Below are 72,089 nucleotides of genomic sequence, written 5' to 3' on the forward strand. Positions count from 1 at the left end.
CAAAAGCACCTGGCACTCAATATGATCCCATATGCATATGACCTTGTTTTTAGATAAATAGCTCCCAGGCTTTGGGTAACTTGGTCGTGCACCTTTTACAGAACTTTTTTATATTTGGTCCATATCCCGTTTATCGGGCCAGTGTACTATGCATAGAGGTTCATGCCTGGCTTAAAAACTGTTTTTAAAGACCCGTCAGTCTGTGTATTAGTGGTTGGGATTTGTAACTCGTTGTGCAGGTTACATCGTTACGCCAGCAGGTGGAGATAAGTGACTGTCTAAAAGTCATTAAAACATTAATTCAACTGATTCGCATGGATTCTATGAGGACTGAAACGAGTTTGAGGGAATCAGCAGACGCGCGTGCTTAGGCAGCGCGCGCAGCCAGCCAGAGGATCACGACTATAATGCAGACGAAATGCTGTGGAGACAGCAACGGTGTGTCTCAGTAGATATACTTCAGGGAATAGAGGGTGAACTGTTTGTATGTCAGGTGGAATGTGAGAGTGTCTGATTAAAAAGTAACTAGTTTATCAGTCTTCTCTCCACATCTTCATTCGTGCACGTCCGCATTGTCGTCAGTCGAACCCAGCGGTAATGTAAATTTGTTCATGTGGGAAATTAAACTTGTGACGCATCGTGTTTGACACTTGGCCATATTACTTTTTAATTTTGTTTAATCATTTGTTTACGTTTCACTCCTTTTGTTTCTTTTTTTAGATGTTTTAATCAAGTTATGTTTCTCTAATAGACAGCTTTTTAAATAGGAGATTATTGCCATGGTACCAATATAAGATCAGGCTCACGACAGCAGATTATTAGCAAAGACCAAGGGAGGGTAATTAGTTTATTTTATATATCTATATATATATATATATATATATATATATATATTATATATATATATAGATATATATATATATATGATATATATATATATGATAATATATATATTATATATATATATATATAAAAATATAATATAATTTTTTTTTTGCGTTTTGGTAGGCCTATTATTGATTGTGCTGTTTGTAATGGCTTGTTGGACATTTAAACTAGTTGTGAGTTTAAAAGGTTCATGCTGATCAAAGCTGTGCAGACTCGGGAATACAATATAATGTGTGGAAAAACCAGCCATTTAAGTGAATTATAAATAGTTTCAGTAACATTTCTTACACATCAAAGAAGTCTTTTAACAAACAGTATCTGTGTAAAGTCTAACAAAATGTCCTGATGTCATGATTTCCCTCTGGAAGCAACTGATTAGAAATCTTCACATCTAGAAATATGAAAGGTATTAATAAACAGGGTTTTGATTTATTTGAGGTGAGCAAATTAAAGCAAATGGGTCAATGCGGTTTACTGTGTTGTGGGAAAAAATGGGGTTTGAATTTACATTCATTATTACCTTCAGTACCAGCAGCCACTTTTCTCTGTCTATTTATACTTTGTCACACAGTTAATATGCTTTAGAATAACTGATTGGCTTAGAATTAGTTTGCTCAATTTTTAGTATCACTTCTCTTGCTTGCTTAGAGGCGCTATTTGCAGTAAATGCTCATTTCACTGTTGAGTGTAGGTCTAAACTCGGTAGCTCCACAATTAGTATCGGATCATTAGGATGGCAGTAACAATCCCAGGAAAGGAAGTCCACAAAAAGTCTGACAGAACATAGACGACAGTGAGTCTTATGAGATTAAGTGTTCTTGAGGGATAAAGGCAGAGAATAAATGTGAATGTGGAAGTTGCATGCTGTTTTAAGATCACTCAGAAATATCTGTGTAAGGTAAATGTGTTGTCCAAGGTGGGTGGCTTTCCTTTTTCTTACTTTAAAGCCCTGAAAAGCCAAAGCACTACAACTCCCTGTAATTCTACCATTCAAAAGCTTGGTGTAAATAAGATTTTTTTTTTTTTAAAGAAGTCTCTTATGCTCACCAAGTCTTTATTTTTTTAAAGAAGTCTCTTATGCTCACCAAGTGAAATGTATGGTTCATTCCTTTTTTAAGATGAAAATTGTTCATTGTGATGACAAGAGACCCAGAGCTTATGCAAATGAATACCCCAAGTTGGAACACCTACTAGAAACCAACTTGGTCACCCTAATCTTGAGGTAAACAACTGATGTTGTTGTGTCTCTCATAGATCCTTGTATTGCTCCCTGTAGTTGGCAAATGCAAAAGACAAAAACGAGCTTGTGTGGTTGAAGGTGGAGAAGATAGAGTGTGGATTTGTGGTTCTACATAGTATTCTTAGTTACCAAGGAGACTAGAAAAAGCCTCTGTAGTGGCCAACTGGGAGTGTGAATTATCTGAGCTGTCACATGCAGCATCCCTCTGAGTCTGTGCAAAATTTCTGATAGCTTACAATTTACCTTGCTGAAAAACATCCTTGAGTAACATTTCCTGTTAAAGAACAGGATGTTCTCATATAATGATATCTATTAGATTTTATGGGGCTTAGTAATACAAGATGACTAACTGACTCAGGCTGTCTTGTTGTACATTTGTATCTTTCAGACTGATACTTACATTATCTTTTGCTTTTTTCCTGTCAGCTGTCCTCCGAGAAAAGATAGAGTGCCGAAGACAAGAACCCGACAAGAAGCCTAATTTCCCAGTGGCTGTTTTTTACACTTTTTTTCACACTGTCACACTCCATCTGCCTCCGTCGCAGCAGCCAAGTCTGTTTCGTAACAACCAGTCGTGTCTGTTTTTTCTGAGCTGAACAACGATTTCTGCAGTTAGCAAAATACTTCACACTTGCACTGCTTGATTTGAGGTTCAAAGGACGAGGTGGTGAGACACCTGGAAAAACCATGATTTTTGTTTACGGAACAAATCTGTGAAGAATATTTACACCAAAATGATTTCCCACTGTAGTTCAAGCAGTCCAACTTAGTGAACTTATTCAGCTCTGTGTAATCTATTGTCAGGTGAATCCTATCACCTCGGCAACTGCTTATTTTTACAGTATTATTATGAGTGATGACAACTCAGACTCCGCCCCCAGCAATGATACAGATAGAGGAGCAGGAGGGGTCGAGAAAAAAAGGCAGGGCTTGTTAAAAACCGATCCTGCGGCCATGAGTGGTGAGTTCTCCCTCATCAAATCCGGTGAATAGCGGGACAGGATCATCTCCAGGAGGGGTATCTGATGCCAAAGGATCCCACAGGTGACAACCGAGAGACAAATTCTGATGATACAGATGGACTATCTAGTGGAAATGACTCTGGGGAGAGGGAAAGTGAGAGAGGGAATGGATCCAGAGGCAGACAGTCGAACAGAAGTTATCAGAGTTCCTTCAGTCAGAATGGAAAAGACTCAGGCATGTGTCTGGAGACTACGGAGAGCAACAAGAGGTGAGAGAAAAAAAAACAACCGCAAACAGGTTTTAACAATATGTGAGTCTAGATAACTCAAACTAATTATACTACCTTCATTTTAGAGTTCTCAACCAGGGGACCTAAAATAATTAAGATTAATAAATTATTATTCATATATAAAAATAAATGCAAATGGTAATGCATTAAAAGGTCGTATGACATTTCTAAAAAAGAACATTATTTTGTGTATTTGGTGTAATGCAATGTATTTATGTAGTTTAGGGTTTAAAAAAACACGTTATTTTCCACATACTTTATATTATTGTTGCCCCTCTATGCCCTGCCTTTCTGAAACGCTTAGATTTTTACAAAGCTTGTCGTTTTGAAAAGTGCGGTGTGCTCTGATTGGCCAGCTATCCAGTGCATTGTGATTGGCTGAATACTTCGGCCCTTACCATATTTGGAAACACACTCCATAACATGGCGGTGGTAACAGTACTACAGCAAGAATAAAAGTTATGCCTTTGCATAAACATTTGGGCGTTGGTATACAAATCGTGACAGATTTGTGGGGGCGTGTTTTGAATGAGGCTTTTTAGGAAGGTGTGGATGAGTCTTAACTTTTTAGAAAGAAAATCTCTTTGGGTTTGAGACTTTAATCTTTGTGACTATATGGATCTTATATAGGCACGAACAGCTTGTAACAGTCCAAAGGAAAACATGAAATCACGTCATGTGACCTTTTTAAAAAGCAAATTCTGAAATGTGTTTCTTAATATTATAATATAAGTAATACAATATATATATATATATATATATAAGTAATAATAACTCTTGTTTTTGATCCTTTCTCTCTCAGCTCAAACTCTCACAGCCCGTCTCCACCCAGCAGCTCTCTGGCTTACAGCCTGTTGAGCGCCAGCTCTGAACAAGACCCGCCATCCACCAGCGGCTGCAGCAGTAATCAGTCTGCTCGCGTCCAGACCCAGAAAGAGCTGATGATGTATAGCCTTGAATGAGCTGAAGATCCGTCTGCCACCGGAGAGAAAGATGAAGGGACGCTCCAGCACTCTTAACGCCCTCAAATACGCCCTCAGCTGTGTCAGACAAGTCAAAGGTGAGCGGGAGTTTCATACAGTATGTTGGTTTTGTGGTTTATGTTTGACAGGAAAGTCAGCAGCTTAAATTGAGTTAAAGGAATGATGTATGCAACTTTTTTTTTTTTTTGTGTGTGATTTCTCCAGTTCAATTTTATGAGCCATTTGTAGATTGAAGCATTTGAAAATAATCACTATTTTTGGAATTCTGTTTGGAATTATACATTTCACCTGTAACAGGAATGGAGTTTGTGGGTCCAGTGATGTTAATGTCAAAGATTTTCTTTTTTTTGCAGCCAATCAGGAGTATTATCACCAGTGGAATGTTGAGGAGTGTCATGGCTGTAGTCTGGATCTCTCCACCTTCACTGTTGAAGAACTGGACAATATCACCTCCGAATACACGCTCAAAAATACAGTACGTTGACTTGCACACAAACCCATTTCTCTCTCTAGGACTAACACAATATTAAACTATTGTATGAAAAGTAGTTTCAGTCTCATCAATGCAGTTACTGGCTTACAGTTTTTTTAATTCTGTCAGCAAGAACACAGATAAGACGTTGGATTACAGACACGCTCTAGATGGCGAAATCATCCCAAATTTCACCTCTCTTCTTTTTAATTTTCTCCACTTTCTCTGTAAAATGGTACACGACTTTTCTCAGTCATGCAGATACTGTGTACAGTATTTGTTAGAAGTTACAAAAGAGTCTCGTTCTCTCTTGTGCAGGACACTTCTCAATGGCGGTTTCGTTCCTGTCAGGGAAGGTTGTGTACGTATCCCCACAGGGTTCATCTCTTCTGCGCGCAGTAAGCCAGAGAAGCTTCATGGAGTTTTGTTTTTCTGAGCTTTTGGCCCCCCAGGATGTGCGCACCTTCTACAGCAACACTGCGCCCAGCAAACTACCTCCCTGGGCCTCCTGCATTCGGCATCTGGTATGTTTGTACATGGTGTGTTTTGGTTGTTTTATGGCATGTTACACTAACGTTTGACAACCAGATAGAAAAAAATTTCTATAATCTGAAAGCGATAGTTCACCCAAAAATGACAATTCTGTGATCATTTACTCTACCTTATGTCATTCCATACCCAAACCAAGACTTTCATTCATCCTTGAAATACATGAGGATATTTGTAATGAAACCTGAGAAACCCGTCTCTCCACTGAAGGTCAGTTCCACCAAAACTTTGACACTTCAAAAGTGAATGAAGAAGAGATCACAATAGAAATGAATCGAGCATCTTTTTAAACCAAGTCTAATGAAGAGACACAATTGCTTTACATGATAAAACCGACCTAATTTAGTGCTACAACTGTGCTTGCTTGACTCGAAGGAACCAGTGAGGTTGAGCTTCCATTTACCATAAGCATCAGTTTTGGTGCAGTGGACCTTTATTGAAGGGACAGAATTCTCTCAGATTTGATTAAAAATCTCTTAATTTGTGTTTCAAAGATGAACAAAAATATCATAGGTTTGGAATGACACGAGTAAGTAATAGATGATCAAATTTAAAATTTTGTCAAGTTGTCAACCATTCTGAACACTATATCATTTGTGACTTATTTTTTCACAAGTTTTGTTCTGTCAATTATAAAACAAATATTCATGTGCGATTATAGGTGAATTCAGGTTAATTGGGACTTTTTTTCTCAGTCATCTCATTAGCAACAAAAAGTGTCCCAAATTTACCTGGATTCACCCTACTTTTTGATGCCATCATAAGACCTCTGTTGAACCAGGACCACCAAGACCAGTAATGGCCACGCCATACAATTACAGTCTTAAACAACTTAGATCTCTCTTTTCACTAGTCTCTCCACCGGTGGACTGCACCCAAGAGAAGTCCATGTTTTGTCACATCAGTGGAGACATCTCAACCAGTGGTGATGTGAGGTACTACCCGTTCAGACTGACCCCCTACCTGCTCACGCTCCCAAGACTCTGATGCGGCTTTACCCTCAACCCTGCTGTTTGCTCATCGCAGAGAGAGTGCACTCGGGATATGAGGGTACATTTCTTGTTTAACAAGTTTTTTTTTTTTTTTCACAATGCTTGGAACCAAATGGAAAAAAAAATACAAATGCCTTTTTTAACTTGGTGTGGGTTTTTTGTTCGCTCTTTCTCGCTATCCTGCTTTCAGCCCCTCGGATTCCTCCGGATAAGAGGATATTCACCACCAGTCACACCCCAGCTGTCTCTTTCAGGAGGTGGATGAGCGGGCAGTTCCTCTGTTGGGGTACCTGCCTCAGGACCTTGTGGGAACCCCAGTCTTGCTGTACATCCATCCAGATGACAGACCCATTATGGTGGCCATCCATAAGAAGAGTGAGTCACTCTCCCCTTCCTCTCTCTAACCTCTGTCTGTTTCCTTTCTTTTATTTAAATTTTCACTTTTCCTTTGTCTTTCAGTTCTTCAGTTTGCAGGGCAGCCGTTTGATCACGCTCCCTTGCGGATGTGCGCACAGAATGGAGAATATCTGACCATTGACACCTCTTGGTCCTCCTTCATTAACCCCTGGAGCAGGAAAGTGGCCTTCATTGTTGGCCGGCACAAAGTCAGAACGTAAGAACCCAAGTACACACAAGGTCCAAAATTAACTCAGAAAGCATCAAATATTTCTAGACGTGAACAGCATAAACACCCAGGCATACACACATAATTCCTCCATCACATACCACCTACACACCAGTATGTAATGTGTCCCACACTCAATCAAAAACTCATTAGCACATGCTCTGTCATGTGGACACAAGACAGATTTTTTCATGAGCTCAATACCATTTTTGTTTCCTTCCAACTTGCGGTGACTCAGAGTGCTTCTACACAAACTGTATACATGCACACATTATTACTGCCTCATTTAGTTCATGAAAAAGGTGAAGCTGGGACTAATGACCATGTAGAATTAAAATGATGGTAATTGTGAGTCCCTTTTAAAAATGCATTGGTTTGGTCTTGGTATGGTAATAATATAACATTCAAATTCTGAGGTTATTTGAGTTGAAGGTTTTTGAACAAATCTTTTGAGTGAATGATTTAATGACTTGCTCATAGCACTTAAAGACACATAGACACTCACTATTTGCCATCTGATGTACTGGTGTATTGATGTACCACAGAAAAGTCTCTGAATCAGTGACTGAACTGAAGCCTTTTGTTAAAATGATTCCCTAGAATAATTCAAAATCCCCACCACTAACAAAAACAAATTTTCTACTTATTGTACTCTGTACATACACACATTTACCTCTTGATTCTTTCCTTCCAGCTCTCCTCTGAATGAGGACGTCTTTACCCTGCCGAGGGGTCTGGAGGAGCGGGACCCTGTCCCCAGACATAGTTCAGCTCAGTGAGCATATCCATAGGCTCCTGGTGCAGCCCGTCCACAGCGGCAGCTCTCATGGCTACGGTAGCCTGGCCAGCAATGGATCCCACGAGCACCAGCCAGTGCCGCCTCTTCATCAGACAGCAGTGGACCGGGTCTGGAGGAACCCTCGCAGCTCCACAAACCTGTGAGTGTTTAAAGACACAGCACTTAAACCCCAGTTCATAATGTAAGCCCTCATTTTAGCAGGTTCAGTTCATATGCGGACCGAAAACAAACTTTCTCTTGACCTTGAACACTATAAAGTATTGAGGTGCTTGTTAGTGCTGTTCGCAGACATAAAAGGCAGGCCAGACATGGATAGTAAACACTTAAATTAAATGAACTGCTTTTCTAATAGATGACCTTCCAGCAAATCTGCAAAGATGTTCACATGGTGAAGACCAGCGGACAACAAGTCTTCATTGATTCCCGCAACCGACCTCCTCCTAAGAAACATTCCACAGCAGGTACACAACCACTCACAGTATATTCATAGAGCAACTGAAGGCTGTGTCTTTACAGTTACTGTTAAAAACTTTCAAGGATGTTAGTCTCAAGATGTTCTCTGTCTGATAAATAGGTGCCGTGCAAAGCAGTTGAAGCAGCAGAGCTGGGCAGCAGTCTCGGTCCTAGTGCTGCCTCCACCCTCGAAGAGCTCCGCACCCTCCATGATCGTGCAGAAGGAGCCGCCCACCACCTACTCTTATCAGCCAAATCAACTCCTTGGACAGCATCGTAAGGTTTGTGTTTCAGATCATTATAGTGATGTCTATCACTGATTATGTGTTGTGAATTTCAGATTAATCATTTTATTGTATAGTGAGCATCTCTAGACCTTGTGATGGCAATCCAATGCCAGGCCATGGACTTATGGTTTTATTTGGTTCATCAGGTATCTGGAGAGCTGTAAACATCCAAAAATACGGTGAAGAGGAAGTGTGGCTCTTCCTCCTGCACTGCCTCCTCCACCTCTGATGATGACAAACAGCAGGACACTCCAGGCAATGCTAAAGGTGATGGTCCAATGATAAACTAATGCAGCACAATACTAATTAAATGCAGTTACAGGTCTACAGTCTCTTACAATGCAACTACCATTCAAATTTAATTTAATGATACCAATTTTGATACAGCAGAACACTGAAGTGCCTGTTTTGAGCACACTATTTACTTAAAGATCTACATAAATGTTACAAGGTTACAATGGCATGTATATTCACTCTAATTAGTGCAAGCACGGAATACCTCATAAACACCAGCACATCACAAGCTAAGGAGCACTACTGCAGTATGGTGAATGTTTGACTCATGAATATTGGTTATGTAATGTGACATTTGGCCAGTAGGCCTGAGTAATTCATACCATATTCTCATAATCACATAATTCTACCATAAGCCAAACAAATTTATTTGCTAATACTGATTGAATACAAAAAAATGGAATGGAAAATTATATACAGTTAATGTATTATACACCAAAAATGATTAGTGCAAATGGTAGTGTTACATTAGAATACAGCCAAATTTGGCAGCTGGAATTTTGAATGTTTTTTTTTTTTAAGAAAAAATGAATTTTATTTTTTTATTCACCAATGATCAAATGTTATAGTTTATACAGAGTGTTATATACAGTTGGTATATTGTGTATATATAGACTACAGTACTAAAGATATGCTGTGCATTAACGTGTTGTATTACTCAAAACTGGTCCTTAAGGGATCGTACACCCAAAAATGAAACTAACCCTCATGTTGTTCCAAACCCATAAGAACTCCGTTCATCTTCAGTCAGCCTCTGTTCAGAAGACGAATTAAGATATTTTTGATTAAATCCGAGAGCTTTCTGACCCTGCATAGACAGCAACTTAACTGAAATGTTCCCACACCCAGAAACGTAGTAAAGTCATCGTTAAAACAATCCATCTGACATCAGTAGTTCAGCCGCAATTTTACAAAGCTGTGAGAATACTTATTTGTGCGCAAAGAAAACAAAAATAACAACTTTATTCAACAATTCTTCTCCAAATCACGACTTCCGCCATTATCGAGAGTACCTCTGCATGTAAACTAGGTATGCGCATCCATGGTGCCGATGACGTGCAGCTCGCCTTGTTTACATGCAGAGGAAAGCAATATGTATGCATCATGGTGCTTTCCATAATGGTGTAATATGTGATTTGGAGGAAAATAATTGTTGAATAAAGTCGTCATTTTTGTTTTGTTTGTGCACAAAGTATTCTCATAGCTTTGCAAATTTATGGTTGAACCACTGATGTCACATGGACTATTTTATCGATTGTTCCTTACTATGTTTCTGGGCCTGGGAACATTTCAGTTATATTGCTGCCTATGCAGGGCCAGAGTTTTATTTTCATCAAAAATATCTTAATTTGTGTTCAGAAGATGAACAGAGATCATGCAGGTTTGGAATGACTATGGTGGGTGAGTAATTAATGACCAGAAATTTTCACATTCATTTTTGGCGTGATCTATATCCCTTTAATAAAACCCTAATACCATTTATTGGTCTTGTCACGGTCTCTGCATTTGTACTTCGTCTTGTCTTGGTCTCAGAATAAAATTATTTATTTTAAGACCAGTCAAGACCACAATTGCAGAAATATTATTAAATTGCTGGTGCATTGTGCTGGTTCATTTACCTTAATGTAATGTTAAACTTCCTGCTTCAAATGCACTCAATAACTTGTTTCTAATGTAATTTCTTTTGATACTGTTGTGCCCCGGTCAGAATTTAATGGGGAACTGTGCCAAAAAATGTCACCAAAATTATACAAATGGACCAAAAAAATTGGAAAAACGGCAACGAAAAAAGAGTTCCAAAAAAATCCCATAGCCAGAAACTGTAGTGAGTTTCTGAGCAACACACAGTGGTGATTTGTTACTGAATTAATCAGTTGCTTTGAATGAATCAGCTGAATAAATGACTCTAACACACTCAGGTGATTTGCCGCCACCTAACCCACTGGCGGTTTCAGTTTGATATCAGATTCGTTTTATCTTCTCATTATATATCAAAATTTTATTTTAAAAAAGATAAAATCTCAACAATATTTCTGAAGTTGTAATTGTACTAATTCAGATGCAGCTTCTGTGCCACCTCTGCAGAGCAAAGATGAATTTTGTTAGTGATATGATTTTATTGATAACAGCTCTATAAGGGCTTTTCACACTTGAAATAGTTAACCCTGGGTCATTCTAAACCCTGGGTAAAAGGAATCCTGGGTTATCTTGCTTCACGTTTTATACTGATTATACTTTACCCAGGGTTAAAATTTAATCCTGAAAAGACTTCAGTAAATGTGGGTCTTTTAGATTAATTTCAGGAGTGCTGGTTTTGCTCTTGATCTTGACTCGGTCTCACCCTGCTTTGGTCTTGGTCTTGTCTTGGTCTAACTCTTAAAATCTTGGTCATGTCTTGGTCTCAACTCCTCAAAGTCTTGGTCTTGTCTTGGGTCTCATCACACTCTGGTCTTGGTCTCGACTTGGTCTCTGTGTAGGTGGTCTTGACTACAACACCTAGTATTAACAGATACTCTAACCCTGCAGGTCCGTCTGTGTCTCTGGTAGAGGAGAGTACATTGCTTACCCCCAATGGCCATGCACAGTAAAGCTGAAAGTGTAGCCTTCGGTCACCTCTCAATGCAGTTTCAGCAGCACCATCGTCCATGTGGGGGACAAGAAACCTCCTGAGTCAGGTGGGCAAGTGTATGTGTATCTCAGAGGAATTAGAGAGGACACCAAAGACGCATAATACAACAGAGCAAGCATAGCAATCAAGTGTCTTTTTTTTTTTTTGTTCTTGTGGCCAGTTTTTGGGGAACTAGTTTTTTTTTTTTTTCCATCCCTTCTTCTTGTTTTACCCTCGCTTCCACAGATATCGTAATGGAGGAAGCCCCACCTACTCCGGAATGCTGCTCATCCTGCCGCTCAAACCCAAGTTCCTCCCAACAACGATTGCCCTCTCTTCCCCTTAGCCCCTGCTCTTGATAGGAGCGGATTGCAGGGAGACAGTAGGAGGTGCAGGAGGAACATGGGTGGGAAAGTGAGAGAGCTGGAGGATCCGGAGGAGGGGGAAAGGGATGGCTGGAAAGTCTCACAAAAGAGGTTCTGTCGGCTCACACACAACAAGAGGAGCAGAACTTCATGTGTCGCTTCAGAGACATTGAGCAAACTCAGAGTGTGTTAGACCCAACCTCAGCTGTGCGCCCGACAAGAAAACTGCACCTTTAGCAGAGAGGTAAGGATGTGCTCAAGCAACAACAAACACAACACATGCAATGTTACACAGAATTATTCTTCATCATGTATTCTTCAATGAATCCAGAAAAAAAGTATCACAATTTCCACAAATGTTAAGCAGCAAGAAGGGCACGAGTTTTCAACATTTTGACTCATAATAGTCCATTATTAATAATGGCACAAACACATAATAACTGATAATAATTAAGCACCACAAGTCAGTATATTGGAATGATTTCTGATGAATCATATGACACTGAAGTAATGGCTGCTAAAAACAGACAGCTTTGCAAAACAACAGGAACAAATTGCCATATTAAAAACATTCAAATGGAAAAGCAGTTATTTGAAATCGTCGATGACGTTTTACAATATTCCTGTTCTTACTGTATTTTTGAAGCCTTGGTGAGCTTGAAAGGCATCTTTTAAAAATCAGAAAATCATATTTATTCTATTATGTCATGTTTTATAACCAGTAATGTATCTCTTTTTCTTGATTTTAGGTGTTGCGCGCTCTCGTGATATTCAGCCAGCAGCAAAGCAAGTAGTAGTGGGCGTAGACGTGGTCGAGGATGGGCAAAAGACTCTACTGAAAGCACCAGGAAACTTCAGAGCAGACAGGGTCTTGCAGCCCAGCTGGCCCCCTAAGAGGGGGGGGGGGGGGGGGTTCCCACTCTGGCAGGCCCCCTTTAATCCTCCATACCCATGGGTCCTGCAGCCAGCTCCTCTTCCTGGCCCACCTCAGGGGTCACAAGCTAGTGTGTTCCCTCTCTCCGTACCCATATGGCATCCTTCCTTATATCCCCTCTATCCCCCCCCCTTTTTCCCATTCCATCTCGGATCCCAGCCATACAAGCTGGGATACGCTTCCCCCTTCAGAACTCACAGGATGGCAACATCCATGGTCCACCCGATGATGGCGTTGGTATTACCCAACTACATGTTCCCACAGCCCAACATGGGCATGCCTCAGCCCTTCTACAGCCCAAACCCAGCTTTCCCTTTCCCTGCTGTCAACCCAGCCTCCCTGGCCGCCCTGTCAGGTCCCCAACCCCTGTCCCACGCGCCCACTCTCGCTTCCAGCACCCCTCAGTCTTACAGCCAAAGAGAGGCCCCCTGAGAGAGAAGGAGCAGAGTCTCCGCTCTTTCATCCAGATGCTCCTCACCCTTGAATCTGCTGGGGCAGCTGGAGGAGTCTCCAAGCAACCGGTTTTGAGGTGGGCATCAGGGCAACAGACACATCTCCTATGGTGGGACAAGGAGGGTGGCTTTGAGCAGGAGGACAGGCCTCCTCTAATCAGAGAGGATCAGGGGTGGACTCAAAAAGGAAAGGAAAATGGTAAGAGACAAATCAGAATGTAAGAAAATGGAATGTTGGATGAATTTACTTACTGATTATTTAAAATTGTTATGTTTCGGTATTCGATATCAATACCAGCTAAATTTCACAACAATCTATAATTTTTATTTTAAATTTTATACCACAGTGATATTTAGTAGCAGCTAATTAGCATATTAGCATAACATGTTAAAATAGGTACCTCAACATTTAGTAAAAAAAAGTTTAATTTAAAATCTATAACATACTAGTCACCTGTCACCATTGCATGCAATAAATGCTAATAATATTAAAAATATTATTTTATATAAAGAAAATTTCAGATGTTTTTGGGATTATTGAGATTTTTTTAGTAAACATTTGATATCAAATCTCCCCCAATATTCTATATCATTTGGGCATTGAAATATGACTCAGATGTATTTTTGAAAAGCCTTTTGTGAGATTCATCCAATAAGAGCAGTTTAACCATTCATGAAAAGAATTCTAAATCAGAACACATAGCATTCATCAGAGAACTTCTCAATAATCAGCTGTGAAGATCCTGATGTAATTTGTTTAATCATGTCATTTAGTAATGGTCTGTGGTTTTAATGGCCTTTTGTAGGGTGAAACAAATGAGTCCAATCAAAGATGCCATGTCCACCTCCAGTGATCTACTAGACCTGCTGTTACAGGAGGACTCTCGCTCGGTGCACTGGCTCAGCCGCCTCAGGCTCTGGCTCATCAGGCACAGGCTCCTCTGGGGTCAGGCTCAGGGTCTCTTCTGGATCAGGGTCCAATGGCTGCAGCTCTTCAGGAAGTGGAACTAGTAAGCGGCAATACTTTTAGGCAGTATGGATAAAGGCTGCAAAACGATTAATCGCATTTAAAATAAAAGTTTGTTTATATACTATATGTGTATACTGTGTATATTTTATTATGTATATATAAAATACACACATATATTAAGGAAATTATATATATATATATATATAAGTACATAAAAAATAGTTTTTTAAATGTACACAGTACTCATAACATGTATAGTATGTTAACTTTTATTTTGAATGCGATTAATCGCTTTGCAGCCCTAGTATGGATTGGATATGGAGTGTTACTTGGTACATGAACGAATCCGAATGCCCATTCAGCAGTTGTTACTTAAGAAGCGTTACTTCAAGTAAATCACTTAATTTCTCTCTTTTTTCATTTACTTTAACAGGAAGCAGTCAGAGCCAGCCATACAAGCAAGTACTTTGGCAGTGTGGACTCATCAGAGAACAGCCACTCCCGCAAGCAGACAGCAGGGGGGTGATGGAGAAGAACAGTTCATCAAATGTGTCCTACAAGATCCCATCTGGCTTCTAATGGCCAACACAGATGAAAAGACTATGATGACCTACCAGCTGCCCCATCCGGTTAGTATCAACACTCTATAGATTCACTACATCACTAGTGTTGGGAATCAAATGCATCTAAAATTTACATTTAAAACAATCAAACAAAGTTAGATTTTTTAATAGATTTCATTTTTGTTTTATTTTGTCCTAGCAAATTCTGCATTTATTCTTCCCTCAAAATTACAACAACAAAAAAAAAAATTGTGAAGGAACCAGAATCACTAAGTTGAATCATATTCAGAATTTGATTCCCATATCCAGTATACAACACCATTACTGACTCAAACATATACTTTAATTCAGTGGTTCCCAACCCTGGTACCGGAGGCACCCCAGCACTGCACATTTTTGCATCTTCTTTCTCTGACAACACCAACTTTAGCATGAATTTTGGAGGTCTTGCTAATCAGCTGATTAAACCTGAATCGGGTGCCGTGTTGATTAAGGATACATGCAAAACGCGCAGTGTTGGGGTGGTCCTCCAGGATCAGGGTTGGGAACCAATGGTTTAATACATCTCATTCTATGATGTAAATGTCACACATCACATGATAGAAAAAAAGAAACACCATTCCCATGCTTAACATCCCCCAAACCCACTGTTAAAGACTGATGAAATTGTAATGGTAATAGTTAAACTAACCAAGCAAATGTGTTTTGTAACAGAGGACAGAGATTCTGTGTTGAAAGAGGACCGTGCTGCTCTGAGAGCCATGCAGAAACAGCAGTCCTCGCTTCACTGAGGAGCAGAAGAGCGAGCTGAGCCAGGTTCACCCTTGGAATCCGCACTGGACGGCTTGCCTCGTGCTATAAACATTTCTGTAAGTCTAACGTCTGTCAGACAATAACTCCCACAATACCACCACTAAACACTCAGTCGTGCCCGTTTTATTAATATGCAATGTGTCTCTCAGGCATGTGTGGGCTGTAGGTCCTCTCCTTCGGTCCCCTCTGCAGCACCCTTCGATGTGGAGATCCACGAGATGGAGATCTGCAGGGTTTTAGAGGCTGACAGAAGGAGGGGCGCCACTGCTGAGAAACACACCCAAGCGCAGACCCTGGCAATCTCGGCGGATTAGAAGAGGACGACGATGACCCATGCGGGCTTCCGAGAACTACGAGCGCCTCTTGCAAAGACACCCCGTGAGAGCGGTTGAGAACAATGGGGACTTATCTTAAATGTCATCACAAAACCAATGACTCAAAGATGAATGACAGTACGGGACAACGCTCGACACTCCAGGAAGTGAACCTCACTAGGGAAATCGACGGACGGATCAAGGGGTTCCTCCCTTTACTACATGATGAACACAACTACTATGGAACCCATCGGAGGTCATGTGTGCGTGTTCCTAGTGGCACATCTTTTTTTGTGTGCTCCACTTAAATGACGTCCAAAGTTTATATATGTTCGATGAAGAAATGTTAATTAGCCAGGAAGGCTTCGACAGGTTGACATAAAGTAAAGCCGAATATTGCTTTGTTGAAAGACTGTGATTATCAAAAATTCTGGATTTATTTTGGTTTTGCGAAGAAGTTATGATCTTGTTCGCGGAAGAATATAAGGGTATAGTTGCTGTTAGAGTCCACTCTGGAGTTTGACCTCGAGAGAACGTCCACCTGTGTCAGCGTTTTCCAATTCTACTCACCTGCAGAAAACGGCCATTTTGCTGTGTATGCATGCTAAACAACTATTTCCAATGTTGTCCACTGGGGTAAGAGGCTCTTCACACCAAGGACAAAATAACTATAAACCATGGACTGTAACTATAAAAGTGCTTTAATCACTCTAATTCTAATAATAGGAATTTTTTTTTTTACACATGATTATCCAATCCAACTTTAAAAAAAAGCAGCAAATAACAGAACTGCCAGCACACACTTATAAATAAACAACATTATTCATCCCTTGGTGTGGCCATTCATATAGTTATTCTGGTTACAGTTATCGTTATTAGTATGCAACGGACCTTTAAACTCTGTTGTGTGTGAAGCCCTTTGATTTTGGTGTTGTAAGATGTGCACTGAGACAGGAGAACAGATTCACTGCCTTTGCTCTTTGAGGACAGTCTAACTGTTTTTCTCACCTTGTGCTTTTGGATTTCCCAGATGTTATGGAAATGTTATATATTTTTTTACAGGTATATGTGCAAAGTGGGAATTTTTGACCAAATTTACACACACTTTTTTTTTTTTAATCGTTCTGTATATTTTTTTATACATTATTGTGCAAAATTGTTCAATTGTTGAAGCTTTGATGAATTGTGTGAAATGCACTGCAGCTCCACAGAGAGTCTCATTGGTCTGTTACAGTTCACTTTCACCACTTAGATGGCACTACAGTAACCATGGCAACCGTGAACTTTCAAAGCTCAAGTCATCTTCTTGAAGAGTAGCACTTTAGCGAAGGGAAGCTCCAGAGGTCACGGCCAGAAAAGGCTGCCGCCTGTTACTGGACTAAAAGAGTGGAGGCTTTTAATAGTCTACATGTGAACTGTACCGTCAAAAGAAAGAGTTTAAAGGATAGTTCTCCCAAAAATAGTTGGTAATGTATCTTTTATGTTCCACAGAAGAAGGAAAGTCATACATTTGAAAAAACATGATGGTGAACAAATTCTGACAATTTCTTATTTGGATGAACTAACCTTTTAAACGAAAGAGTGTTGGCAATCAGTTTGAAGGCATTTTCCTCGGTTTAAAACCTTTTCTCTGTCAGTTTCAGTCTTCAAGTTGGTCCTGAAGACAGTTTGTAAGTATTTTGTGTATTTCTTTATATATGAAAAAGAATAAAAGATTATGGGTTCACACTGTTGTGGTCTGCCAATATTCCAAGGTTGTGAAGGAAATTTTCTGAATATACAGTGTTTATGTGATTGAAAAGTACGCTGTATGCTTTGGAAGAGGCAGAGGGAATTAAAATAAGCAGTTTTCAAACCAAACCATAGGTTTTTAGTAGACAAGAATGTCGACTGAGCTATAACAACACATGCAGAGGGTTTTTTCCAGACACAAACAGAAGCCCAACACGCACACCAAAATTACAAACACATACAAAAAGTGTTGTGATGCACACACAAAAACCTGATGTTTATTGCACAGAGCTAAATAGAGAGATATAAAAGGGAATTTTACATTTAATAACACTTTGCTTATGCCAGTGCCCTGGTAAGAAAGTTTGGCTTGACTTGCATTCTTTCCCTGCACCGCAATGTAACAACAGGCCTACCAAGAGAGAGAAGATCTACAGCATATAACCACCACGAAAACTGAATACACACATTTGCTCTATCACTTTTCAACATCATATATCTTTGAGTTTACAAGCAAGGAAAAACCATTATTTACCCTTAAAATGTGACTTACTGGAATAGGCATAGCTCAACGAAACAGACAAACAGCTGTGGAAAGTGGTAACAGAGGGTGGGTTGGTGTGTTTTTTTTGGTTGTTTTATAGTTTTTCATTCAATTTTATCTCGCTCCGATTTCACAGCAGTGGCATCTGGGATACTTAAATCTTTCCCTTCTCACGTTTTTCTCTTGAATCCCTCTTTCAAATCCTCCTCCTGTCGTCCTCCACGCCCTTAAACTCGCCCCTGTCTCTCCGTTCCCTCACTGACTTTTGTTCTCTGTGCCTCTTTGAGAAGAAGGATGTGGGGTGGTTTTTTGTGCGGTGGCATTTGGGGCTTCTGTTTTTGGGGTTAGGATGGGGTGCATGGCACAAAGCCAGACCAACTTCACAAGGTAAGTGTGTTAAGGGTTTGTGTGTTTTTGTATGTGCACTGGCACGTGTGTGTGTGAGAAAGAGAGAGAGAGAGAGAGTGAACGCAAGCATTCAGCAGGCGATGTTAAAATCCAAGCTTCCCATAAAGCAGCAGGATTATGATGCTGGAACATAAGACAGTTTGAGGAAACATTGATTACGTCATGTGTTTCTCTGCAACCCTCAATTAGACAGGAAACAATGTCCTGACAAGTGTTTGGTCAGATTGTAATTATTGTATTTTTCCAGTGCAGCAAGTTTTTTCAGGTTTTTTTTTTGTATGGCTGTTAGCTGACCTCATACACTGAATAAGAACTTGAAATGAAACATTTAGTTAGATTCTTATGTTTTTTGTATGCCATTGTCAGTCTTTGTTATGCAGTCATACACAATCTTGCCAGATGGTGTTTTGTTGCCACTTATGTTGTATATATAGTGATTCGTTTTTAGTGTTTATAGTGATTATATTTATATGTATTTTATATAGTTTAGTGACCAGAGTGTGCAGTTACTTGGCAACCACTGCATCAAAAAAGTCACTTGTTATACTTTTTACAGGGTACTGGTCAAATAAAAATTCATTGAATGTTATGTAAATCATAGGACAAGTTTTTTTTCATCATATTTTTTTTTCACACAGTTCCTCACAAAGGTATCATATGATAATGATCTTATACACACAAAAAGTTAATCTTAACATCATGATTCAGGGCCATTTTCAAAGCACAGTGATTGTTTTATAATATCAACAAAAATGTCCCAGTTGTCTTGTTTGTAGAATCTTTATTAACCTCTGGGTTTTGGTCAGGCTCAGAAGCGGCTGTACAATGTTTATGACATGCCCCACAAAAACCAACACCATTTGTTTCTCAGTCTTAATAAGTTGTTAAAATCCATGCATTCATTGTGAACCAGCCCACATAAAAGCAGCAGCTGTTTAATTAAGCGAACAGCTTAGATCATTGCTGAAAAAACCAGCTCATGTGGTGTGAGACACGTCTGAACTCAGGGGAAAACCATTAATATCTAGAGCTCAGTGTGGTTCAACTCTGTAACCTCACATCTGTTCATTTGGCTGTGTTTGTGTTTATTTCCTACTAATATGACAGAACTGGCAGTAATTAAAGTAGTGCAAGTACACTATAAGATGTGCAAACAGGATCCAAAAATAACCCACTGAATCAAAGTAAATAACGGATCCACACACCAGAAGATTTTTAAATAAGCAGTGGACGTTTGTGACTGGTACTTTATATACAATGGTTGTTTTGTTTGTTTGTTGCATTCTTGTGATTTTTTTGAAGTTTATTGGCATATTATTAACCACTAACATTTGAACATTTCAGCTCTTTTATGATGCTTTTGGTAATTCATATCTTTTATTCAGCAAGGATTAAATGATCAAACAGGGACAGTCAACACATTTATTATAACGGATAATACACCTTTTTCTATTTAAACATGTCTGTTCTTTTGCACTTCCCTAGTCATCAAAGAATCCTGCACAATATAGTGGAAAGTAGGTTTTCACAGAAATCCGCACAACCTGGTTTTACCATAGAGATACTAAGACCTATTATAATGATTACAACTTCAAATTTCTGAAGGCAGCGGTTGTGACACTAAAGACTGGAGTTGTTGGTTTGGCTGAAAATTCATCCTTTGCCTTCAGGAACATATTATATTTTATAATATACTATTTCAAATATAGCAAACAGTAACTTGAAATGGTTATTTCACAATATGACCATTTTTACTGTGTTTTTTGATCAAATAAATTCAGCTTTGGTGAGCCATAAATTTACTTCTCATTCATTCAATAAAAAAGGAATCTTACCAACCCCCAAACTATTGTAAAGGTAGCGTATTCATTATTTCTTATTATTACTTTAATGAATTATTATTCTTTAATTTAATCAGTCTAGTGTGTATTTAACATGAATCAAACATCTATTCTTCTCATTTTTATTCCTCCTCTATGCTCTCCAGGCCTGTATTCCTGTTGTGGTGGGTCACTTGAACGACGGAGGACTCAGGTGTTGGGGCTAGTGAGGGTTTCCCCTCTCATTACAAACCAAACTCCAAATGCACCTGGTACATCACAGTAAGTCCAGCACCTTCAGATTCTTTTGCTTTCCTGTTTTCACGCCTTACATTTTCATCCCGTCTCCTCTCTCATCAGGTTCCAGAAGGCCCATGCTGTGATGCTCCAGTTCAGGATCTTTGATCTAGAGGCGGATCCCACCTGCCGCTACGACTACGTGTATGTGTATAAATGGACACTCGTACACAGTGCAGAAACTGGGCCGCTTCTGTGGGACGTTCCGACCCGGAGCCCTCATCTCCACCTCCAACACCATGATGCTGGAGATGGCGTCTGATGGCAGCACAGGAGGAAGAGGATTTCTGGCTTATTTCAGTGGGGGGAAACCGCATGTCGATGGTGGGGTGACCTTTTAGGGTTTTTTTTTTTTCTTTCAAATATTTCATATCACAAAATGGTTAAAAGAACAAATATTTTCTGTCAGGTTTGGTCCTTGAAAATCCTAAAGGAATGTGTGTGGGAGACCTATTTATTATCATTATTTGGACCCAATCATAAGCGGAACAGTTAATTCCGCTAAAGGGAATCAAATCAATGAATTGTGAATCAAAATATAAACAACAACACATGAATTAATTAATTAAATACAGCCCTTTGTATTGGTTTAAAAATTTGGTTGATGCTAATTCTACTCCCCAGGATAAAAATGTGAATCCTGTACACATACCATTACTGTTTCAAAATGTTATTATATTTTTATATATATATTTTGGAAAGAAAAGTCCGTACCGATAAGTTCGCAGTTTTCTGTTTGAAAGATTTTCCAAATGTAATTGATTTATTTTTTTTTTTGTTTGTTTATTTATTTATTTGATGGGATGGATTTTTGGATTTTAGTGATTGATTAGTGTGTTTTGTATGATTATTTTATTTTTTTATATTTTTTTTTTTTATTTATTGGAAACAGTCGTGCTGCTTAATATTTTGTGGAAACTTCAACTGCATTTTTTTTTCAGGATTTGTTTGATGAATAGAAAGATTTCAAGAATAGCATTTGTCTGAAAAAATAAATCTATATTTTAAAGTAAAATTATTATTATTATTAATAATAACACTATACATCTTGATTTTTTTTAAACAATTTAATGCATCCTTGCTGAATACATTTATTATATTTATTTTAACAATAAAAAAACCATAGAGTGGTAACTGTAATTTATTATTCATATTATTTTCTTTTTTTATAAATATATGTCTGTCATTCTAATTCTAATGTTTTTACACTATTCCCTCCAGAGAATCATTCTGTGGTGCCAGACTGACGAAGCCCTCAGGGTTCAATGAAGACACCGAACTGGCCAGAATCTGATTACCCCAGCAGGCCATCAGCAGCTGCTCTATATGCACATATCTGTGAGTCCAACATGGTCAGCCCTGCAAAGATCAATTCACAGCTCCTTTTCTCTTGCATTTGTCTTCTCTCAATCTGTTATGTCATTAGCGACCGTTAAGTCATCCGAGAACTAATTCTATTTAGGTTGCCTAGAGACGTGCTGCTATGAGATTTTGTGCATGTGGATGAAAATTTTGAAACTCTAGTGCGTGTTTATGATGACAGCATAAAACAGATATGAGAGAATATATGAAAAGACCCTCATTCAGTGAAAAGTAGCGTTAAGGTGGGACATGGAAAGAGAGAGAGTGAGAGGAGCGACATGAAAAGTGCATGAAGAGCCTTTATACGCGCTTTTCAAAAATGAGCTTTTTTACCATACAGAACTACATATCGAAAGTGTGTATGTGTGTGTGCATCTGTACATGCCCAGGTGATTGAGTCAAGTTTTGAGAAGGCTTTGGACTTGGAATTAGACACATACTGTCGTTATGACTACGTGGCCCTGTTCAACGGGGGCGAGACCGACGACTCTCGTCGTATTGGCAAATTCTGCGGAGACATGGTTCCAAAGTGAGTGCAAACACAATGCACCAGATATCATTCAAAATCTATTCATACACTGTGACATTTAATGAGTCCCTTCAAAAATTATTCTAAGGACAGGGGATTTTGCCGTTTATATCTACACAGGAAAAGGATGTTGTTGATTTCTGCAAGGTCAGTCATCCTAAGGCAGCTTAGTGAAAGAATGTGCTTCCCAATTAGGAATACTTTCTCTTTACACAATTAACCCATTTCAAAAAATAGTGACCTCTGTGCTGTGGAAGGTTTATGAATTGCATGATAATGTTGGATAAGAATATTTTCTTCTTAAAGCAACACTATGACAAATTTTGCCGCTCTAGCGGTTAATAAACAGAACTGCACGCACCCGATGAAAAACATTCTAACCGTGCTTACTTTCTCCAAGTTGTTTATGTCTAGGGCCAATCCCAAATTAACACTGCACAGATAAGCAATAGATTCTTTTAACCTGTGTAAAAATGCATAAAAAAGTATTTTTTCGTTGTATTAAGTGGCAATAGTGTTTAGATGCAACTTTATACTTACGAATAGTGGCAGATACTATTTGCCTCTTTTGGTATTACTTGTATCACATTATAAAACAGTAGCATATATAATAACATATTCTGTATATAACTAAAAATCAAAGGATACGGCCTCATTGGGACCTTACTTGTTCTTATCCCTAAAGCTCACGGATATGGCTTAATATCACTTAAATGTTTTTAAATCATGTTCACCCAAGTCAATTCACCTTTATTTCAAAGCAACTTTACAGTATTAAATAGGAAAATAGTGTCATTGATGCACCCAACTGAGATGCAGTCATATCAGTAGGCCAAAAATGTTCTATTTTAATTTACAAGAGCATGTCTTGCCTTCAAGGCGGGCCCGAGTGTGGGCCTCAAGATCACACCAAGTAATAGACATTTTCACATTCGCATATTAAAAGAATTATGTTGACTGCTAATGAGCACATTACCACCCAAAAACTGAGATGGTCCTCACTGCCGAACACAACATCCAGGAGGGGCAAGTTTGGATCCAGATCCAATTTCCTCCCCACCTTACATATCCCTACATTCTACCTGTCTCTCCACACACGCCGTGGTTGGATCTTGTGTACTGCATGTGAGGGGCTACTGCAACAAACTAGTTGCTTTTCCAAGTGATTTCATCCATGCCACAGATGTCCAGCATAAGTCAAAGTTAAGGGTTACCCTCACCTCACGCCCAACGAAGTGATACTTAGGATCCACGTGGGTAACTGTGCTTGTTTTCAGATTCAGCCTAAAATCCCCATCTAGATCCAATTTACAAACATCGTACATATAAAAAAAATAACACCTTTAAGACTGTATTCTGGTATATAAATGGTCCCATAAAGGGATGAATCAAGCAGGGTGATGTAGGTCCGAACACCTTAGGTTAAACATCACTCAGTTTATGCCTTTACAGAAAGCCAACATGAATTTTCTATTGGTTTTTGCGATTATTGCAGAAAACGAGTTTTCTGTTCTAAAAGGTTCATGGTTTTCTTACACATCAAGCCATCTTATTAATCACAAATGTGCACAACTTACACAACCAGAGGTTAAAAGAGCTAAAGTTTAAGGGTAAACAAAGTACGCGCCCGTGGTTGTACAACAGCTGCATCACCAACCATTTTTTAATATTTATTTAAATCTACAAATTGGAAAAGCGGAATTAGGTGCCTAAGAGACCTATATTTGCTTCTTCAAACATTACAAAGGTTGTTCCTGCACTCATTAAGTCTTTTATTAGAATCAAGGCAGGAGAGAAAAACAGACAAACGTTTCGGCTATCTGCCCCCTTCATCAGTGTGACAATTCTTTGTTCTTGCTTGTTTCTTGCTCTGGCAGACAGCCAAAGCGTTGTCTTTTTTATCCCCCGTCTTGGATTCTAATAAAAACTGAGTCGAGTACAGACCAACCTTTGTAATGATAGAATCAAAATGTGAAAATATTCCTACAAAATATAGTTTTCAGGAATTCACCACAAACCTATACAAAAACCCCATTGACTTTGGGAAGATGGATCCAGGAGTTCAAAAATGCTAACTTGGTTTTCGGGGGCTTTAGAACTCATTCCCTGCAAGCGCTCAGTAATTGTTATTGCAATAGTTTTTAGAGTTTTAATAATGTTCTTTGTGTTTACATTTGTATGTCCATCGCGGTTTGTGACCCAATGGAAGATGAGCTGCTGGTGCACTTTGTATCAGATCTAAGTTTGACGGCTGCAGGCCTTCTGGCTCACTTACCAAAGTATTTCCCGCGGCTCCCGCAGCTCGCCACGAGCTGGGCCTGCGATCTCAGTACACGGGCGCAATGAGTTGGCACTTCACCTACCAAACCCACGAACTCAACCAGCAGACCTAAGCCTAAAATTAAGCCCACACCAAAAGCTCCCTCAAGACAAGCCTAAACCTGTACCACCCAGACTCAACACCTAAGAACCGAGATCTAAAACCTGCACCCAAGCCTAAGCCAGTCCAGACCTTACCCCCCCACAAGATCCGGTGCACGAGTCACACCAAAACCTGCTGTGAAGTGCCAGCAAAACCTACAAGAAGCCTACACCTAAAACAAAGTTAGACCAACACTACTACAGCAAAGCCCAAAGTAAAGCCGTGGTGTCCAACCAGCAGAAAGCCGAGAAAACAGCCCCATCTCTAACCTGGGAACAAAACAACAACAAAGAGCGCAGGTACAAATGCTATTGGTGTATGGCTTGTCCATAACTATAGTATAACTCGTGTGTGTGCTAGAGTTCAATTCATATGTTTTTATTGATTTTATATGTCTACTATTTCCTTCAATTTTCAACCTCAGTTGCCAACGCCACTGTGTTCCCTACCCCATGCAAGCGAACAGGCACTCTCGGTGACCCACTTCTGCCCCAGTCATTTTGGTGAGTTGCTTCTTCATTTATATCCCTTTCATCCTGCCTATTTCATGCTCTACTCCATTCTACCCTAATTGCTGTCACAGACTGGACATTTCTATAGACTCATAAGGAGGACAGTCATTTGAGGGCCTTTAGTGCAGACAGCTGCTCGCACAGTAATGATGGACCTTAGAACATGGTGCTTACAACAAACAGCTAATGTAATGGTCAAGACACTGGTAAGTATCTACTACTAAATATTTATTGTAGAAACTTAATCTTCTGTAAAGTGACCTTTGCAATGATTTGCATTCATGAAAAGCGCTATACAAAATAAACTTGAATTGAAGACTCAAAACTATAATAATATCTAAAATAAACATTTTTAATAATACCCTTATTAATAAGTGTATAATTTATTATTATTTTTGATATTATATTGTTTTAATCTAGATTATTGTTATTACTTTTATAATTAGCCTATATTATATTAAAATTAATAGCAACAGCTATAATTATAATAACTATAGGCTGCTGTTATTAACCATTACAAATTTTAATATTTTATCATTATTATATTCTTAATCATTTGCCATATTAAAATTTTCCTTACATAAATTAAATTTTATTAATAATATAATTATCTTCTTAGTTGCTTTTTTTGTAATATATATATACATTTTATATATATTATTACATTCAGTATATATATATTATTACATTTTTATTGGAATCTGCATGCAATTGTATATTGTGCATCAGATGCATGCAATCAGCTGATTTTCTTCCTTTATAATCTCCCACAGCTGTTGACTGGCATATTAAAGTGATATCACTACCCCACTTACCCCTGGATCTCAAGGAAGTGCTGAATTTGACTTGGTGACCATCATTAAGGTCTATAAGCAGGCCGTTGTAGACTTTCAGTTCAGAAAGAGAGGACCTCCACCACATCTGGCCACACAGTGACAGCAACGTGCATGAAGTGTGAAGAGTCCTGCACTGCATAAAGGTGAAAGCAAACCCACAAAAACCACGGTTCAACACCACAAGCAATTTGTAATACATAGTTTAAAGGGGTCAAATGATTCGATTTCAAATTTTCCTTTCTCTTTGGAGTGTTTACAAGCTCTTGGTGAATAAAAAGGATCTGTAAATGGTTGCAGAGACTATAACGTCTCAAAAAATCCACAGAGATACGTCTTTATGAAAGGTGCAAAGTAGACTTGTCCATGCCCTCCTTAAAAACGGCTTGTAAACTTTCTAGAAACGCCCCCCCACAATCTCTACGTCACTTTGTGGGAAGATTTGCATAAAGCGGACCGCCCAGATTGTTCACGCAAAGAAAGAAGGCGTAACCTTTTTATTCTTGTTGTAGTGATCGTTGGTTGACCCGCCCGCCATGTCGTAGAGAGACGACTAGACGCTGTTTTGTTCCACTGTGAAAGTGAAACTACTTTTGTTAGTAGCCTTCCAAAAAAGAGGACGATAGCGGGAGTCGCCTGCAAGCCCCAAGGTACGCTCCTTTGTAAGAATCCACCTCTGCTCACTCACGGCTGGTTCTCGTGTGTGTGACGCTGTTTTCATAGAGGAGAAGTGAAACTTTCTCTACTATTTTGTTTTTGCCTTCCAAAAGAAGACACTACTAGAAATCAATGTTTATATCACGCTTATGTATGGCGTTTGCTAATTTTGTAAATGTCTCGTCGACTCTGGAGCTCTGACTGGCCGTACAGGGCATCACAATATGTTAAGAGGGCGTAACATTTCCCGTCACACTCGCTTGAGGCCAATCACAACGCTGCTGGATAGCTGGCCAATCAGAGCACACACCTCACTTTTCAGAACGATGAGCTTTGTAAAATCCGAGTATGCGTTTCAATCCAGAAGGCGGGCATAGAGGAGCCACAATAAATGTGTACAGTAATGTGGAAAATAAATGTTTTTTGAACCTGTAAACCGAATAAACACATTTTTATTGCACCATTGAATACACAAAATAATGTTGTTTTTAGCGGCATCATATGACCTCCTTTAAGAATATGTCACTGGATTGATATTTTTCAAATCATTTCACTGACCTCTTTTGTTTTGTTTTGCAATTTTACATCATAGGATCGGTGAACTATGTGCTGAGGGACCCAGCGCGTGAATGATGAGGCCTTTGCGCATTCTGTGACAGAAGACCCATCCAGCTGCCTTCTTCAGCATTAAGTTGCTCTCAGCATGACTGCTAACAAGCACTGCGCCAACCTCGTAGAAAGAAACAGGTTGACCTCACTAACCACCCCTGACCATCACAAGTCGGATCCCCTCACTCTGGTCTACGATTTTATCAGGCAGGGAAAGGTCAAGTCAAATAAACTAAAATCCTTTATTATGAATGTGCCACTCTTCTTGCCCCTGTTTACACGATGTAATGAGTAAACAGTTTAAGTAATATTATTCTATTCCTACAGCACGAAACAGAGAGATTCAGAAAACTGTGAGTCCCATGGTATGCCATCACCCCAGACCTTTCAGTCATAATCAGGTAGAAAGTACTAGCGCGATTTACCATTATATCTTCAGTTGGGTTTTGTATTATTAGGTTAGATTATGCCATTTTGATAAGCCCCATGTAATTCATTATAAATGATAAAGCTCCTTTAATTAAAGCTGGATGACATGTAAACATTATGAATTTTATCCAGCCTTCGTTTCTTTACAATAATTCTCATCAAAATTCAAGTAAGTTTAATAGATACAAATCGTTGAGTTGATAATATTTGCCATAATGACCACAAAACCATATAACACCGGCATAAATCATCAATACACACTATCCGTTTAAAAGTTGGGTGGGTGTTTATTTAATATGTTTAAGGTGTTCTGACAGAAGCCTCTTACGCTTTACCAAAGCTGCAGGTAATTCTTGCATCAAAAAATACAATAAACCAGTAATTTTTGTGAAATTATTACACCATGTCAAATAACTATTTGCTATTTTAATAAGTGTAGAATATTTATTAACAAGTGTTGTCTCAAAAAAGATCTGGTGCGGAGTTTGTAAAAACAACGATCGCAAGGATGTTCTTTTTATGAATAAGAAATGTTCTTAAAAATAATGTCCGTTTTGAATCAATTTAATGCATCCTTGTTGATTAAAGATCATTGTTCCCCTTTAGTATAAAACCAAACAAACAAAAAACTTACGGAACTATTAACTTGTTAACTGCTACTGTAGATTATATTACCCTCGGCATTGACTAACCCTCTCTGTAAAAACAATCATGTCATGACATTGCTATGTTGTGACAACAATTTGTAAAAAGACCACAGAGGATTTCCCCTCTTTGCAGCTAAGTGTTTCCAGTAGCCCAATAGCCAACAGAAAAGCTGTATAAGTCGTCCCATCAATTGTGGACACAATCTAGAATCGAGCGTGCTGTGTTTAGTGTCCTGCAGTGCTGCAGGCAAAAGAACCAAAATTCCCCTCAAAAAAGAAAAAAAAAGAAGGGCAACATGTCCTTTTTGCGGTCCACTCTCACCATTAGCGTCGCCTTTCAATCCCTCACAAGACTCAGAAAACAATGTTTGGTTTTAGTTACATAATGTCATCAGAAATATTAAACACGCAATGCTACTCTAGAAACAGAGTTAAACTGCAGCTCCCACAGACATTAAGTATTAGATAATTATGCGGCCATATGTGTCGAGAGCATAAACTATAGATTATGTCCAACCCTCTCCATGGACCATATATATACTTTTAAATTACGTTTGTCATTTAACAAATTACGATTCAAATTATATTTTCTGAAAGCGTATGCTGCCTCCTTTACTATACAGGGTTATTAAATAAAATATTAATAAATAATAATAATAATAATTATTTCTATTTAAACTTAACACATATTTTGAATAATACTGTATTCTAATCACTTTGGTGGCAGATTGATATACCGACATGATCGGACATGCTTAAGCCTCATGTCAAGCAACACATCCAGCACAAAGGAAAGGATTTGTCACACTGAAAAGTCACCAACTTATGTATTATACCAATGCGGGATTGTCTGAATTCCTGCCACCTGAATGAGACAAACAATCTGTTGTCCTGAGGTCACTACAATAGGGAATGGCACTGTTCTTAAAGGAGGCGGATTGCCCCAATACGATCCGGTGTACAACCAGATCAAGGGACCATGGCACAAACTCATCTTTATATTTAATTAAGAAAAATATAAATTTTATTAGCAAATATTCAATACACTCAAAGTAAGTAATCTCTTATTATACAAAGAATGTATTATTACAATAATTTGTATTTTGTAGTTTTCTTAACAGTTTAATGATTGGGCCATATTATACTAACATTGCAGATGAAATGCGCATGCCTGGGAACCTCAGCCAAGAATAACCCACATACTCTCTTATGTACACAAAACTAAAAAAAATACTAGCAAAATGTATCTAAAAGAGCCAAGTATAGCTTTTGCATAGGAATATAAAAACTTAGCCTAATATAACATCACGACTCTTCATAGAACAGCATTATTTGATGTTATGTTAGTCATGTGCAAATGAGTTATCGTACAGGACACCAACAGATCACCCTAGACAGCTGATATTGACCCATCACTTTGCGTTATAGTGTGTCCCTTACAGTTCTTTTTAAAGGTTTCCTGCTTCCCACACTATGTTGTCTATCTGAAGATCTTTTTTTTTTTATGAGTCATTGACCTGCCTATATCCAAGCTATTTCAGTATTTATGTGTTTTACTTTTGTATGGCATGTAGATGACTCGAAGACAGAATCAACTAGGTAGAAGAGATAGGTGGTGGGATGTTTTATAACTGAGATAAGCAGTCATGAGAGAGTTAGCTCAGCATTAGTCAATCACACACAAAACCCACACACACACACACACACTAACCACGCGATAGGCTATAATATCACGGCCACAATTCCCACCTGCAAAGTGTGTGGAAATGTGGAACATAACCCTCCTTCTCTCGAAAGGATATTGCTCATGCTATAACATTTTCATTTAAGACTCTTATTTGAGTCCCACTTTTAGGCTGCTCTTAAATTAGACGTGTTTCTTGCATGTAAATTAATCAGTTGATTTGGCGTACATACGTTTTTCCATTTGATGACTATGTATTTTAACACTAGCCTGCATTAATTACAGGATGTAATTACTGTTATATAATTGCACTTTTGACCCCTCCCTTAACCCCTTAAACCACCACTTGAAACCTAACCCATAGGATTGTAGTAATACACCAACCGTGTCCCCTCAATTCTTACCCGCCTTCATCCCACCTTCAATAAGCAGCAAATGTAGTTTTGCCCAGACAAAATGCAACACAAATAAAGTACATCATTGCGTACTTATTGTTTTGATGGAAAGTACATAGTAGCTTTTTTTTTTTTTTTCCCTCGTTAATGTCGCGACCTAATATATTAGGACGAGCACGAGGTACCGGATGAGATGTGTTTTGTGTATTCGCAACATGTATCATTATACACATAAAAATAAAATCTGCACACTCGTCTAATCTCATTTACAAACAACGAAACAGACAGACTCTTACTTTAACCATTTAAATTTATTGATCTATTATTCTATCTTTCTGATACAGATGAAATAGCTAGAAATAGAAGCTTAACAATGAACTATCATAATATTACTAGCACACTAGCTGAACAAGTCTTCTTTTTTTTAATGCTTAAGTCATATATCTTAATAAATAAGATATATTAGCCATGATCTAACTTCAAGTAACACCATGATTGTAACTCACACTACAGCAGTCGGGCATACAGCCTAGTTTCCAGTGCATTTAGTAGACTATAAACCTGTCTTCTCTCATGAGAACTAACAATCTGTTCTAGACAAACTGTATTTTCTAGCAAAACTAGACATTGCTAATCAAGAAGCCATTTTAAACACTAGTTTGTAAATATTAGCCGGTATTTTGGACCATTTCTCCCAAGCGAAAAATAGTATTGCCATACCGGTTTAGTCTCTGGGCCTACAATTTGATTCGCTAGAGGATAAGAATATATAGTGTCTTTTTACCAGGTGTTGTGAAGGTTGGGTTAGCATAAGGTGAGTGAATATGACAGCTCGCCCCCCCCGCACAAAGTTGGTCAGACACCGGCCACAATGGCCAACAAATTTCATCAAGCAGCCCAACAATGCTCGTAAAAATTGCTGAAATTCTGTCGGCTATATCAAAAAATCCCGCTTCAATCTATTTAAAGCAGGATATAAAATGTGAGTCGCCCTATCACATAGATCACAGACTAAGGGACAGAAACATTAGGTCATTTATGTGCCCAAATAATAAAAGATTCTAGTCTTAGACTAGTGCAAACACAGTGTATTGGCATAACAAAGTTCTTTATCATCATTATAAGAATAGAGAAATGTGATTAGAGTATGAGGCTTTTAAAAACTCAAGTAATACTGCCTAAATGCATCCCTGCGAATGATGAAATACATAAAAAACTGACGTGAAAAAAAAAAAATCAATAAAATGCCTATAATATATCCGCACACCTATGCAACTATTCGCCGCCTAGCCTTGACTTTGTAAATTCATGGCGAGGACAGAAACAACTAGAGACTAACAATCTTTTTGACAGGCCACAATAATTGAATTCGAACAATAACCTCAAGTTTGATCAATCACACAAGCGACAGAAATGCATGTTCACAAGAAATATCACAAAGATTGTTAAGACCACACCATTAAACTCTCAGAATAAATACCTGTATGGGTTGGTCACCAGGTGTTCACTAAAGACCATTAACGACACTCCTCTTATTAAGCAGCAAATTTTACTGAAAGTATCTGATTTTTTTTTTTTTATATTCTGGATGAAAGAAAATTCAAACTACCCACAGCAGAAAGACCAGTATGACAACCTGGTCTATACAGTACAATTAAAGCGAATACAAGCCCAAACTAGTAGCACTTTCTAGCATTCTAGGCACCTGCTCCAAAAGGTGTATTAATTACCACAGTTATTGCTTAGTGTTAGCCCATGGATACAGTTTCAACTTTGTGTCTTCAAAAAACGGCCTTTGTACATAAGTTAAAAATACGTACTCTGCGTTGCTATGTTGTTTCAACCCAAGAGGCCTTCGTATTTTCTCCTTTCAGTCTCACCACCAAGGGCCCTTCAACCGCAAATGTCAAGTCATGAAGAGAAGAGTTATAGCAAATCAAATTAGCCAAGCCATAGGATTACAGTTAGATTAGGATTTTAAGCATTACAACTGAAACATACGGTTACTTCCCGTGCTCGTTCCAACCTTTCAATTTACGCGTCTATAATGGAAAGTATTGATAGTGAAACAATGTAAAGGGCTTCATAAAACAATGCAGCGGTGTAGAGTTTAAGCACGACAGTGACGTAAAACTCCACCCTCATCTCATTTCCCTTTGCCTTCCAACAACTTAGGCTGAAGTAATTTGTGCTTTGTGTGCACTTCCTGTTTAACGGCCCGTTGTTACCAACGAGGGTATGGAAATGTGAGTGGGCCGATAGCGGCGAAAACAAGCAGGACAGCGATAGGATAGAATGTGTGAGGTGGCATAAGACGATTTCATAATGCACTGAAGAGTGTTTACTATATAATGGCTCTGTGGTAGTTGTAAAAGTCCATTAATGCGTCATTTTAAATCCCTCTCGTACAGTGAAAATTAGGAGAACTGTTACTAGCGCCCCACCCAAAAAAGTAATGTTTCGTCATCCTAGAGGCCCCTGGGCGAGCAAAGGTCACTGGCAGGAGTCAGATTGCTGCGATTAGGGGCAGACAAGGGACTTTGGGCCCGCCTCACAAGACAGCAAAAAAAACAGCCTTCCCTGATTGTCCAAAAGTCTGTGGACACATCCGAAACCAGCCTTAAAAACATTCACAAGTTTTGTCAAATAATAGACCCTACTGTTACTTTATGGCCATTATTGAAAAGGTATAGTTTCACCCAGTACAAAAGTAAAATTGTCCTCATTTACTTTTCTTATTACTGTGGCACGCACAAAACACCTAAAATATGATCCTCTGATTCAGGAATTATACCAGTGCTAATATGGATTTATGTTACCTTTAGTCCTTAGTAGAGCTTGAAAGTTTAGGGTTCCCCCCCCTTTTAAATAACAAAATCAAAAAATGATCTGGGCCCCTTTTGCAAAAGAAAGAAAAAGCCCTATGAGTTTTTAGCCAACTATGAGGCCGATTGATAAAACAAACAATCACAAATTCTCATTTTGGTGTGACTGCATACTTTTTTAAAATGATTTGAAAATGGACAGGAGTTCACTACTGCAGAAAGAAATCATTAAAAACATGTCCTAAAACTAAGAACTTTAAACCTGTACCAGATTACAGTGTCTCTTCTCTAATGTCTCTTCTAGCTTGTTTTGCTCTGTGGCTGCGTAGATTTGATAAGCAGCTGCCAACCAAAACAGGTGACATGGCATGGCTATGCACACCTGCTAGGGAGCCAACATGACCCCATAGGTGGACCAGAAGTGTTCGTCCAGGGAGCCATAGTGGCATTGCATGGTGTGGATCGGTACCAAAGTTGGGTTTGCGAAGCCACGGCATGCCATTCCTACTTTGATAATTATTGCAGCTCATCCAGGACTGACAGGACGCCGTTGAAAGCAATTAAGGGAACCAAATGATGGCGTGTGACCACAGATCATCAAAGTTCCCGTGGAGCAAATCTTTAGGGATATTTTACTGATATTTGCATAGAGGGGCAGACACCAGCCGCAAAAAGCCAATGGCGGGGTAGAAGGGAAGACAGCCATGGCCGATGGGAGAAAAGATGAGGGGAGGGAGGAAGGATGACGGGCGAAGCTCAACGGAGATGCACGTTTTGCTAGAAGACAGGAGGTGGAGGCGAGGGAAAAACGTGAGGAGCGATAAAGAGGAAGACAAGGGTTGCGGACAGAATAAGCGGTAATTCAGACAGCCAACTGTCCAGAGGTGCTTACACGAAGCGTGATGAGGACGCATATGATAGCGACCAGACAGGAGGATGGGATGCTAGATGCCCCTTTCAAAGAAACAGCTGTGGATGTGGAAGTGAGGAGAAGAGATTTGCAGGAGGGCGCGCAAAGAGCTCATCTATCGGAGTTTAGGCTCTTCATGGGTATAGAATTCCGTCTGTTCCCCCGAATTCAAATATAAAATTTGCCGGAGGAGCCGATGTGATTTGTAGTCGTTAATTATTGCCAGTGAAGCAACCACCTGTATACGCACAATAGTCCCATATGTCCACATAAGTATAAACAGATATCACGATTGGGAGGATGGTGACATGCCCGAGGTGCAGAAGGATGAGCCGGGCCCTAGATGGCTAGCCAGCAGGTTACAAACACCCCAGGAAAGTAATTAAGAAAGCGCGTAAAATAGGAGACAAAGGGACTGCCCATAGGGTTCAGGCACTCCTTACTCCACGTGAAAACCTCCACAAAGTGAAAGGCAAACACAAAAATAAGGGGAGGAAATTGGAGAAGGGAAAGGGAAATGTGAAGTCCAGAATTCGTTTCCACTGGTCTGCATTGAGTGGGTACGAAAAAGCAGGAGTATAGGCACTGCCGTAGGCTTGCAGTTGGGGAAACGATAACCAGACAAAAATGAATGTTCTCAGTCACTCTCGGTGGAACAGTCAGTTGTGCACGTAAGTATATGGACAGTGACCACATGATTGGACCAGACAAAAAAAACCGAATTCATCTGATTAGCAAAGAAAAATATCTCCTGAGCTTAGCGAACACATTGTTTGAATATACAGGTTGTACATTTATTTAAACTGAAAACATAGCCTAGCACTACAGAAAAGTTGAAGGGTAGGTTGTTAAATAACTAGTATTGCTTACAGAACGCTTGGACTGTTGGAATGGTATGGACATCACAGAGGCAAAACTGTCATTTTTAAAATCCTTTAGACAGCATTTATGGAGGTTCATGTGCAGATTTCAGCAGGCAAAAGGCAAAATCCCATGGTTCTCAATACAAATCCCAGCAGCATGGTGCTATGAAATGATGGATTTTTAGCAGAAATAAACAATCCTGCTGTTGCAAGTGCAAAGGTCTCAATGGGCTTCAGGGTCCCTTTTTTTCCGTTAGCTCAAGCTCTTTCGTTTTAAAACTATGTTTTACAACACACAATTAAAAAAACGATCGCCGAGGCCTGCCTTTCTACCACTGTTCAATTCTTCCCAGTGAACGGAATCCGGGCCGTGACGTTCATTGTCCATCTGAGATTCACACTGGACTTCGGTCAACACTTATGAGCAAACAGTGAGCTTGTTTTTTTCAGTGCTGACGGTCTCGTTTGCTTCTCACTGCGGCCTGCATCTCTCCTGCATTTAAAGCTTTATGAAAGTAGGTCATGTGGGGACAGCCAGTCGCACACCGGCCGGGTCTCTTTGTAAACGAGCGTCACCCCTCAGTGTATTATTCATGCCCACCGCTGCATAATTAATCGGCCCAGATTATCGCGTGCTTGTGCTCTAATATGAAGATGCACTAATGGATATTATTTTAGACGATCTCAACAACAGCCGATTTCGTGCAGTCTCACGGCGGTTAGTTTTACCTCAGAACGGGAACAGAGAACATTTCTCACCATTCGACATTGTCTGTTGTGTGGCGGTAGAATTAATTCTTATTTTCGCCCATGTTAAATGCAGTAGTGCTGGTTTAAGCGTCTCTTCGCTCGACATTCGCCATTACAGGGTGAGCGTGTGATCCCGGCAAGAGCTCTTATATCCAGGAAGGAGATCTTTTGCCTTTCTGTTCGGACACGCACTTCTAAATAACAGACAACCGGCGTAAGTATGTAAGTGTCCATATTTTATACAGGTCATTAGACTTGCCCTGAATTCCTGCACAAAATTGCCGGCTGTGAGGTGTGTGTAGGACGGTCTGTCGCCATCTTCTCTTTGATCCGGACGTCTTACCTTAATCAGGATAAAAGCCGTCCGTGTTGCCAGCTCCGGCAAAGCAGCGCAGCACTGTAAACGTGATGTGTGTGTGTTTGTAGTCATATAGAGCTGTAGTTGGCTGTTAAGTGTTGCAACCAATTATCCGTCAGCAGCCAGTGGGTCTCTCTTTATTCTCGGTCTCTCTTTTCTCACGACAGACCACTTGATCTAGTAGGCTGCTATCTTTTTCCCCCCTCGCCGACTAGGCAAAACACTCGCGAAACGTTTTTAGGATGGCGTATCGGACATTTCATTACAGCTCTCTGACTCATGACTGATTTCAATAGAAATGTTACAGGTCTTATTTGCCGCAAAAAGTTAATATACTTTACAGTCCGGTCAAATGATAGTTTTTGTACTTTTAGGGAAAGCATTTTTCTTTTAAACTTAAAAAAAATTGTTCAAGTTGGCCAAAGCCACAGACAATAATGATCGTGTAAAATACTGCATATTGTGTCTAACTAGTGCCATACAATTGTAGCTAACCATGCTAAATTTTGTTATAATCTTCCATAAGTAGCCTACTATAGAAAAAATCGTAATGCTAGAGCACCTGCTTTGCTGCTTTTAAAAGAAATGGCCTCCAGGATCGCAAACGAAAATTGTCTTAATATCACATGTGCTACACAATCATCCGTTCCTGTGGCACAATGAGTGGTAAAAAATTTAAGATTTGTTACAATGATAACAAAGCCGTATTTAAACTATATACATGTGCCCTTAGTCTGATAGTTTTCTCCATGGTCTGGTCTGTTTGATAATTATATATATTTCATATTATATACTTTCCTGCGGTCAGGTTGAACAGGAAGTATACTGGACGCGCAGACAAATCAAACACAGGTTGTGAGATCTTGTTTTTAGTTTATAGCAATAAAACAAAATTTTTTAAGCACCCATACATTAGGCCATAGCCCATTTATATATTTCTAGGGCCGTGACTGAATATTTCTCATAAGGACACATAACATTGTTAATGAAAGCGCAACTGCCACAAGCAAAAGAGCACGAGACTGTTCAACCTGCTTTTCTGTTAGATTATTCACAACTCGCACCCATCTGCACTTCCGAGTCCTCCAGCCTAAGCAGCCTATAATGTCCCTCTGTAAGCACGCCAGGTGGCCCCTTGTGATGGGGCAGTGAGCTTGTAAGAATAGTGCTATCATTAGAGAATATTGATTTTGTTTGTTACACAGGCCACCTGGCATGAATGGGACAGCAAATGTCTGATTTGTGCCTGACTTGATTATTTCTAAAGCATGTGTGTGATGGGGACAGTATTGGTTATTATTAATAATCCTTTCATATCAAAAACATCCATGACTTTTATTAAAAAGTAGCAGCAGCTTAGCAGCTTTTTAGCAGTAGTATTTAATATACCTCATCTATATTTTAAGCCTTTCTCACGCGCTTGGGCACCTCTGAAGATCATATTTTATTAAGACATTTTAATAAAATATTTAACATGTTTTTAAATGTGAATAGGTCAGTAGGGCTTTATACTCTGTGTGGGCATACTGTAGTTCTCACATAATGTTTTTAATACTGTGCTACATAGCATGCAGAATACTGCCAATTTAGGAGCAATATCAATAAAATGGCATTTATATTGATATGTTTATGTGTATGTGTATATATGCATGAGGGTATATGTACTCATTAGGGGGTTGGGCTTTGCTGTGTGGCAGAATTGCTCGATGATTGACGGGCTGGCTGTGTATTTGGTGACCACCTCCCTGAGGATTAGCCCAGGCAAGCTCTGTGTGTGGGTATGAAGTATTACTAGTTTTATAGATGAGATGAAAGAGGAAGTCAATGCTGTGGAGGTGCAATCGAGGAGTAGGTGCCAGCAATGCACATATCAGATGTGTCGGGCCCATAGCTATCAGATGAAAACCCACCAGGACTTAGAGTACATGCTCTGCAATACGGTACAGAACAAACCAAAACTAAGATTAAATTTGAGGCCCCCAGCACTCTAATACCTCAAACAAGTTGAGGCTGGTTCTCATAATGGCAAAGACTCAAGTTCTCAGGTTATTTGAAGGCTGCATTAGGACCAGGGATAGTGGCAACGGCTGGTCCTGGAGTGCCGCTGTCCTGCAGAGTTAGCTCCAACCCTGAAAAAATAAGCCTCACTTGTCTGTAACTTAGTATCCTGAAGACATTTATTAGCTTGTTCAGGTGTGTTTGATTAGGGTTGGAGCTAAACTCTGCAGGACAGCGGGCAACACTCCAGGACCGATGTTGCCTATTCCTGCTTTAGACACTAAACACTCTGAGCATTTTAATATTACAGATTCATCCATTTTACCATTGTCTGTTCTCACAAATTAATGCTATAGTGATGATTTATGCATTAAATCCTGTATCAGTGTCACTGATGACAGATAAATGACTTAACAGGAAGTGACTCGTTCGCTCAGAAACTTGAGGAAAGGGTTAATCTGCAAATAGGATAAGAGGATAGAAGAGCCCCCCTGTGGCAGTTCGCAGAATTACACAGCTCTTATGATAAAGACAGATGCTTTTGTTAAATAAATACAGTGCTAAGACCTAAGATAACAAACAGATGGATGGTCGAATGCACTTGAATTTTTCAGAAGGGGGGAAGAACAGATGTGTCTTTGTTCGTCACCTGATGCCAGGAGGCGCTGATCAACGTGACGTGCGAGGGATCGTCAGTCTAAATCCTGGCAGAGGTACATGACCACACATAGGTTTTTTTGAATAGTCTTTACAAACATGCTTTGCTGAGTGATGCATTGTGGTTTTTTCGTCCCATTCAAAAAGAGTATGACCCACAAACAAAAAAGTTCTTTCTTTCCCAATTTGAAAACGAGACAAAACATTAAAAGCTGGCTGAACTGAAAACACGCACTGGCATCCAACATCCGGACACATACTCACTAATCATCACGTCTGGTTCTGGACCCCGGTGTTAAAAACAGGGCTCAGAAATAAGGTTTCTTTTTTGCTGGCACTACAGCTAAGAGTTTCCATTGGCCCTGCCAAATGTTGTTCCTGGCCCAAATAGAATAAATATTTTTAGCTGAATTAATTAACCTGATTTTTAAACAAAAGTTAATAATGTAATTCAGACAGTATTTATTATAATACAGGGTGTCAAACTATGCATTTTATCATTTTTATCTTCTTCTAAACTATGCTTTTTCAAGACCATCACAAGTTATGCTTGCAGTTTTGGACAAAAATTATGTACGTTAAGTACTGTAGTTACCAAAGAGAACTGAATATTTGACGTTTGTAAGATAAAAAAACACATAGCTAGATGACCATGAACATAAGATGTAACAAAACAGCACTGACATACAGGACAAGTGTCAGTTCTGTCAACAAAAGTTGGTTTTGGTCACCTGAGGGGAGAATAATGGATTTTCTAATAAGAAAGATAAATGTGTAAACAGGAACTTAAATTCTAAAAGTCATCCTTTGTTTAAAAGGCCAGATAAGACTGTATACAAAGCAGGGAAATGAGGAAGGAAATGATGAAATGAGGACGTCAAAGTGTTTTGTATTTTCACCTGGTTTAACACATGCTGTTCCTGAGATAATCAAAGTTTCCATCCCATCACCCTTCAGCAGTCACCCAAATATGGACTATAGCTGGCAGCATGCAATAAGGAGCACTTGACACTTACTATACCTCCTCACTGCTGTTATAAGTTCATTAAAGCATTCCTTTTACTACAGTTCAAGTGTTCATAATGTCCATGAATAGTACAACACAGACAGAGCACCAGGGAATAAATCTCCTCTGAACTTACACCTACAGTACTTCAGCGTGAACTGTTCCTTCAGTTCCTGTTTCCTGAGGACATCATGTCCATTTGTTAGCACCCTGTTTACTTTCCCAAACCTCCCCTGGACACTTCACTTTCTTTGTTTACATTGTGTGAAATAAATGCTGACCTCACTTTGTCCATTTTCACTGACCACCTACAACATAACATACAACAAAAAAGCAGAGAAAAGAGGAGAAAAAACAATGATGGTGAGAAGTGCGCATGTGTGTGTGGCTAACGGCAACTACTATCAATACAAAGCTATTCTTAGTGACTAGTGAAATGTCTAGTTGACAACGTTGTCATCCTGCAGGCTATGATTATCATTCAACTGATGTATGAACGCTTTCTGCATGCCATCTCAGTCACTTTACCTAAAATTAGTTAAACACAAGCAGTTCCGCAATTGTACATGACACAGCCTTTTTCCACGACTATTGACAAGTAATCTACAGAGCAATCATGATAAAGCACTCAGCTTTTACAGAGAGCAAATAGTGCAAATGAGATGTACTCATACATAAAAGCACTTTACTGCTCCCTGATGGCCATCATCCATCAGACAGAACATACAAATGCATTTACTGAAGACATCCACCATGCTTCTCAAACACACAACACACTTGTTTTTTATTTCTCTCATAGGACAATCCATTGACTGCCATTGATTTTTATACTAAGCTAATGATATTTTCTGTCATGTAAAAACCTATATCATCACACATTTTTTTTTCTTTTTTTTCCATTTTCAGTTTTCAGGTTGTGGCTAGTCTCATAGAGTCTCCAAAAGATAAGAAACAGAAAAATGACCTGTAGCTCATTACCTCTCATGTTTAATTCACAAAACCATTATGGGCTATTAAATTAAATGGAATGGACTGTACAGTCCCATGGCATTACTGTAAAGATTATTATGTTGTACGGTTTTTGGTTGTTGCTTCATTGGTTGAAGGCTACTCTAGTGTTATATTTGGTTGAGTCTTACATTTAATTGCCTAAGGAGAACTGAAACTGAGAAGGTTGTGGCATGTGACAGTAAAACTAAAAGATTCAGCTCAAAAACACACCAGGTCAATGAACTGAATTCAGTATTTATGTTTTCAAGCAGGAGCTAGGGCCCTCAGCAAAACTCCAAGAGGGCATCAAGGTCACTTCAGCATTTTAAAATAAGACAAAACAAGCATTAAACTGGTTTTGAAGAGAACCAGGGTTCCCACAGTCTTGAGCAGAGGGGGAGCCTAATGTTTAAAAAGAATAGATCTAGAAAAGTCTGGTCAAGTAATAAAATCTTTATACTTCTTTAATATACTTATAAAAAATACCTTTAAAAATCATGTCGAGATCCAAACTATTTTTTACTGGGAGGAAATTGTAAGTAAATCCTTATCCTTACCTATTAAATCAATGTGAACTAAGCTATATAACAAAAATCTCATGAGTTTGCATCCTAAACCTCAAAGAGTTAATTGTCAATTAAAATTTAACTCCCACAAAAGAAAATATTTATGTTTTGGGATTTTGCCTTTGACACAGGCCTGTTGTTTTGGCTTATGCAGTTATTTAAGCGTTTTCAGCGTCTTTAAAACTACAGTCTATCTCTCTCTCTTGCCATCTTTTTCTCTTGTTTTTCTGTGTTGCGTTTTGTGGGTCAGAACATGCTAAATATTTAAGGACATGGATCACCGGTCTTCTCAGAGTTTTGTTTGGTTGTTTTGGTTTCTCTCTCTGAGTGATACTTCCTCTTCAAAAAATCTCAGAATGCTTTTAAATTGTTACAACCCCCACCATCTCCCCCTGCTGAGACCAATCTATATCAAAACCCAAAGAAACATCCAAATGAGTCATTTGGCATTAACACACTCTTCCCACCATAATAAGGAAATCAATAAGTGTGTCTGAATAACCACTGGGTTAGCAGCCTTTTTTTTATAACAGCTGCCAATAAGTTTGTGCGTTACCAAATAATTATCTAGATTTAAAAACTAAAAATACGGACGAGACAAAGACTGCTGCTAGACTGTATAAATCGGTTTGTACGAGGTGCATCTCAATAAAATTATTATTAAATGTCGTGGAAAAAGTTCATTTCAGTAATTATTAAACTCAAATTGTGAAACACGTGTATTAAATAAATTTCAGTGCACATAGGCCTGAAGTAGTTTAAGTCTTTGGTTCTTTTAATTGTGATGATTTTGGCTCACATTTAATAAAAACCCACCAATTCACGTTTCTCAACAAATTAGAAAATGGTGACATGCCAATCAGCTCATCATCTCAAAACACCTGCAAAAGGTTTCCTGAGCCTTCAAAAATGGTCTCTCAGTTTGGTTCACTGGACTCCACAATCATGGGGAAAGACTGCTGATCGACAGTTGTCCAAGGGAAGACAATCACCCTTCACAAGGAGGGTTAAGCCACAAACATTCATTGCCAAAGAAGCTGGCTGTTCACAGAGTGCTGTATCCAAGTATGTTAACAGAAAGTTGAGTGGAAGGAAAAAGTGTGGAAGAAAAAAGATGCACAACCCAACAGACGATGAGAACCGCAGCCTTATGAGGATTGTCAAGCAAAATCGATTCAAGAATTTTAGTGAAACTTCACAAGGAATAGACTGAGGCTTTTGTGTCAAGGCATCAAGAGTCACCACACACAGAACGTGTCAAGGAATTTGGCTTTACAGTTGTCGTCATTCCTCTTGTTAAGCCACTCCTGAACCACAGACAACGTCAGAGGCATCTTACCTGGGCTAACGAGGAAGAAGAACTGGACTGTTTGCCCAGTGGTCCAAAGTTCGTCTTTTCAGATGAGAACAAGTTTTGTGTGTTTCATTTGGAAACCAAGGTCCTAGAGTCTGGGAGGGAAGGGTGGAGAAGCTCATAGCACAAGTTGCTTGAAGTCCAGTGGTTAAATTTCAACGAGTCTGTGATGATTTTGGGGTGCAATGTCATCTGCTGGTGTTGTGTCCATTGTGTTTTTTGAAAACCAAAGTCCACTGCACCTGTTTACCAAGAAATTTTGGAGCACTTCATGCTTCCTTCTGTGACCAGCTTTTTGAAGATGCTGATATTCATTTTCCAGCAGGATTTGGCACCTGTCAACATGCCAGCAAAAAGCACCAAAAGTTGGTTAGTCATATGAAAATGGTGGGTGAGTGTGAATGAATGGCCAGGCAAGCTCACCAAACCCTGAACCGTTGTCAAGAGGGGGAGGGAAATATGAGGGAAAACCAAGAGAACAAAAAATGCAGATGAGCTTGAAGGTCGCTGTCAAAGAACCATGGGCCGTTACATACCACCGTAAGTGCAGTGCCCACAACTGATTGCAACTCCATGCCACGCCGAATATTGAGGCAGTGGAGCAGTAATAAGTTAATCAAGCAAAAAAGGAAGACTACAACGTATTGCGTACAGGCTAAAGCTATTTAAAATTACTTTTCCCGAAAGGCACAAAACAATTATCACCTTTAAAAAAATGTCTTTTTTGTTATGGTTTTTATGAAGTAATTCTTGAATGTGTTGTGACTTGGTGCGCGTTTTTGTTTACCTGGGAGCCAAAAAAATACATCCCAAATAAAAGAAACAACGCCTTATACTACTGCAGGCTGTGTGCTTTGGAATTTATTCTAGATACATACGGGGTTTCACAATTTGCGTTGAATAATATCTGACATAATTGAACTTTTCAACAAAACAATTCTATGTATTGAGATGCCACTGTATACTGTTTTTTCACCGATGCTCCGGCCTGCTGGGGCACCAAGTGGGGGCTGTGGGGCAATTACTGAAGATACAAATAGAATTCGAGCTGTGCAGTTTACAGGTCAAGAGTCTGGGAAAAGCATCCTTGCATTGAGGTTCATGGGCTTTTCACCTTTGTATTTTATAATGGGTTTTCAGAATTACTTGGTTTTTCACCTTTAGTAGTACAAAACTCGATTGCATAATAATTGAAGGGTTTTTCCCATTGGGTTCTAACCAAATAAAACATGCTATCGTTACACATTTTAAGTTGGTTAAAGCATGGTTTTGCCCCCCACCTTGGTTTTGTCTTCCACACTTTCTCATAGGACTTGCCATGGCCAATACTCTCAAATTCAAAGACTTAATGTGTGTTCCACATTGCAAGTATGAATCTGTCAATAGTACTCAAAGATGAGCAAGGGGTACATCGTGTTGACCCCTTGAAAGATACAATGGTACTCGGTTTTATGTGTTTGCAAGACCACAACTTATGCCAAAAGCACTTTAGTTTATTTATTATTTGGCTTGTCTTTTGGGCCATATGACAGAGGCTTATATAATTCGTTTGTCACATTTCTGTTTTGCATCATAAATACGTATGAAAGAATTGATGTACATCCTAAAGCGGGGATTCTAAAATGGATATGATTATTAAACGTTGGCTGATTAGGGTTTGCCAACTTAAGGAAAAATGAAAAGAGAGGGGAACAATTGTGATCGTTACAGGCAAATAAGGGCCGAAAACATAAGGGTTACGCTTCACCAGATTTTTTTTGTTACCACTATTGACCAGTGGTCATTGTCTGTTTGTCTACAGTTAAGTAGGTGGTATTATAAAAGGCAATCATATAAAAAGTGTCTCAGAAATAATCACATTTGTTTGGCTCTAACACATGTACCCAATTATTCTAAAAATAAAGTTTAAAATGTTCATACCAACTAGCGGGGTAAGCGCCTGAGTTCAAGCTTAATTATCTCCAAACCGGTTGCTCTTGGAATGCGGAGAGGAAACCCAGCGGCGCCTGAAAGTGTGGAACTAAAGTAGTTATTTTGGGTTTGCTTCGACATTACACAAACGTATTCTCCTCGCTTCATACTGTAAGGGTGCAACCCCTGATGGCGAAGATGGAAGATGCTGGCCAATGTCGTATTCATTACTTTTGTCGACGCTCTTGGGACAGTGCAGAGAAACTTTGGCCGTCAAGGGGACAGTCACAGCTTCCCGGTTTTCATTCCAAACATATTAAATTGAGTTCCGAAGACGAAACCAACTTGTACCCGGTTGTTGGACCGAATGGGGGTAAGTGAATGAGATGACGAATATATTGTTGTAATTTTGGGTGTGGCGAGATCCCTTTTAATTAGTTAATATATAGAATTTAATTGAGGTGCAAAACAGTCGTTGGTAATTAGTACATACTGAGAATTGGAGCTTAAAATAACTTGTGACAAATTTTGTTTTTATATGCTCTGTTTCCTCTTAACTCATCATTTACGGTATGCAAAAAAACTGTGTCAATAGAAAACGTCGATGGATTGCATATTTATTTGGATCATAGACAAAAAATGTAAAATATTACACAAACGGTGGTTGGGCTACAGTTTGATCTTATGTGTCTACCATAATTTAATAACAAATCGTTACAAGTTGAGTGTAACACCCACACAACTGTGTCACAGACAAGCGCTACTATTACCAGTAGCCATTTACCTGGGCACTGTCATATAGAACACAGTCATTAATGTTGACTGAAGCTACATTGCATGGCAGATTTGTTATAACACTAAGTGTTGCTCAATGAGACGGTTAAGTGGATCCCAATTAGACTGTTCTTAAATCACTGTAAACCACCTGCGTTCTTATGACTTTCCTGCTTTTTTAGGCAACGAGCAATCATGAAAGTTTTAGATCATAGATAGCTTTATATTATTGATTCTCAGTTCTGATTCTTGGTCGTGTGGATATTAATGAAATGCATGATGTGGGGACAGTTTTATGTGTTGTATTGGAACAAAACGAAAATGCCTAGTTAACTAGCTATTAGGACAACTAGTACACATAAAAGTGAGTAAAAGTTAAAGGATAGAGTGGTAACCGTTTTTGGTGGATGACAAGCTAAAAGTGCATTAAGTTTAGGGATTTGCGAATGGCCATTTATTGATATATGTGACATTTTAATATACAATTTTAAAACAATACATATCCATTGTAATCAAATGTAAATGTTGGTGTACGAGGACTAGCATATGTACTAAGCCATATGTGCTGTGTAGGAACACAGCTGGTTCTATTGTCATACTTAAAGGATAAATAGGTCAAGAATTAAAGGTGAGTTCACATAAAGGATTAATAGAACAGAAGAAATGTGTAAATATACCGGAAGAACAGAAAGAAAACCATGCCAGTGATGAGGCTTAGAGCAGAGGCCGTACTTGTAGGAATAGCCTGTTGTCTCTACATAGCAAAGTACCCTCATTTGCAGTACCGCGAGACATTAAGATCCACGTGGTGTTTTAAATAAGGTTGCTAAACTGTTCAAACCCTGGCCAGGTTCCGTTGATCGCTGGAAAGATCTTGTGACGAAATGGAGTTTACATCACTTTAGGAGTATCTGAGCAAACTTAGTATATACCTGTTCTCCCATTAAAGATATACGTCTTAAACCGACCTCAGTCGTCCTTCATAGTGCTAGTCATCATCATGTGAACACCGTCCGCGACCTAAACATGTGAGGAATAACAATGATTGTTTCTAAAAAATTCATCATCGTAACCTAATCCGTTGTTACTATGATTCTTTCATCTGAACCTTTCAGAGTCCACTCATAACCTTCCACTTTAATTCAAAGTTTGAACTAGTCTGGTCCCGAGATATAACACTATTTCTGGCCCACAGGTGACCTCAGAGCGGACTTGACAGAAAAGGGCAGCACCGCCACTAACATAGGAAGCAATGCCCAAAGAAAGAAAGAGCCGATTACCGAAGAAACAAGCTTAGCAGACAGCAGCACCCTCCAGAAGCCAAGTCCTCCACACTGCTCCTGCCGGTGGAATGCGGAAAAGCGGACAGCCCCAACCTAGCTGTTCGCAGGTTTGGATCTCACACAGTGAATGGCTCTCCATCGTACTAGGAACAGTAGGAGTATTTTGTTAAAGAAAAAGGTTACTAAAAAGGTGTCAAATAACAAAAACATTTAAATGTGCAAATCTAAACCTCTCGTTCCAGCCATCTGTATGGGCTTCAAGTTTGGAGTGGGCTCCTCTGTTGAAGCCCTTGACCTCTTGCTCTTCAAGCCCTTCCAGTAAACGGTAATGGCATCTTTATTGACCCCTCTCCTCTTAGCCAGCACCAGTGGTGTCGAAGCCACTGTGGTTACTGTTCAAATGCATGAGAACAATCAAGAAAATATATATCAGAGCAACAGCAAATATATGACATCATTCAGTTACAGTAAAATAATAAATTAATATGATATTCTTTGAAAAGTGCAACATTTATTTCTATTTTATGAAAGTGGTGGGCTAAGTTGGGGAAAATGGACACCATGGAAAAGTAAAATTTGAAAAAATAAAATTCTGATTTACAATAATAATAAAATAATAAGAAATAATAATAGGGTACAGCAGAAGGTAAGCCAAAGTAAAAGGGCATTTGATTTTATTTCCTAGAACATAAGGGTTACTGTTACTGATTTGCAGTTTTGTCAAAGCTGGAATCAAAGTTTTTGAAACAAGCAATGTCGTGTATAGTGAATATAAGTATTTTTTAATTATTAAATTCTACAAATAAATTTTCAAATCACTTATTTATTCAAAATAAACAATAAAAAATGCACAAGCTAAAAAGTGAATTTGAATAAGTATTTATGCGCAAAAATAATGTGCTGAAGTTATACTATAGCTAAAATATTTGTATCAATACTTTTTTTTGATTTTCTTCCCTGTAAATGTGTTGCTCCGCTCCACAATCTTCAAAAAAAGATTTTTTTCGGCAAATCACACACTATGGGAGCACTTAAAAGCACAAGTGTGCTACAGTATTAGCGATTGCTGTACATTACATAAACATTCGTCACTTACAATAAACATCTAATTTTCCAAATAAATATTGGCTTATCTCACCAACATCAATCTTGAGACCATTGACACCAGGAACTGAATCGTGTCCACATGTCCACATTACAGGTGGCAGTGCAGTGTTGCCCTGATAGCCGTGGCCAGCAGATCTGCGCCTAATCCCAGCAGGAAGCTTACAGATGTCCATATTACCCCGCTACTGGCTGCCAGATGCAGACCCAGGCGCTCCCCTGTGGTCACGGATGCTGGGGTCACAGCCAGCCCAGCAGACGCCTAGCAAAAACTCAAGTCCCCTATCGATACAAGCCTGCAGAACGGTACACCGGGTTCAAGCACGAAGTCACTGGTGAAGACATATGACATGTCTGAGCCGTGGTTCTGTGAATTCCAGCGTAACTGAAAAACACGATAATGGAGTGAATCTCATGAAGCCTGGTCATATTTCACCCCATGATTAAAACAACAACAAAAACAATTTTTTTATTAAAGGGGTCATATGATGCAATTTCACTTTTTCCTTTCTCTTTGGAGTGTTACAAGCTCTTGGTGCATAAAGAAAATCTGTAAAGTTGCAAAGACTAAAGTCTCAAATCCAAATAAATATTCTTTATAAAAGTTAGAGTCCAACTTCGCCCCTCCTAAAATGGCTTTCGTTTAAACCACGCCCCGCGTCTACATCCTGTGCATAACTTACCTTAAATGTTCCTGCAAAAGAAAGATGTAACTTTGATTCTCGCTGTAGTATTGTTGGTGCCACCGCCACCGTTGTGGAGATGCTGGTGTGAATGGTTGTAGCGAAACCACTTCTTTTGGCCTTCAAAAAGAGGATGATATCCACTTCATCATGCCTAGTGCTGATCTGTGCTGGTGGCTGAGGAAATACATCAACTTCGCTGTGAATGCATGAGTTAACAAATGGATGCGGCAGAGTCCAGCTTCCGGGGTCATCATGTAGTTGCCGCCCGGCCTCACCATTCTCAAACCCGCGGCCCGCCACTCACTCAGCCGCCTTCCGTTCTTCAGTTGCCAACATTGCAGGACAGCAAATGCCTCATTTATAATGGGTTTTATTGATTTTTGTATTATGGCGTACACTACGGCATCAAAGTATGTTAAAGAAAGGCATGTACATTTCTCTCCACTAGGTATTCAATAACTATGCGCTGAATTACCTGGTAATCAAAAGCGTCGCCCCTCACTTATCGGAACAATGGAAGGCACATAAAAATGTTACTGAGTTTACAGAAAATTTGCGGGGAATGCTGTACATTATGTGCAGGAAATAATGTTTTTGCGGCATAAACCATTGCATTAGACCAATCGCCAACATAATGTTCTTTTTTAGCAGCACCACATGACCCCTTTAAAAAGATGAAGTCTGCTTTTAAACAGAACCATTGGACAGCCGGTATTCTCAATCACATTTTCAAACCTGTTCACACAACAGCAGTCTATGAGTCTATGTCAACTACACTGTAGATCATTTATCACTACTGACGACACAAAAATACATTCGACTAATTTTGTAAATTACATGGTCTTCTCTCACTCAGACACAACCACCACTAAAACTCAAAGAAACTGTTCAACTTTGTATCAAAACTTCACATAATACAACACTGAATAAGACAACAATTAATATAATGAAAAAGTTTTGTACTATATACAAACAGACCATGAAACATATACAGCAGTGAATTTTAAACAACAGAGAGGTGTCATTTTTGTTTTGTGAAGAAATCTTAAGAAAATATAATGAAATGCTACATGTTGTTAGTGTTTGTTTTATGAGTGACAAAGTGTTGTAGGGGGTAGTTTTACTGCATTTTGAATGTAAAGTAATATAATACTGTATTACTGTAATATTCCTTTGTTTTACTCTAGCTTTAAACGATATTACATTAATGCAAATTGCGAACAATATAAACAGGGGAAGCAACACTGATAACCAAGCACACATACCATATCATTTTTTAACATCCAATGAAAATGATAGTTTTAAAACTAAGACAGAATTTAAATGCAACTAAGTACGATTTATTTATTTGTATATTTTTTGCCAATGTTCTGTGTTTGTAAATAAGAGCGGTGGCCCTACTGAGTCCTGAAATAAAACATCTGACACAAAACAATTGATTAATGGTCTTTAACAAAACTGTACCCTTAATGTTCTTAATATAAAATATAATTAATTACTTTTTGATGGGTGAAATATGACCTAGACCTAAATGATGGGAAAACGCTGGGTCTAAGACCGGCTGGTCACAAGTCTTAATGGATTATATTCCTCAGCAATCATGCAACATAAAGCTTTGACCCCGCTGAAACACTGTTTATCAAAGCACCCTGCACCCTTCAGCGATCATGATCTGCAGTGCTGGAGCAGCACAGGATTCTGCTTTAGCCCGCACACTGCTAGATGATGCTGGACTAATGTAAAACCACCCATCTAACACAAATAACAATCACCTCTGTGGAGTTTATTCCTCTAAATTCAAAACAGAGACGAATCTGCTGCTAGTAAAAACCAGCTCCAGTAGTCAACTGTGATATATCGTTTGTAAACATGTAACAGAAATTAACTTTCAAACAGCGATAATACTCTAATCGCTGCATGTTTTTGCCCTGGATAAGAGCACTACTAACATCTGAAATCCAGACTCAGCAATAAGCCAATCATATCGCACTGTTATGGGTTTATTGTACCTGTTTTTTTGCAGCAGTATCACAGGAGAAATGTCTGATGCTGCTTCAAGTCCCGTTGCTTACGTCTGTTCTGTGTTGTTTGCGAGTTACTACAGCTGCATGGATGACTGTGCGTTTGGCGCCTACAGCGCCCTGCTGTGGAGCACTGCCTTATGAAACTGTAGCAAGAGTATGGCTTCTGTATAACGACTGTAGTGAAGGGCACTTTCGAAGCTTTCATGAAGCGCCGAAGCTTTTGTGAATCTCTCTGTTTTGATTGGTTCAAACTATAGATCAGTGGTTCAAACTCAAGAGTTCAAGTCACGAATATCAGCAAGCAAAGACTTAGGACGTCGCCTGGCTGACTTTTTAGTTTCAAAAACGACAAAATCCAATGGCACGTCTCTCGTTCCACATAATAAATGGTAGTACGTTGCTTTTTAACACAAGTAAATATATATAAAAGAAATACCCATAGATTGCCGCTAGACTGCCTTTTGATCTGGTTGAACCATGAAGGCATGTGTCCTAATACAGTTTTAACTGATCTCCTGGGCATTTTAATAACTAATAATAATAATGACAGCCAATGTAATAATAATGCATTTATTTTAATGCGTGTCGTTTATGATTACAAAAAAAGGATAACTATTTAATTTATTGTAGATGATCCTTTGGCTTAATAACAAGCATTATACATTAAAAAACAAATTTTACTAATAAATGTAATCTTTAATTTGTGATTTGTACTTTTTAATGGATTACATTAAACTTTTGCAACTAGTTTGCAAAAGGTGCTTTATTTGGTAAAAACAAGAACAATAATAGATGATTTCAAGTTAAAGGGGCATTCCCCCCAAAAAAAAAATTTGATTTTATTTTCCCCAGGGCACCCAAATGTGGGTAAAAAAAACAACGTATAAACTTATAAAAACGATAAAAAATATTTAATTTCTTGCAAACCGTCTTTTTTTGTCTTTAACATCAATTATCTCACGGCCGGGGTTTAATTTGGTTTTTTTTTTGGTAGTTTATGCCTAAAAGCCGTGTTTCCCACCCACTAAATTTAAAGGACTGACAGAGCAAGGTTCATTTTAAAAATCTGAAGAAAAAAAAAGTCCCCTACTTTTGGATGCCTGGGGGAAGCAGATAAACATCAAATTTTCTTTTTTGGGGAAACTATCCTTTTGAAACCCAAATTACAAAAAGTATCTTTAGCTGGGTGTCTTACCTATACTGGCTGGAGAAAACACTCATAACAGACAGTGCATTATATTAATAACAAAAAATAGCAATAAAATACATGTATTGTTAGAATGTACGAAGAAATTTTTTCCCATTTATACCAACAATCTTGTTTTTTGCCTTACATTAAATAAACTTACAAACTGAATAAAAAAAACTGAAAGGTTTTAAACATCTTTTGTTTTCCTGAAAAAAAAGCAAAACCCCAGACAAATTTTCCCTTCCCTTTTTGTCGGGTTTTCGGGTAAAGTGGACCCAAAAAGCAGTGAATGCAACCCCAAAGTAAGAAGGAAGGGAGGTCAGCAAGCGGTGTCAGAACCCGAAGGCTGTCTAAAAGAAAATTTCCATAAGATAATTGGGGCCAGAACCCAAAGAAAACCCCAGCAAGAGAAACACCAGAGTGTGCAGCGCAGTTCTTTGACAGTGTGCTCGGGGTGCGACAAAAAACTACACACTAATTTGGCTTTTTCAGGTGCCCGGAACCAGTGTTGATCTCGCCATCCTCAGCACAGCGCTGCAAGACCCAGGAAGCGTCGTTGCCCGGAATGTAAAGATTGCTCGAGTCTGGAGAAGTATTCAAGTTCCAAAAATTCTTTAAAAACAGAAAACGCGCTGATATAGAAAACCAAAAGTAGAATGTAACTACACCATGGTGTTGTGGGACGAGTGAATGAAACATTTAAGAGAAAATTCAAGCCCAAGACTTTCAATTTTTCCAGCATTTAAAAATTTTAAAAATGCCCCAAATTTAAAATTTTTTTTTTAATGGGAACCCAAAATATATGTGGGTAAACACACTTTTTTAAAAATAAAAAAAAAAAGACATCAAATTCCACTAATGAGATGGCAGGAGGAGCTTTTATTTTTTTCCCTTTTTATCTTTTTTCTTATTTTTCATATTAAAAATCATATTATAAAATATAAAATCAAAAAGAAATAAAATTTTTGTCATTTTTGCATTTTTCAGTGTATGAAGAAAGAAAAAGTCACATGTGCCTTGAAAAACAAATTTTGTTCAATTGAAACTGAATCCTCAGAACATTTTCCTTTGAATATTGCAAAAGATGTCGGCCTTTCAGTATAATAGGCATATAAAGAAAATGGGGAAGGAGGATTATGTTTTTTTCATATACAAATATTTTTTGTCTTTACGGTTTTGAATAAAAGAAATTTGAAACTTCCCAAATCAACCGGTGCTTTTACTGTCAAATGTGCATTACCAGAAATAACGTAAAATTTAAGAACTGTCTTTTAATTCAAAACAATAGTTTTTTTAAGTTAAATTCTCTTTAATACCCCACATCCCCCCCCAAACGTAAAATTCTTTTACCCATCTAGAATTACTGGGCGGTCCACTGCTCCAAATGTGTCTGAGCCCGGTTATTTTTTATCAAAGCATTTGTCAGTAATAAGGTTTAAAAAAGGGGGAAAAAATGTGAACGATTTTGCTTGCAACGATTTAAGGTGTCCCCCAAATTTTCGCTTGTGTCCTAAAATTTTTAATCAGGAGTACAGTGCTCCCAGAAAAAAATAGTTGTTGGAGCCCGACATTATAGGGCCCTATTTCACGATGTAAAAAGGGGGGAATGTGGAATCCGCATAAAAAAAGGGTATAGTTTAAAAGGAATTTATGGAATTTTGAAAATTTTGAAGGTTAAACAAAAGTAAGTCTCACACTTAAACAAATCCGTACGGGCTAGTTCTTAAATTTTAAACCCAAAAGTTTATTTTAAATATGATTCTGCATGTTCTCTGTGTCTTGAATGATAGGGAGAAAGGGGTGTTTTTTAGGTTGGGTTCACTGAATGAGGACTAAACACGGCACAACATTCCGAATGCTTGGGGTCATTCTGGCTTTTGACCTTTTTTTTTGAGTAAACTAAACAAAAATAACAGAACTTAAAGTTTTTTGGCAAAATCAAAATAAAAGTTGGTTTTTATTAGAAGAATTGTCCTATTTTTTTTTCAGTAATGTCTTTTAAACCCCCTTTCTACTGAAATTAAAAAACATTTTTTTTAAGGAACAATCACACAAAAATTTTTTCCCTTTTTATTTTAATAGTAAATCCTCTGTTTTCCAAAAATAAAGTTTGTTAATTTATTTTTTTTAAAAGTAAATAAAATTTATGTTTTTTGCCTTTATTTTAAACCCGAAAAAATTTAAAACACAACCAGTTTTCAGAGGAAAAAAATATAAGGTTTAAGAAAAAAATAATGTTTTTAAGGCACAAAAGTAATTTTGCCGCGGGGGGTGGTTCAAGGTCGTTCAAGTCATGCGGACATCATATTTCGAGTTAAAAGCACAAAGCCCCCCAAAGTCTAATATGGTGGGAAACTTGAATTTTTTTAAGCTCCATTTCTGAGTTGGGGGTTTTTCAATGAGAAACATGACAGGATCAAGGACGATAATACAAATTTTGTGGAAATTTTTAGTTTTTAAATTGATAGACGGATTGCAATATAACAACTGATACGTTTTTTTGAATACAGTTAAAATGGCTTATAAATTATAAAAAAAAAATAAAAAACAAAACAACTGATGAAATTCTTTTGGTCTTTTTTTCATAAGCGAGGGTTAAAAAAAACCCCGGTTTTTTCTTTAAATTTTAAAAGAAGGAACCCATCTTGAACTAAACGCGAGCCGAGGTAAAATTAAGTCTTTCAATCGTAATGAATTGGGGACTTAAGCAGCAAGACCGGGCCCCGGGTTTCCGATAGATTGAAATTAGAAAGGGGGTTTGTTCACCCAAATATTAAAATTTGTCTTTTTACTCACCCTCATTATTCCAAACCCGTGAGCCTCCGGTATCTTGGAAAAGGTTTAAGAATTTAGATTTAACCGAGAGCTTTCGTCCTCCATTGAGAATGTATGTACGGTAACTGTCCACGTCCAGAAAGGTAAAAAAACTCTTCAAAGCCATGTGAAAGAGGCGTTAGTTTCGAAGATCGAAAATATTGGTCCAAAATAAGAACCAGTTCAGTTCAGACGCTGTGTGTCAGTTCGAATCACCTGATGCGCAGTATCATCAGCTCGTTCTCGAATCGGACGCCGTCCGACAGAAAACGGTTCTTGACTCGAGAACGAAGCCAATGTTTCGTTTCTCGCTATCTGGCTCGGTTCAGTCAGTGTACCAAGTTTGAGTAAATGAATTACATCTCGTGATATTGGCTTATTTGAACTCAGAGGGGAGTGTCAGCCATGTTAAAAAAAGTTAACAGCTTAAGTCATTTGTGGATTAATGCTTATTGTTGACGCTGAACCATTTCAAACGATTCAGTTCGATTTGGTGAACTGTTCAAGAAGATCCGGTTACATCGAGTGATTCGTTCAACCGGATATCGCTTCAACCGCAGTGCTGTGAACGCTTCCATAACAGACCCGGAGAGAAAGTCAATGCTGAATAAAGTCGTAGTTTTTTGATATTTTTGGACCAAAATGTATTTTTCGATGCTTCAAAAATTCTAACGGACCTCTGATGTCACATGGACTACTTTGAAGTTGTTTTATTACCTTTTCTGGACGCGGACAGTATACCGTATATACATTCTCAATGGAGGGACTGAAAGCTCTCGGAATAAATCTAAAATATCTTAAACTGTAGTTCAAGATGTAATGGAGGTCTTACTGGTTTAAAATGACATGAGGGTGAGTCATTAATGACATAATTTTAATATTTTGGGTGAACTAACCCTTTAAGAGCCGCTTTACTTAGTAATTTTACAAACGTTATTGTTTCACGTAGCATTCTTCTAAAATGCACTTAACACAGACTCACGCCGCTGTGCTTTAAGTGCTACTAGAGTCGCTTTATCCGCTTGTCAAGTGCTGAAATGTCACCTTATAGAATAGCTCGTAATTGTAGGGCTATACACTCGCTTATTGAATGTTAACCTAATGCTGCATTCCAATCAGCTCGACATAATATAATATACTATAATATAATATAATATAATATAATATAATATAAGTAGTATATTTGCAGAGACTTTATTTCCAGGCCCAAGATGGCTGCACACATCAGTAAGTCATTGATAGTTTATTTATTATTTATTTTAAGTTTATCCTATTTTTCCAGTCTTTGAAGCATGTTGCTATTTGATCAAAAATAAAGCAAAACAGACATATTAGGAAATATTAGAATTTAAAATGATAGTTTTCTACTGTAATTTATTCCTGTGACTGAATTTTCAGCATTTATTACAAATCGAAAGCTTTTGTAACAATGTCTTTACTGTCATTTTTGTGTGTTCTTTCTGGATTATTAGTATTTAAAAACTCTTACACACCTCAAACTGTTGACCGGTTGTGTAGGCGTTTACATATTCATGAACATAAATGGATAAAAGAAGGAAGCTCACTTTTTGACTTTAGTCTTCTCATTGGTCCATGCCACCTTTGGTGCTTTCTTACTGGCAAAATAATACCTTTCTTTATTAAGAAAAACAACCACATTCTCTTAATAAATGACCACATTATGGGATGTGAAAACCGAACATAAACCAAATAAAAATGAATCAGTGTGTTGTGAGAAGCGTGAAGGATACTGTTCCTCCAGCAGCATGCTCTCAATGGCCTGTCTGTTCTCATCGCTGATGGAGCTGTCCAGCGTCCACGGCTGAACACACACACAACAACAACAACAACACATCACATCCATTTTCAGAGTCTCTGTACATATAGTGTTAAAAAGGTGTTCATTTTGGGATGAGCCGGCCCTTTAAAATCCATATTACTGTTACCAGTATACTGCTGTTAGTCTTCCAAGCAGACTGTAAGTACTGATCCTGGAGAATCTCAGCGCTGCTCAGGTCGCTGTTAGGAGAGCATACAAATAATAAAAGATGTTAATTCTGAAAGAATGTGTTTACAGTAACTCATTTACACAATTAGACTGTAGAGTACGAGATTACAGAGGACTTAAAAGTGCATTTTTGTTAAATCTATTTTATTGATTCTTCTATACAAAAAATGTGCGTTATATAAATTGTCCTTTTATGTGTGGGACTGATGTTCTAGGATGCACTTCTGATAATGTGACGTGTATTTACATTTGTAATTCCTTGTTTTCATTGTAAGTAAATTAACGTAAATGCGATGTGCTTGGGTTTACAAACTGAGGGATAGGTTTGCATTATTTTCTTTAATAATCGTCAGTCAATTTTTTATTTTTATTGCACTGAAGCAGGGGTTGTAAAGTACATTGATGTGAGCTATGTGCCATTACAGTTATTGCTGAACAGGTCATGCCATAATATTTTGGTGCTGAATATAATGAGTCGATAGTGTGTAATCGATAGCACGTAACTGAAGCTCCAGTTGCATTAAACTCGTTTCCTAGTTGATGTTAAAATAGTGTAACTGCGTTCATATAACTAGAGAAGTTCATATTAATCCTGTCAGTCGTTTTTCCATCGCTCCGGTCACATTTCTGCTCATCCATGAATTCAGATGTATCAAAGCACAAGTCCATAACATTCCTCAAACAGCGGGGAATGAGTGAACGATCTCCTACCCGACTCTTTCATCACATTCATCTCCCTCGATATCAACAACATCCAACTCGTCTGCCATGTTTGCTGCGGATGTGAGTGTCAGAGATAGCGAGCGAGAGGAGTGTGTTTGTCACAGCGCTACTCACTGGTAGGATGACGCTACTGCTGCGTGTTTCACTAAATTCTAGACTAAAATACTGTACAGTATACTGCTGTGAGATCACAATATAAGGCACAAACTGATGTGTAATTTTCATCTCTAATTTAATGCACAAAAAAAGAGTGAGCACTGTTGCTGTGTGAGATCACAATATAAGGCACAAACTGATGTGTAATTTTCATCTCTAATTTAATGCACAAAAAAAGTGAGCACTGTGTATTTGTACTTGAAAATAAGCACCAATTTATAAATTATATTAGGAGGATTAGTCTAGTAAGTGCACATGGTCATAAATGCTTCCACCCCTGCGGTCATGGCATGAAAATACTACTAGAATTATAATTTGAAGAATACTTTATATTTAATTTTTTATATTAACAGACTTTCTACTAATGCAGCACAGGCAATGATAACCATCAGTGTTCTCCGAGTGGTTTATATGTGTGCAGCACAGTTTAGCATTATGTGATTGATTTGTAACAAAACAAAACATAATGCCTTTGCTTCACCTTAAATATATGTGTGCAGCACAGTTTAGCATTATGTGATTGATTTGTAACAAAACAAAACATAATCCTTTCATCTAATTCCTTTTTCATGAATGGAAAAGATTGATGGGTGCTAAGGAAGCATATAGGACTTGATGCATCCTTCAGCTAAGCCTTATAACCGCAAGCATTTGAGGAGCTCATTGTCTGATACCCTATATGGACCGCTAAGTGGGCCTTAAAGCGATCTCCTATCAACCCTTTCGACGCTAAGTCCACTCTCCATCAATCCTGTACTCCAACTCTAGAGTCTCCAGTTATTCTCCTGTACTCAGACTGTGAGTCTCCAGCGATCTCCAAACGTTACGTCCTTCATCAAAACGTTACCTGTTCCATTCCAAGTCTCCAGCAATCTCTTTGATCTCCTCTACTCACCACCGAGTCTCCAGCGATCTCCTCTATTCACCACCGAGTCTCCAGTGATCTCCTCTATTCACCACCGAGTCTCCAGCGATCTCCTCTACTCACCACCGAGTCTCCAGCGATCTCCTTTACTCGCCTCAGAGTCTCCAGCGATCTCCTCTACTCACCACCGAGTCTCCAGTGATCTCCTATACTCACCTCCGAGTCTCCAGCGATCTCCTTTACTCGCCTCAGAGTCTCCAGCGATCTCCTCTACTCACCTCCGTGTCTCCAGCGATCTCCTATACTCACCTCCGAGTCTCCAGCGATCTCCTATACTCACTACTGAGTCTCCCAGCGATCCTTCTATCTCACTACTGAGTCTCCAGCAATCTCCTACCTCTACTCAAGTACCACCGAGTCTCCAGCGATCTCCTCTACTCACCACCGAGTCTCCAGCGATCTACTCACCTCCGAGTCTCCAGCCATCTCCTCTACTCACCACCGAGTCTCCAGCGATCTCCTATACTCACCTCCGAGTCTCCAGCGATCTCCTTTACTCACCTCCGAGTCTTCAGCGATCTCCTCTACTCACCTCCGAGTCTCCAGCGATCTCCTATACTCACCATCTGCGTCTCCAGCGATCTCCTATACTCATTGCTGAGTCTCAGCGATCTCCTATACTCACCTCTGAGTCTCCAGTGATCTCCTATACTCACTGCTGATTATCAAGCGATCTCCTATACTCACTGCTGAGTCTCCAGCGATCTCCTATACTCACCTCAGAGTCTCCAGTGATTCTCCTATACTCACTCACTGAGTCGCCAGCGATCTCCTCATACTCACCTATGTCTCCAGCCGATCTCCTATACTCACCTATGAGTCTCCAGTGATTCCGTCCTATACTCACTGCCGAGTCTCCAGCGATCTCCTATACTCACCTCTGAGTCTCAAGTGACCTCCTATTCTCTCCTCAAGTCTCCAGTGATCTCCTATACTCACCTATGAGTCTCCAGCGATCTCCTATACTCACCTCTGAGTCTCCAGTGATCTCCTATACTCACTGCCGAGTCTCCAGCGATCTCCTATACTCACCTCTGAGATTCTCAAGTGACCTCCCTATTCTCTCCTCAAGTCTCCAGTGATATCCTATCTCACGCTATGTGTCTCCAGCGATCTCCAATACTTACCTCAAGTCTCCAGCACCCCCCCCCCTCCTGTACTCACCTTTAAGGTCTCCAGTGATCTCCTATACTCACATCCAAGTCTCGTAGCCGGTCTGCCTATACTCACTTCAAGTCTCCAGCAATCCTCCTATACTCACCTCTAAGTCTCCTGTGATCTACTATACTCACTGCGACTCATTCTCTAACGATCTCCCTATCTCACCTCGTGAGTCTCCAGTGATCTCCCTAACCTCACCTCCGAGGCTTGTGTTATACGTTTCCATGTCCGAAAAGTCCGCTAGTGTGTTCTGACTATGGTATGCGTGGCATAACAATTATCATCATAGTTGTGCGCTGAGGCTCTGAGCATACATCGCTCACCTATTTTTTGTCGCCACTCCCATTTTTTGTCAGTAGGCTTCAAAAGCACCAAATGCACATGCGCAGGGCTGTGTTAAGAAGCCTGGTTGCTACTCCGAACACATGTACAATCTGTCGATAAAAAACAAAAAACAATAAAAAGAACAGCCAGATGTGCAATAATTCTGAAGCAATCAGCATACGCTTTCGGTAGTATAAATACAAGTAGTTCCCCGCGTCCGTGCTGTCTGTGTACGCGGTCATATGTTCATTGTGGAAAGTATAACACAGGCTTTATACTGCTATATACTCACGGCTGAGTCTCCAGCGATCTCCTACACTCACATCTGAGCCTCCAGCATTCTCTCTCTCTCTCTCCTGGTCACTACTACACTGGACTGTTTACTGGAGCATTTCACACTCAGCGCTGTTTGGTGTACCTGCCTCGAGTTTGTCAGCGTAATTTACTTCGCGCTGTTCATGCCCACCATCTTCCGCACCTGACTGTATTGTTTGTTTTTACATTTCTGATAATCTGCATATATCCAGCAGTCCAAAAATATGCGTTTGTGTTCAACGTAAAACCTTCTTGTTGCAATGCTTTTAGCAAAATAGATTTTTTTAATTATTAATCATTTTTTCTAGTCAATAATTGTTTTATTTAATTTATTAAACAATTATACAACTTATTTTTACCCTTATTAGCCAATTTATAATTAGTATTTACATGTATTATTTAGTACTATTACTATTAAAAGATTAATTATTATTAAATTTTTTCTTGTTATTCTTTTTCTTCATTAGTACTTATTATTGTCTTCTTTCCATATCCAACTGTATCATGGTAGCGAGACGCCCCATGTTGTAGTCACAGCATCAACAGCTTATTTGCAAATATACATTATTATTATTGTTGTTAATATTTCTTAGTGCAACCACCGACACAGTAGGGTGCTGGCCAAGTTCAGCACAACACCTCCCCCAACACGTGTAAGCCTCCAGGCGAGAAGCTGAAGTTGGACCCCATGCCGTCACCCACACCGAGCGAAGCTTCACTATTGATCTTCACTGTCAGTGAGAGGATATAAAGCAGGTATTCGCTAAGGTAAGAGTGACTCAGCTGAGCAAGTGTGAGTGAGAGTGTCACACTGTGGTGTGGAGGGACACCACTCAACATCACCATCCAAGACAGCAATCCCGCGGGAAAACTGAACATCTAGACAGCCCATCCCTTGCACCACTGAAGGCGCATCATCAAGCTGCTGTGATATGTGGAGCTGTGAACAGCAAATACTACCCATTCTCTGAGATTGCTGGCTCTGCTATGTACGTCCTGCTTTTTTGTATTATTATACACCTTATTCTTAATTAGTCACTGACATCACTATCAAGTTGGAGTATTTTCTAACAGGGCTCTCAAATGTTTTAAATTTTTTATCTAAGTAATTACACAGTTGTGACAAGTAATTAATCTAATGGATGGCATAGTTAATAGCACATCATATTTGGCTGGGAAATTACCACAAGAGATAATTTAAAAGCCATTATTGGTTTTATGAGACAAAGCACGCAATCGATATTACAAATAATTTTTTTTTTTTATTTTTTGGGTGAACTATTTGTTTTTTGGGGTGAACTTATTTTTTTTTATTTTATTTTTTTTTTAATAGGTAAATTATAATTAAAAAAAATTAATTATACTCTACAAAAAAGAAAACTAAAACTGCCAGTAGGTGGCAGTAAAAATGTCTTAATGAATAAGTCAATGAGTCATTTATTTCATTAGTTGATTCATTCAAATGGCTGATATCATTCAGGAATGAAGTAATCTGTATGAGTACTTTTAATAACTGGTTCAGCCCCATTTATTCAAAATGCAGATTCATAGATTCATCAAGAAATTGTGATTTTTGTGCTGCTTTGGACGACACAACAATTGTGATGTGGTTTTAATAGGTAATATTGAGTCCGCAAACTGAGCCCAAAACATACAATAACTGTATCTAAAATATAAACAATAAGTTAACTTATGGGTTACTTAACTACAGTTATGAAATCACTCGTGAAATAACTTTTGCACTGATGCTGTTGAGGGACAAAAACAGCACTCATGTTGATACTTCTTATCACATAATTAAATATGAGACAAAAATATCTTTGAATTTTGGGGTCACATAACTGCGTAATGGACGATATCGTTGTTGTCCTGCATCGACATTTGTCAAGAGTTTATTTTGAAAAAGTCAGTTATTTTTTTATTTTATTTAGTTTATATATAATTTTTTATAACTTATTTTATAGAATTTATAATTATTGTTTACATTGTACAATTTACTACTATTACTATTTAAAAAATCATTTTTATTTAAGTTTTTCTCTGTTATTCGTATTCTTTATTAGTTCTTATTATTTGTCTTCTGTTCCGTATCCAAGGCTGTATCAGGATCAGGTGGAGGACCACTTTCTTTTCTCCCCATTGGTAGTCGCTGCATCTCAAGTCTTATTTGCAGATATAGCTACTGGAATTAGGTATTGTTGTTAATATAGATTAATATGTAAGATATCCTCCCACGAGAATCTCGAAATTGGACCCCAACCGTCACCCGTACCGAGCAAGGAGCTTCACTATTGATCTTCACTGTCAGTGAGAGATATAAAGCAGGTATTTCGCTATGGTAAGAGGGAGTCCTCAGCTGAGCAAGGGTGAGTGAGAGTGTCACACCCTCCCCTCCTACGCCATGATTCGTTTCCATAGATAGGTGTGGAGGGACACCACTCAACATCACCATCCAAGACAGCAATCCCGCAGGAAACTGAACACAGAAGCCCATCCGTGCCCCACTGAGGCGCATCATCAAGCTCTGTGATATGTGGAGCTGTAATGCAAAGACTACCAATCTCTGAGATGCTGGCTTCTGATTATGGACGTGTCCTGCTTTTGTATTATTATACATCTTATTATTAATCAGTCACTGAAGACTATCAAGTTGGAGTATTTCTAAAAGGGCTGTCAATTGTTTTACGTTTTATCTAATTTAACTACACAGTGTGACAAGTAATTAATCACATATAAACGCCACATTAACTTTGGCTAAGAACATGGCCCACAAAAGATCATTTAAAGCATTATTTTTAAGGTCAATATTTTAATAGGTAATATTTTGTGTTGGCAAACTGAGCAAAAACAGACACAATATTTTGTTCAAAATATAACACAATTAACTTCTTATTTACTTAACTGCTGTATGAAATCACTCGTGAAATCACTTTTGCACAATTGTGTAATTGGGTGGGACAAAAACAGCACTTGTTGTGATATTGCTCATCACATGAAATAAAATATGGACAATTTTTTTTTTTTTGGGCTAACATCTTGAATATGTGGGGGCCACATAACTGCATTTATCGACTACATAGTTTTTTGTCCTGCAATCACCTTTGTCAACATTCAACTGTATAGAAACAGACCTATAAGATGAAAACAGATCTAGTACAGGTCTAATTATTAACTAATGAATTCAATTAATGTTGTTAAGTTCTTGCTGTATGTTGTAACGTCATACAGAGAATTTAGAACGCGTCAAAAGCTTCTCATATTCGAAAAATTGGGTGGTGCCTCTCTCTGGCGATGTTGATTGGGTGATGAGCAGAATCGCATCTTTTAAACTGTCACGACTCAGATTTTTTTTTTAATTTTTTTTTTTTTTAAAACAACTTACATTCCTTGAGGTTCACCTTTGAAAACAAACCCTCATATTTTTAACCCTTCAGGGGTGGCTCCAGTTAAAAGGCCACTGTTATGATTGTCTAATGTCATTCGATAGGAAAAAGTATTATCACTATATAAATATGAGCTCATACCAACGCCAAACGCAAAAAACCCATAATGTGTTAAGTTGTGTTTAAAAAAACATTAATCCATACATAACCGTCATTTACAGACAAAGCATCATGAAATTGTTTACTTACGGGTTTGCTGCAAGCTGCTGTCAGATTCAATAAAGTTGCGTTGCTTCATCTTTCAAGGAATTTGTGTGAACTCCTCTCCATTACACTGTAGTACCCTCATCTACAAAACAAATTTATCAAATGCCCCGAACAGTCATAACTATCGCGAACCTGGACTGCACTAGGCAATTAAAAAATGACCCATCCATTCCTCTGCGATACTGAATCCGTTTCGCGAAGGACTGTACACCACAAAGTAAAGTACGCTTAGTGATGCAAGCATATATCGCGGTCAACTAAAACGGCAGGTGGGCGTGGCCTAGGGTGGGGGTTGTGTGAAAATGTGATGAAATGATTGGGGGTTGATGCCATTTCCAAAATAAGGTTCAAGCAGTAGTGGCTGATAAACGTGTAGTTGATATCGGTTAGTTTTTATAAGTGTAAAATTTTAAGTTAACAGATATATGCTATTTATCAAACCCTGGGTGAGATGACACCCAAGTCGTTGATGACACACAACAAAAAACACACTATAACGTATATTAATCAAAAGACGGACTCTTCATATTTAATGGTATTTCATTATTTGTATATTTTCATTTAATACGTTACTTTCGCCGTGTTTCGAGCTCTTCTCGCGAAGCTCATTACTATTCCATTCAGCTTGAGATGATCTTGATATGCGTATTTTAAACAGGGCGTTTATTTATGCTGCCACGAACGGTTTTTCTTTTATAAAAGCACAGTGATGTAGGATTTAAGGCGTAATGAGGTTTAGTACAAACTTAAATACAACCTGATATATAAACAATAGCTGTTACAACTTCTAATTTCTTTCCAACCATAAACCTTGTCACAGCAGTTAGAGGTCCGTTTTCTGGGCTTTCCTCCACTTCCATTTCCAACATCCATTATGTTTCACTCATAATAAAGATGCCAGACATTTTTGGGTTTACACATTTTATTTTATTTTTTGGCTTACAAAACTGTTTATCTCTTCTGTTCATGAATACTATGACCTCTCTGGTCATGCTAAACTGTTAAAAAACAGAACCCTATGTTTTGAGTTGACCAGGGTGGCTCGTGAAATTTTCAGTGAAGGCCCCAAACATGCCATATATCACAGTGGTGCTGGTGCTCTTTGGGTCATTGCTTCTTGGTCAGCTGTCTGTATTCAATTTATAGCATCTTATATTTCATGTTAATCACAGACTGAAATGATTTTTTCAGCTGTTTTGAAGTCTTTATTTGGAAAACCACTTCCATCGAACCATCGTGTTTCTCTTTTTAGGCCTGGTCATCCCACAACGCCTCCCCTGCCGAAGATTGGCTTGACACTCATGGCCCAATAATAGGCCCCCAGTGTGGCTCCTTATTGGTTGGACTGGCAAGAAGAGAGCGCAGCTGCATCATGGTCATGGAGCGTCTCTGGCCTGCATTGACTTGCTTAGTTTCATGGAGCTCACTAATAGAACCCTCCGATGAGGGCACGACACGACATTTATTGGGCAGGTTTGTTTCATTGCCGCTTACTTTTTGTCCTGTGAGAGCGGTGTCTTCCATCGGGGTGAGTCATCAAACCGGAAAACCGCTCCTGGCCTGTATTTAGACAGTTATGTGTTTTTTGTTTCAGGTCATGGGATTAAGACGGGGAACATCAGAAAATGACATCCTGTCCCGTCACGGCCAACCTTAATACACCAGAAAGTGGCAACTATCTTTATGAGTCACTGAATCATTCACTGAGGGGCATTCATTCAAAAACACTGCGTTCATTCAGGAATTTCAGATTCAGAGTTTTCTCCCATTCCATCACTTCTAAACAAGGTTGCAGTAACCTTTAGCATTGATTTTTTCCAGTCATGTGGTAATAGTAGATTAAAAAAGATTTACATCCACAACAGTAATGTAAATCAAAGACAACATTTAGAGTCTGAATGACTTTTTATTTGAGAGGTTTCATACATGTACTCACTGTGAGGCATATTCAGATCAAACATTTACACAAACTATATGACAAATACTAGGAAAATGTCATCCTCCCATGCCGCATTAAAAATATGATTAATTCTCAGTTATTTGATATGTTTATCGGGTTCTGAAATTATACATCTCTTTTTTTAGTCTCACAGCAGTAAAAACCTAATAAAATTGACCACTTGTGACAGTCAATCTTCACAAAGGTACATTGTTTATTTTAGAAAATAACCAAAATCAACAAAAACAGGGAAATTATTCAATCTTTCCATATAGATTAAATGTAGGCATGTGAACTGAATGTAACATCTTTCTACTCAAGGGGATGAAATCGATAGACCATAATCTAACCACTTATACAGACACAAGATGAAATGTAACACGAACAGAATCAAACGTTATACTCAGGGCTCAGCCCCAGCTACCAATGAGAGACTGAAAGTCCTAGTGGTTATATATCAACCAGTTTTCTCTCTAAGAGCACTGTGCCAACTCAAAATTAATCTATTTATCATCTGCAATGCCCGCAGTAAATTAGACATTTTATCAAAACGTAAAATGACATATTTGAATATAAAAAATCTTCTACACCTTTTTGGTCATGTAATAATGAATTACTGAGGCTGGAAAAAGCCTATACCTAAAAAGACCAGAGAGATGATCTGTAAGGTATAATAACCATCCTCATGTATGTCTGATGGATGATTGTATGTTTGAATGTTCTCATCACTAAAAGAAAATGATATATCATTAGGTGAACTTGATGAATTTAGATCAACTGCATGTGAAATAACCTTTAACATGTTTTTTTTTTTTTTTAAGTTCAGTGCAATTCATATAGGATATGTATGTTAGACTAAATGGGAGTTAGAGGGAAAATCATTTGAAGGGGAAACCAACCATGAGGACCAACATTATTCATTGTAGATAAGTGCTGGTGTGGTCCAAGACTAACGAATGGTTTACATGAATGTCGAAGAAAGCACCAACATAGCGTCTGAAGCCAAAAACATATACATGAAATGCAGTAATGTTTTCATCACTGCATGGATTCATTTTGAAAAATCAAGGTGTATTATTCCATGACAATCCACGTGGGAGTCTGGATGGTGCACTCTCTGAGGTAGCCGTGAATATGACCAACAACTTAAAAGAAAAGCTCTAACAACACAAAACACAACGTATTATTTGTGAACATAGCACCATTGTTTGATAAACAGAATAAAGAGTAAAATCTCTTTCTTCCACTTCTTTCCATTCCAACTCTGATATTTACCATGGGGCTCAACCTTAGCCTTTCGTTTACACCAACCACTGTTGGGCGTCACGGGCATGAAAATCGATTCAGTCAGTTCATGTTTGTTTCCTTTATCTTACTCATCTCACCCCCCATCCACCTCTCCTCCCAATTGTTTCATTAAAGTCTCCTCCAGTGCATCTACCAGCTACAAGAATCTTCATGCAGACTGACAGCGACTGATGCGTGACCGTAATCATCCCCCTTCAGCGTCTCCTGGGAGCAGAGAAGGACTAAAGGAAAAAAGGAACACAATGAACTGTTCGCTCTGGCTCTAAAAAACCGTGGTCAAACCAGAAACTGTACTTGTTGCGAAGTAGTGACAGGTGCCACTGGCTCCGTGGTTTGCACTCGCTGAAGGGGGGGTGGCGCGGAAATCCTCCCAGACAAGAACCAGGAGACACACCATGACTGACCGCCTCCTTCGGCACCACAGCGGCTGTGTGCTGGAGGACAAAACATGAACACTAGTGAGGAGACCTTCCAAATGGATCCAAATCATGAACATTTAACATTTAACTGTCAAGTGTTTGAACGGTGTTCTACACTGTAAGCTCTGCATTGAGGTAGAACTGAATTTTTACCATAAGGAAGGAGTAACCAATCCACAGACTTCTCCGCGCCCTGAGGGCAGGTTGGTATTGATGCTGAGGTCTGCTATGGATAGCGATCGCTTGAGATGGAGCTTACACCACTGACGGGCAGTGTGCGACTAATGTACTGAGATATCGTGCTGATCTGCCACAGGCCATCATGGGAATGGGTTCCGTGGTGGACAGCCCATAGGATTTGTCATTGCGACTAGCGTAGTAGCAGATCTCATTGACTGTGGCAGTACAGGAAGGGGATGGTGGGCTAAAATGCGGCCAGGCAGGAGCCGGGCAATCCTGTGAGGGAAGAGAACATTTGAATTTGATTATCTTGAGGCAAGTCAACATCTTAGTACATACAAGTAAAAATGTGTAGATTACACATTCCACAATAAACTGATTCCACAAATATACACATATTCCAAATCTAATCTATTCCAAATCAGAATGATCAAAATGGTATGAAAATGGACAACCCTTATAATAACATCGGGGTACTAGTGTCTCACCCAGTCCTGGTTGTGTGCTTTCTGCCTGCCCCTCCACATAGAGTAAGAAACTGTAGGCCCTCCCACAGCTTGCTGGCCATGCCTTGAGGACACATGGGCCATGGCTGGACTGACTGTGTTTCACCAAAGTATAACCGATACTGGTACTGCGCGCCGGTGGACCAGGAATGACCTTGCATTCCTGTCGGGCCACACGGCTTCCTGTAGAAGATATTGAAAGTGGAAGAATTTGAAAGGGCAGTTACAGCAGGGATAAGAGGAAATGAGTGAAAGAAAAAAGCAGGGAAATCTTGTGTTACCTTATGGACCTTGAAAATATGCTGTTGTTAATTAAATTCTTACCATACAACATATACAGTTAATGAAATGTCTACCTCATCTGACCACTAAAATTACTTCTACAACCGTGTATCCTATTGTAGTCACAGTGATTAAATAATATGATTTGCTAGCAAATAATCTAATTAATTTGGATGTTACCACACATAAGCAGAGTGTAACCATTCAAAAGTAATATACTTGATTAACGGTTCTCATCTGGTTTTGCTTCAGAGTTCCAAATTTTACACTAGAAATCAAGTGACACAAAACAAGGTCAAAAAATGCCTATAGCACAATGTATGTTTATGCATGTTAAATGTTTGTTACAAAAAAGTTTAATGTAAAAAAATGTATGTACATTTTTATAAATATTTACCAGTAGTCAAACATTTGGGGTATGATTTTTGTAAGAAATTCTCTATGTTCACCATTTATTTGGTCAACAACACAATTAAAAATTAAAATATTTATTTTTCTATTTTTATATATTTTGAAATGTAATTTATATTCCTGTGATATTAAATTCTGCATTTTACAGAAGCCATATTGGGCTCTCCCCAGTCCTTCAGGCATCACGATGTTAGAAATCAAATATTAATATGTAGAGCTGTTGCTCAGGAAACATTTCTCATTATTATGGCTGCAAACATTGCTTCTAAATATTTTTTGTGGAAACCATGATGCAGTTTTTTCTGATGAATAGGAAGTTAAAAAGAACAGCATTTATTTAAAATATAAATACTCTGTATTATTATAAATGTCTTTGTTGTCACTATCTGAGTACTTTAATGCATCCTAATAATCGGTTATAATGGTTAGATTTTTTTCCATTATTTTAACTACTACTGATCCATGATCAGAAACAGATGGGGTGTACCACCATTTCAAGAACCACTGCTCAAAAACACTTTATAATAAAAGATGTAAAAGGTAGAAGAACACTCTTTGTACCTTGGGTTCCTGTGGGTCCTTGGATTCCTGAAGGGCGGGGGTCACCAAAAGCTCCAGGAGATCCATCTGCACCAGCAGAGGACCAAGTCTATCCCACTGGCCCTCTGAGTCCTTTGGGACCTAAAGAATTTTCAGGGGAATTGAAAAATCGTAATTTAAAAGGTTAAATAACTGAATTCCCGTTTCATATTTCTTACTTCTTTATTATCTTCTGCAAAGACAATTAAAAACACTCACCTGGGAATCCTGGACTGCCTGGCAGGCTTGAAATCCTGCCTGACCAACAGACCCATCAAGTCCTGGTGGGGCCACGCTCCCCCAATGGCTTACTGGCGGTTATGTTACGTGGGGACCACAATGCCTGGACGTCCCTTAGGAGGCGAGAGAACCTGAGAGGACAATAAGCAAAAGCTGGATGTTTCAAGATATGCTCATGATTTCTTAATGATAGCTAAACATTTTTAAAGATTTAAAAAGCCTACTGACCCTTTGATCTCGTTTGGGTCCAGTTCCTGCCATAATCTCCTGGGTCTCCCAGGAAACCCTGGTGGTCCGACGTACACCACTAAAGCCAGGTCACCTCTTTGTCCTTGTAAATCCAAGAGGGCACAAAAATGAATAAATTCCATTAATAAAATATGGGAGCAAACTTAAAGAGACTGAAAATATGAAAACAGTAGAGAAAAAAATACCTTTAAAACCAGGACTGCCTTGAAATCCAGGTGCTCCAAAACCACCGGGGTCTCCAATTGGTCCTGGTATTCCTGGTCGCCCAGGACGTCCGAGCATCTCCCCTGTCTCCTTGGTTCTGTTCCAGGGCCTGGTGGACCAGGAAGGCCAGGGGGGCCAAGGGGACCTACAAAAGATTCCAGTTCAACAGGATTTCAGGGCATCACAAGAACTATGGGGCCACTGCAAAAGGTTACAAGTTAACAGGAAATATAATTGCTAGTCCTCTCCGATCAAACATCTTTTGTTGTGAGATATATATCAAAACAAAGATGAGACACAGAGAGTAAAGAGATGCCCTGTACCGGTTTCTCGTCCAGCTAACCCGGAAGTCCAGGGGTCTCCGGGAGGACCTGGGATATTAGAAGGACTAGGTGGGCCAGGGGGGCCAGTGATTACCAGGGAAGCCTCTCAAACCCAGAGGCAACCTGAAACCCCAGATTTCATAATCATTTAATACAAACATGCAAATTGAAAGAGAAACTAAGCTGGTCAGGAGAAGCAATAAGATTGGCTGTTTTTTTATTGGTTGTTTCTTCTGTTTTGAAATGTTAATTTTTTCCATTTTTTTAAAGAGTTTCAGATAATTGCCAAAGGTCTGGTGAGGAGTTAGCTGCATGTTCAGTGGTCCAAACACATGATTCTCCTCACCAGTGTCTCCTCTGGATCCTTTTTCCAGGGCGCCCAGGTGCTCCGGGCTGTGATGAGCCTCTCTCTCTCCCTTCAGGCCATTCACACCAGGAGCTCCAGTCCGACCACCTTCACTCACACCTGAGGACATATGTTACATAAATGAGCATTCACAATGTTTAAACTACTAATGTAGAACCTTATAATCAGAGGTTCGTCAATAATGTACCTGGAACTCCAGACAACCCCTTGGATCCTGGAAGACCATTGAGTCCATTTAAACCAGGTGATCCTGGAAAACCTGAAGTAAGATTTGAAACAGGCTATTTCAGAAATGGGAACATGCTAGGTTCTATTAGTGTGTAGAAAGATGAATGACTACAGCTAAAAAATATATGTTTTAGCAATATCTAATGACCAAAATGGTACAAAGTTCTGATTAACCTTTCTCTCCTGGTGAACCTGGGCTCCAGGGCGGCCTAAATCTCCATCACGCCCTTCTGTCCTTGATAACCAGGGAGACCCCTAATGCCTGGGAGGCCTGGTGAGCCTATAAACAAACACACAACAATAAAAATAAAATTCGGGAAGCTGTGTTGATGTAAAAGCTGAAATAATTTAAACAGCATTCATAAGTGTGGATCCGAACATTCCACGTACCACCAAATCCAGTGCCACTTGCTCCCGGCTCTCTCCAGGAAAACCTTTTCTGGCCTTGAAATCCTAATATTCCTGGGGAAACCAGGATCACCTGTTTCACCAGGAAGTCCTGGACCACCTTGTTATGAAAGGTAAAGGACAAAATCTAAGAAATCAAACTGGAATTTACATTATTAAAATGAAATATAATACAAAAAAATTAAGTTTATATAAACCAGATGCATACTAAGAAACCTGAAAAAATGTCTTTCTAACCTGGGATTCCACGATTTCCATCACACCCTTTGGTCCAGGGGGTCCAGGTAATTCATATGAATCAACCCCTTCTCACCTTAAAGACAGTGTTTTACAGGCATCAGAGTACTATTCAACTACTTGCATTTGCCATATGTATTGTAGGTCAGAAAT

General features: G+C 38.8%; 1 protein-coding gene, 1 long non-coding RNA gene and 4 pseudogenes across 3 annotated transcripts; 2 read left to right on the forward strand and 4 right to left on the reverse strand.

The window, feature by feature from the left end:
- Nucleotides 1-521: 521 nt before the first annotated feature.
- LOC122137842 lies at nt 522-15,853 on the forward strand (annotated as a pseudogene).
- Nucleotides 15,854-15,872: 19 nt separating this feature from the next.
- LOC122137843 lies at nt 15,873-41,069 on the forward strand (annotated as a pseudogene).
- Nucleotides 41,070-46,663: 5,594 nt separating this feature from the next.
- Nucleotides 46,664-48,433, reverse strand: LOC122134449 (annotated as a pseudogene).
- Nucleotides 48,434-56,209: 7,776 nt separating this feature from the next.
- On the reverse strand, nt 56,210-57,725 carry LOC109083981 (histone H2A deubiquitinase MYSM1-like). Of its 2 annotated transcripts, none has more exons than XM_042726884.1 (4): nt 57,307-57,725; nt 56,741-56,813; nt 56,546-56,616; nt 56,210-56,425 (listed from the first exon to the last, which is right to left on the reverse strand). In XM_042726884.1, the coding sequence occupies exons 1-4, from the start codon at nt 57,321-57,323 to the stop codon at nt 56,356-56,358; spliced, it is 231 nt and encodes a 76-aa protein (XP_042582818.1). In that variant the 5' UTR covers nt 57,324-57,725; the 3' UTR covers nt 56,210-56,355. The 2 variants fall into 2 exon arrangements, with proteins under 2 accessions (XP_042582818.1, XP_042582817.1); XM_042726883.1 differs by having other exon boundaries at nt 56,223-56,425; nt 57,514-57,699.
- Nucleotides 57,726-67,487: 9,762 nt separating this feature from the next.
- LOC122137844 lies at nt 67,488-70,181 on the reverse strand (annotated as a pseudogene).
- A 914-nt stretch (nt 70,182-71,095) lies between these two features.
- LOC122137882 lies at nt 71,096-71,693 on the reverse strand. The gene is made up of 4 exons (XR_006155114.1): nt 71,682-71,693; nt 71,466-71,571; nt 71,251-71,322; nt 71,096-71,162 (listed from the first exon to the last, which is right to left on the reverse strand). It is a non-coding gene; the product is annotated as an uncharacterized LOC122137882 (long non-coding RNA).
- Between the last annotated feature and the right edge of the window lie 396 nt (nt 71,694-72,089).

Source organism: Cyprinus carpio, chromosome B7, assembly GCF_018340385.1.
Source record: "Cyprinus carpio isolate SPL01 chromosome B7, ASM1834038v1, whole genome shotgun sequence".
NCBI lineage: Eukaryota > Metazoa > Chordata > Actinopteri > Cypriniformes > Cyprinidae > Cyprinus > Cyprinus carpio.

Coding starts and splice junctions, on each gene's coding strand:
- LOC109083981 (XM_042726883.1), bottom strand. CDS start 57,572: ATGGCAGACGAGTTGGATGTTGTTGATATCGAGGGAGATGAATGTGAT. Junction 56,814..57,513: donor GAATGTGATGAAAGAGTCGG/GTAGGAGATCGT, acceptor CTCTCCTAACAG/CGACCTGAGCAGCGCTGAGA. Junction 56,426..56,545: donor AGCATGCTGCTGGAGGAACA/GTATCCTTCACG, acceptor TAATAAAGAAAG/GTATTATTTTGCCAGTAAGA.